This window comes from Ursus maritimus, unplaced genomic scaffold (genome assembly GCF_017311325.1).
Source record: "Ursus maritimus isolate PB19 unplaced genomic scaffold, ASM1731132v1 scaffold_30, whole genome shotgun sequence".
Classification (NCBI taxonomy): domain Eukaryota; kingdom Metazoa; phylum Chordata; class Mammalia; order Carnivora; family Ursidae; genus Ursus; species Ursus maritimus.
This window is the reverse complement of record NW_024425564.1, coordinates 33,554,900-33,626,988: the sequence shown is the minus strand read 5'-3', so window position 1 is coordinate 33,626,988 and position 72,089 is coordinate 33,554,900. Positions and strand designations below refer to the sequence as shown.

General features: G+C 43.3%; 2 protein-coding genes across 2 annotated transcripts in view; one reads left to right on the top strand and one right to left on the bottom strand.

The window, feature by feature from the left end:
- The window catches only part of DCDC2 (doublecortin domain containing 2), a 143,167-nt gene extending 130,852 nt beyond the window's left edge, over positions 1-12,315 (top strand). The window contains exons 9-10 of the mRNA XM_008707722.2: positions 3,719-4,021; positions 7,359-12,315. Coding sequence (XP_008705944.2) covers positions 3,719-4,021; positions 7,359-7,463 — 408 coding nt within the window. The 3' untranslated portion in view covers positions 7,464-12,315. The remainder of the gene's footprint in view (positions 1-3,718; positions 4,022-7,358) is intronic.
- Positions 12,316-34,755: 22,440 nt separating this feature from the next.
- NRSN1 (neurensin 1) lies at positions 34,756-51,898 on the bottom strand. Its single transcript, XM_008707721.2, has 4 exons — positions 51,821-51,898; positions 44,557-44,640; positions 43,998-44,198; positions 34,756-35,154 (listed from the first exon to the last, which is right to left on the bottom strand). The coding sequence occupies exons 3-4, from the start codon at positions 44,187-44,189 to the stop codon at positions 34,756-34,758; spliced, it is 591 nt and encodes a 196-aa protein (XP_008705943.1). The 5' UTR covers positions 44,190-44,198; positions 44,557-44,640; positions 51,821-51,898.
- Positions 51,899-72,089: the final 20,191 nt, after the last annotated feature.

The window sequence follows — 72,089 nt, the reverse complement described above, 5'->3', positions numbered from 1 at the left end:
CATTATAACCTTTTAACTCCTGTTACCGTCTTATTTAAATTGATCCGGTTGGTAGCGCAGCACCTTAATTTTGCATTTCGTGAAGTTGAGGTAACCAGACGTGGTTTCCTGTGACGACGGTGAGGTGGCCATGGTGGGAGAGTGCAACAGAAAGAATGGGATGGAAGGGTCGTGCTCATCGTGGTGGGGAGAACAGAGCCTCAATTTCAGGGCGGGGCGTCTCCTTCCTTGGAGAGAGGTTAGGTCTGTCCCAGCTGCTTGCACGGGAAGAAGAAAAAAAAATGCATATGTGTTTGGGAATTGGGAGTGAAGACTAAGGGTAAGATGAGAAACACAAAACTAAAAACTAAAACCAACTCACATGATTTTGCCACATTTCGGTATACACCCAGATTTCAGGAAAGGAAAGCAGACTTCTCTGGACACAGAAGTAGTCAGTCAGCTTAGCAGACGTTAGCAAGTTCCTGTACTAGAGCCTCAGAGAGACAAGGAACACATCTACATCCCTAACTGATCGCAGTAAATTTGGGGTTTTCTCTGTTGTTATCATTCAATGTTTTTATTATAAAATTCTGCATAACTTCTCTGTAAAGCCAAAACCAGATGTGGCTCTGAATAGCGCAAGTTTAGATACACTAATGGTTTCTAGCAGGGTGATACGCAATTATCCAGTTCTCAGAATTTAGAAAGAACTCTGCTCCTGTTGGCCATCAGTGCCGTTGTATCTCCGGGGTTTTGGTCCGTAAGGCTCTGGGGACTCTGCCTGGCCATCTTTACAACGTGCCCTCCCTAGGTGACACCGGAGTCTTCCATAGAGATGCAGAGATGTTTTGTTCCCAGGTCGGTGATGCTTCAAAGGCGGAAAGCAGTGTCGCGTCCTGCAGCGTCCTGCCTTCGGCCGTGGAAGGTACACGAGCGTGCTGGCCGCCGTGACTGTGAAGCAGCGGCTTCCCATGTCATTTTCTTAAGGAAGAACGTCGGGACTCGGGGGCAAACTATCGCCCTGGGTTCAAATCCTCGCCCTGCGTGGTCATCGCTGTGTGATGCTGAAGTATCACGTGGCTTTTCCTTTTCCTGATGTGTGTGCGGGGCTAAGAGGGAGGTCGCTTTCCTGACCCATGCGCTGGGCACCTCTCTTCTCGGGCCATGTTACAGTGTGCCTGTGACTGCACGGCTCTGAGCACCTTGAGTCCTGTCTATTTGTCTCTGAATGCCCAGCATCCAGAGTCCTGGTCAGGACGGATGGGTACTCCAGGCCCATCCATGAGTCACAGTGACCGAGCCTTGCAGATGTCTCTTAGGGTGGCACAGTGAGTACCCCCCACATCCTTCAGAGTCCCTGGAAAGGAGCGTGCAGTCTCTGGGCTTGAGACCCCTCGGCCTTTTCTTGGCCTCTTGTGACATGGGACTGGGAAGCCACCCACCGTGATCTGAATTGGCTCCTTGTTCTAGCTTCTTGCTGCCTGGAGTCCCCTCTCTGTCCTAGTGTCCTATTGAGGAAACCCCCCTCAAAGCCCTTGCCACTCAGGGGTGCATACACACCAACTCTGGCCCCCAACATTTCCTCTCTGCTGCTTTCGTGGTGGCAGTGCCCACCCTCTCACTCAGCACACTCTTCCTCGGCTCAGCGCTTTGCCATGAGTGTTCTCTGTAGAGACAGTGGGACAGGGGTGTGGGCATGGGAGCGTATATACTGTTTTGCCTCTTGGAAATTAGAGGTTTTGCTCACCTTCATTCATTTTGGTCGTATACATCAAAGCTGGAAATCCTTACCAATCATCATAGGTTCCACTTCATAAGTCTTCGTCTTCTGTCCTGGCACCATCTGGCAGATTCGCCCCCCTGCATGCCCATTTCCGTCCAGCATTTGGCCTTCCCAAGGGCCTCACCCTGGGAGCAAGCTTAGGGATGGCGGGGGCCCCACGCTGTTCTGTTCGACATTAAGCATCCAAATGGAAATGTGAAAGACAGCCTCACTGTGCTATGGTTTTTTTTTTTTTTTAAAGATTTTTTAAATTTATTTATGAGATAGAGACAGCCAGCAAGAGAGGGAACACAAGCAGGGGGAGTGGGAGAGGAATAAGCAGGTGCATAGCAGAGGAGCCTGATGTGGGGCTCGATCCCATAACGCCGGGATCACTCCCTGAGCCGAAGGCAGACGCTTAACCGCTGTGCCACCCAGGAGCCCCATACTGTGCTATGGTTTAAGCCGTGTGATGACAAACGCCACGGGTATTGGAATATCTTAGGAACAGCTATTTCTTTTTCTTTCATTTTTTTGAAGTGCATCCTTGATATCATGCGGTAAAACTGAGACTCTATTTTGGGCAGAATATAAACACGGTTCAGCTCTTTTCCTCTTCAAAGTAATGTGTGTAGTTTTGCCCTGAACTTTTAGTCCGCTCTGGTTTTTTTTTTTCTTTACTTCCAAAATGGAGAGTATTGCGTTAACTTTTACAAGAAGACCATTAAGACGTCATAACAAGCATTTGAGCAGTTTGAGGAGAATGGACTTCTAGAGCTGAAAGGGGGGGTGGTCAGGATGATCTGCATCTCAGACCCTCCTGTTACAGGTTCTGGGGGACTGCCTGACCTGTCCAGTGTCAACCAGAAAGAGGCAGGTCTAGGTCCTAACTTAGAACAAATCCTGTGTTCTGTCTATACTATACTTGAAAAGAAAAGCTGTTATTTTATTGCAGGCAGTGAAAAATACGAGGGCTCTAGGACAGAGCATGTCATGCAAATGGGAAGCGACTCTAATGTTTTCTTAGGATGTGATGTGCCAGGTACGGTGGTAGGTGCTGCATATAACTTCTCTCGTTCATTCCCTCTGGATGTTTTATTTTATTCTCAGATACAAGTGGGGCTCCGGCACTCACAGCAGTGACCTGACAGCCAGGAAGTGCTTGGCCAGGGCTTGAACCTGGGTCTTTCTCCAAAGCCTTGGCTCTGGAAGTCAGCCTCCTGCTGTCTTTTAAAGCAGATTTACATGTATCCAAATAACTTGGAAAATGCCTCATTTGAGCTCATCAGTTCTTGAGCACTTATCATTTTTTGTAGAAAGGACATGGAGTTTCTTGGCCTTGGATCTGCTTGGCTGTGTTTGTGTTTTGAGAGGCACGGTGAGCCCCCAGGCGCTGTGTGGGCAGTGGGCCGCGTTGGTGCTGGCAGGCCTGGCTTCACGTCCTGGTGCTACTACCATTGCCCACTTTCTGTATTTAGTGATCGAAGTACACACCAGGCAGTCGCGGTGGGGTGATGACTTCTCCGCAGAGACTTTTTTTTTAAACTTCCTCCCCTGGGCTGGATATTCCGCTAGGTACTGGCCAAAGGCCCTGCAGTCTGGCTTCCTTTCTGCCACGGGGCTTACGAGCACTGCTCCTGGAGTCACACGCCTTGTTCTATCTCTTCTGCTTTCATACAGAGGGATTTGGGCTAGATGTTTGGTCCCTTTGCACCCTAGTTTTCTCACCTGTAGAAGGGGACTAATACCAACCTCACAGGATTGTTTTGAGGAGCAAATGAGGAAATCCTTGTGAAGAGAGGCACTCCGTAGGAACTCGGTAAGGGTTAGCACGTTACCTGCTGCAGAGCACGACGCACGTGTCAGGAGGTCTTACTTGACTGTCTTATGATAATCATCGCATCGGTGTGATGCGCTGCGGAAAATCTCCGTTACCCTGCTTACTTTTACGCATTATTCATTCTGACCCGCCAGAGGCCCGCAGAAATCATAGATGAGGAAGAAGACGGAGAAAAAGCGAACAAGGATGCAGAGCAGAAAGAAGATTTTTCGGGAATGAATGGTGAAGTTGAAGAAGGAGGAGAGGAGGAGGCTACAGGTGCCTCTGAGCAAGTCGAGGGGGTCCCGGATCACAGCGAGGAGCAGGTGGCTCCCGCCCGCGGTAACGGAGGCACCGATGAAGAAAATGGCGAGGAGCTGGATCAGGTTAATACTGAGCCTCAGGAGGCAGTGGACGAGGAGGTGAAGTCGCAAGGAGCTGTCAGTGGACACGATGAGGTATTTCTATTGCTTTTGCTCACTTGTGTTCATGCGTGAATGTGTGTGTGGTGCACACGCCCATGCACTTAGGGAACTATTCAGGCACCTAAGACTCACATTGAAACCACTTACTGTTGAGCAGGGAAGGACTCAATACGATTTACTTGACTATATTATTTCAGTCATTTAACAAGTACTGTCATCCACTGATCAGAGAATCCACACATCTGTCCTGTCATCTATCCATCCAGCCACCCATCACTCATCCATCTGTCTACCCAACCACTCACTCATCCACCCATCCACCCAGTAATCACCCACCCATCCATCTACCCACCCATCTACCCACTCACCCACCCAGCCTTCCACCTACCTACCCAGCCACATATCCACCTGCCCATCCACTCTTCCACCCATCCACCCCTCCACGCACTCATCCACACATGCACCCACTCATCCACACATGCACCCACTCATCTACTCATTTCACCCATCCACCCATGTATGTATGTATCCGTCCATTCATCCATCCATCCATCCCTCCCTCCCTTATCTCATTCTACGGAGTTTGCCGAGGCTCCTGAGAATGTATATAACAAATATAAACAAATACAAGTAAGTTAAGTTCAGGGGAGGTACAGACAAGAAATGGACATCAAGGCCACGAGACCAAGACAGGAAAGAAAGAACATCCCCTCTGTCATGGGTAACTTCTTTGCACTCTGGAGATGTTAAAGTTTCACTTGTTCAGTCCACGTTAAGTGGATTAACTGAATTAAGCATTCAGTGCACCAGACACTTAATAATATGTGGTTCTATTTATTATACAGAGAGGGTAAGGAATTACATGGTAAAGCTCCTTCCTAGCCCGTTTTCCCACCAGGGGCCCTGCAGCGGGATAGTCTCACGTGCAGGCATTCTTCCAGAGGATGGATGATTAAACTGGAGACTGATGAGTAGGCTCAAGTTCACTGTCATAGTGTAAGAGGCAGGGTGATCTCCACAGCCTTCTTCCCATCCAGGAGAATGAAGCCTTCCTGTCTGTCCCTCTGGTCAGGGCCCACCTCCCTCAGACCGTAACCTCTCAAGCGGCCCTTTCTGTCTTTATTCCTCACACCTGGTGTCATGAGTGTGGTTTTCTTGATGGTTTATTATTGACTCATCTGTTTTGTTTTGCTTAGGGGGGGATCAAATTTAGTAATGGTCAAATGCAAAACCTTCTTGTGGCCAGGTTTTAATAACCAGCCCAGAGTTGTGTGTAATCTGTTTCTGGTTTATACAGAAACATTCTCAACATCTAAATGAAAACACTCAATGTGTCTCCTGGTTCCTCTTTCCTCAAGGTGAGGGAATCCCAGTCGTAGTCGGTAAGAAATTCCCCATCTGCCGTTCTACATAGTTCCCTAAATTGAGTGAAAATTTGTATCCTGAAGTTGTTTGTAGCTAAAGTTAGAAAAGGAAATCAGTCAATTACATGATTCCCTTTCCCTCAATAAGGGAACAAAATGAACTACTCAAGGAACACACACACACACACACACACACACACACACACACTCTTAAGGGAAGCAAAATGGTTCATCTGGGGATATCATCTGGAAAGCACAGTAACGTAGAGGACAGTGTCCTTATTGCCGTTGATACGGTAACTACAATAGTCGGCTTCATGGCTTCATGAAGCTCTTTGTTATCGTTGCCTTTGGTGAAAGTCTACAGCATGAAATCAAAGTACAAATCCTATGTGGGACCTAGGTCATAAGATCCTAGTAGGTCCTCTTCNGATGCTCTAGGTTTTAATTCAGTGTTATAACCTGAAACGGTTGTACAGAAATGAATGGATTACCTATCTTTCTATTCTGTAAATTTAACTTTTAAAAATAGGCCTCTTACAAGAATCGGGCCCCAGTCCAGATCAAGGTCACATAATGCGAAGTACAGGGCTTCCCGGGCTGTACGGATGGTGAATCTAAACTTGTGGAGCTGCAGATGACCACGGGCTGCTATGTGACGAGTTAGGGACGTTAACTCTGCCGGTGCCCAAGCAGAGCAGTCAGCCACAGAGAGATGGACTCTGACCCGACTCATCTCTCTTCTAATGGAAATGCGTGTTGTTTTCATTCTCCCCCAAGGACGCGTTCGGGTACATTTGAAGCATATCAAATATATGGAAAACAAGATTCATGGGAATTATAAATTATACATTAAAAATTAAATTTTTCAAAAGGATTGTTTACTTCTAGAATGACTAAGGGTTCAGTTTGTCACATAACAGTTTGTTCCATGTAACCGTTCTTAGGCACAGTGCGCTGTGATGACAGGAAGACAGCAGGGAACACAGGAGAAACACACCGTAAGCAACGGACATTTGTTGAGCTCGTGCTCTATTTGAGACACTTGATGAGATAACAGTGTGAAATAAGGGACAGTCCCAGTATTTTTCTTTTTCTTTTTTAGAGCATAAATTATGGCTGTAGGGGCAGGGGCCTTGGAGCTAGTTCTCCTGTCCGCACATGGGTGGCCCTTATAGGGGCCTCCAGCATTCCACGGAGCAGAGTTCAAAAACCAGTGAATTCTAATCTCATCTCCTTGGATTTCAGTCTAGTGGGAGAAGGGCACATTGTATATGAGACAGGATCCTTGACACCATAGGAGAAGTCCAAGTATAGGGACGCCTGTGCCGTTGGAGAAATACTGCCTCTGTACTTGGTTTCCTTCCTGCCCTTATCTCTCTGATACTTGATGGTATGGGGTATGGGGCTGGGTTAATGTGACAGGAGGGTAGAATTGCTGTACTTTTTTCTCTCAAAATGCTAAAATGAAAAGTGTAAATATGCTGTTGAAAAGAAAAACTTAAAGTGAAATCAAGAAAAATTGGGGGGCACCTGGGTGGCTCAGTTGGTGAAGTGTCTGCCTTCGGCTCAGGTCATGATCCCAGGGTCCTGGGATCGAGTCCGGCATCGTTCTTCCTGCTCAGCGAGGAGCCTGCTTCTCACTCTGCCTGCCACTTCCACTGTTTGTGCTCTCTCTCCATTTTCTCTCTCTCTCTGACAATTAAATAAATAATTTTTTTTAAAAAAGAAGAAGAAAAAAAAAATTGAGAAAAAATGAAGCCTGAATCACAAGCAATGAGTCTGTGCTCTTACGGTCCCAGGTAGGGCTTTTTTGCAAGTGAGGTGTTGAGGACGGCACGTCCAGTGGGAATGATCAACTAAAACACAAAGGGGACCCAAGGAGCTACTTTTAGTTGAATATTTCTATGATTACCTGAAATACGGAGTCATTTTTTGCCTTGTGAATTTTATGATCTTTGGGACAAAAGAGCTAAATATCTTTGTTTTGCTCTCTTTTCTTCCAGGCTGACTCAGACCCTCAAAGACCACCAAGACCAGAAGTAAAAATCACGAGTCCGCAAGAAAATGAGAACAACGAACAGAACAAGGACTATGCTGTTGTAGCGTAGATAAATTTTAAAAAGAGAGTGCATTCATTATCAGGAAAATGAAGGGTTATAATACTTGAATAATAAGGATATAGTTACTGCTGAACATAATGTGACAATATGGTTGAATACTACCTATGGAATTCTAAGATTAGAAGCTTAATAGAAAGACTAGATAATTTTGAATAGCTACTAAAGGAGAGTGGCTTCTTTTCATGGGATGCGTTGGTAAAAGTCATTTAGAAAAATTAAGTAAGAGGAGTAGAGGGGCAGTTGCCCAGACAATTGGCCACTTGCCTTGGTAAGCGATGAAAAAGGATAGGACCACACCTATTGTACACTTGTCTACAAATTTAGAAGTGAGGTTATTAGATGGGAGCTTATTCTAAAGCACTTACCTAGGAAGGCATAGAATTTTAAAGAGATGATAATAGGAAAGCATGTACTATTTTTTTTAAAGCAATAAACTCTTGGATAAACAAATTGTAATTTAGTTTCAGAGATGGCGGTAGATTGAAGTGTTTCCGTGACTTGTTGACACTCCTTCCTTTCTTCCTCCTTATCTCAAATCCATCTTCCATGTATTAAAAAGAGCACATTTTGGAAGGAGGAAGTCTCCATTCAGTGTGTTAGTGATTAATCTTGGCACCCCTCCCTCAAGTGCTTCCGGTTTTAATCCGTATGGCTTTAAGGACACACTCAGGAAGGAATTTTACAGTGGAACACCCAGCTGCGGTCACTGAGCCTGGCTGGCTGGTTTGCAAGTTCTGATACCCTGTGGATTTTCATGGATCTAGTCTGCCTTCACCAATGATACCCATCTCTTCTCCATCAAGTTACTATGTTAGAAAACTCAGGATTGGCTAGTCTAAAGATAGAATTCTTGCCAATTTTTTTTTTTTTTTTTTACAAAATAACAAAAAAAACAAGACTGCATAATAGCAAAAAAGGAGGCTCTATGAAATTTTGTTACTGCTCCATTTGACTCGCTTTTTGCCTTATTTCTATTCGGGTTAGCCTTGTCATATTTTTGCCCTTGGGGATATCAGCAAATGTTTATTTTAATGGCCAGTTATATTTAGACTTTCAAGCAGATTCCTTCCTATTTAACTAGCAGCTCTCTGATAGAAATTGTTGAAAAATGTTTAAATTGTCATGATGAAACCAGTTTCTTATTATAATTTTGTGGGCTAATTAAATGAACTCACAATGGCCTTGTTAGGTGTATATGGGGAAAAACAGAATTGTATTAGTTTTCTGAATTTTTAAGAGATGACACAGATCTTCCTTAAATATAGAAATAATGTATTTTTCTCATATTAAAGAATATTTTTGTTAATTACGTAGATGTTATAAATTTGAAAGGACACTTCTAATGCTTTCATGGAATTCATTATTAATCATAAGGTTAAAAGATTTTCTTCCCCTCCAGGTTTCATAACCAACCCTTTGGAATAAAGGTAGTTAGATCGAATACTTCATAATACTACAGAAAATGAATGTATTTTTTTTCCTAGCAGCTATTTTAATATTTTCTACAAACAGGAAGCATATAATGTAACAGAGTATTGGAAGGAGATGGTGATATAAGGGTATATTGATCTGGGAGGATAAATCATAAATGGGGGTTCTACATTTCTGGTATAAAATCTAGATTGTGTTTATTACGGGTAGGCTTATTTTTTCAGCGGGGATAATATGAAGCACTGTAGGCTACAAGCAACAGTCTTGTGTTGCTAGGGAGATCGACCAGCTGGTTTTTTGATGTTAAATTCCGGTGCCATTACTGGGCCTGGGGTTAATGCTATTAAATAGTTTATAGAAATCAGGAATTAAATGCAAGAAATTATAACTAATTATCAAGGTGATTCTTTCACTTTTCTTCCTTTAATGAGTTTCTCTTTTTTCCTTCTTTATAAGAAATATCTTGTATTTTTTTTTCTTCTGTTTGTCATTTTACTACAAAGCTTAGGTTTTCAGGGCCTTTTTCAGAGTCATCCCAGTGAAGCCCAATGTTGTTTTATATGAACAACAAAACATACAAATACTTCAAGAAGACGACAGGCCACAGGAACTGTAACAAAAAATGGAAAAATCAAGATATAATTCTTCTCTTGGATGTGCACATTTTAGCACCTGTTGACAAGATGTAATTGTGACCCATCTTGAGGAGATGAACAGCAACCCATCACCTTAAAACACTTGGTAAACATATGCTACTACTACTAAAAAAAAAAAAAAAGAATGAAATATGCCGTCCAACCACGGAAGACATCGTTCACAGAGAACGGGAAGCGTGAACACCATTTTAAAGATGACATCGACACGAAGAAAGAAAGCTGATTCACCTCGCACGTGTGGACGTGTTCTCCGTGGAGTCGTGGTCTCCGTGGCGGGCTAGCTGCACGAATTCAGCTGGATTCACGGGCAGATCTGGAGAGCATTTACGTGAGCGAGCAGAAGAGATCTCGGTCAGGCTGCAGGTATTGTTTGCAGGAGAGAGGACATGGTGACAAACTCACCGAGCTCTAATGTGCTCACCAGTGGGAAGCTTGGCCATGTCAGTTGTGTGTGAGGCTGCGGGTACAGACCTCCTCGTTGTAGTTTTATGGAGCTCATTTCTCAAGCTTAATTGGGTTTTAAGACATTCCTAAACAACTGGTTTCTGAGTTGAATTGGAATGTTAGAGACGTGGAGAGCAAAATACAGATTTTAGCTAACATCATTTTCATGCTAAGGACACTGTCTCGCTCAGTAGCTTCTGTTCAATACCTACTGAACGTCCATGGATTTCTAGTTACAGAACGTGATATTATGACCATATGGTAACTCTTTACTCGTCGTTTTTCTCTGTAGCCAGAGAATGACTTTCCACTTATTAAGACGTTGCTTTTCCCCGTATGTGTTTTGGGGACTATTCGAATGCCAGACTCAACAGGGAAAGCATGATACTCTCCACGCCTCCTGTTTTATTCTGAGAGTGTTGGTTTCTGCTGTGGTCCGTAAAGACAGAACCATCCCATTTATATGTGGCTTGGAGTCCGTTAGATACCTCTGCGGGCTCATAGTTGTCAAGCCATACTAACGTGAACTTACTCATGCTAACTTTTCCAGCGTATAGCTCATAAACCAACCTCCTGGAAAATTTCGCTAAACGACCTATCTTACACACAAGGGATAAAATTCACTCACCTAGGAAACGTCTGTGTATTCAGAATTGTGGCCATAGGACGTCAGGAAGATTTCTTTATGTTATTAGCTGACCATTCTAAAGAATTAGCTCCGTCCTTTCAATTTTTGCTCAGTAAGCAGCGATGTGAAATTTTTCAAAAGCAGATTAAATGACTAAAGAGAAAGCATCCCATCTGAACTGTTGCCAATCTGAACAGAAAGAGAATATATAGATATTCACGTATACATATCAAACCCTTTTACAGATGCACTCACACACTTTAAAATATTGAACGGGCCTCCTCAGGCACAGCGTTATTAATAGAACGAGGCTCTTTTGAGAGAAGCAATGTGTAAAAAAACACGTGGAGAGGAAACGCTAAGAAATGATCTGTATCATCGTGCTTTAAAACTTGTTTCCTGAAGGCTTTAAGAGATTTAAAATTTTCAAAGTAAGAAAGCTACCAGAATTTTAATGAAGAATTTGTTCTATGAAGCGGTGATTGCAGATAGATAGATAGATAGATGACAGATCATCTTGCTTTCCTGACCTAACGACAGAGTACAGTCTCTTAGTTCTTTGTTACCAGCCTTAACTACCATATGCTTTAGATGCTGAATATTTCACACCAACAGAGGCTCTGTCAAAAGGCTATCGCTGTTAGTGAATGTGCGAGCATGATTTATAGGAATGCGTGGAGGACTGTCTTTGGTACCCAGCAGCCAGGTTCTCTACAAATAGGATGCAAGACTGACTTACTATTCTACCACTCTATCTATAATGTTCTAGTTCAGCACAGAAGCTTTGAGTGTCCTTGAGTGACTGTCCTATCCCGGAGTGGCGAAACTTTGTTTTCTTTTTCTTTTTTTTAAGGTCAGTCTGTTTTTCTAAGGTGACAAGCACATGCAGTTCTTTGTTATTAAATATCGGTCTTGTAAATACTCTAAGATTCTTGCTTTCCAGAAATCATCCCAGTATGGAAATGGGTCTGATTTTTGTTCTTACTACATACAATTTGCATGTTTCCTACCGTGACCTCTTAAGTGACTCGGAGAGAGCGTGAGAGTGTATCCCCACATGTTGATAAAGAAGGGAATCTTGCTTGGGAAGAGGCGTGACATCCTGGAAGATACGGGGAATTAGGAAAGAATTTTAAAATGTCCGTATAACTGTAAAGCGTGTATAAAATCAGGTAAGTAATGGAGCTCCGTTGACTTAAGCCCACGAGAGACTTAGCTTCCATCTACGAACGCGACCAAACGAATTCTCTGTAGTTTCTCTGTAGTTGATCAGCTTAAATCACAGTCTAATTGAGTGACTGAGTTTTCGCCACAAATGTCTGGCAAGTAGGAAGAGAGAATGACCATAGTCCATTTCAGAAGAAGTTTGGAGCAAACTCACCCTGGTTTTCCCTTTGCTGCTGCTTTTCATGCCTTAAATCCTTACTATGTACAATGATAATGGGTGATTATTATTGGCGTTGTAAGTAAAGGTTAAGTTGCGCTTATCATTTTTATGTGATTTATGTTTAGCACTTCTCTTTGTAAGGAAAATTATTTGTGCTTTGATCAAATTATGAGCATTAGTTGTTTTTTTTTTAATTTCTGTATCAGTGCTCACTCTGGAAGTTTATGTGAAGTATATATGGAAGTTTACTGTATCTTTTGAGTAAATAGATCTTTGTTTTATTTAACTGAAATGTGTCCGGCTGTTTTATTGTTTGTTTATGATGTCGTGTGGCTGATATTTCATTTATCAATTCTCTGCATGACGTTTCTCACAGTAGAAACTTTTTGATTTAAACCATGTGGAAATTCAACACACCGAACAATACTTCTGTTTCTATTTGGCATGGATATTAAACATCATTATGTAAAGAAAAATTTTTTTACATCTTCATATACATGTTGTTTAGTTAGTGAAATTTTCAAGTGTATTAAAAATTGTCTTTTGTGAAATGGTATTAGGGAAACACAGGTCCAAGTTTTTGTTACGTGATAAGTAAAGATATCTTAAAAACAGAACAAATTGCCCAAATTACACGTATTTTGTGTAGAAGTAGCTATGGGAATAAACTTACAATTGTTTTTTAAACTTAAAATTTTTCAAAGAGGTTAGCTAAAAGTCTGCTCCAGTTTGTGGGCGAATCACTGCCTTCATTCTGAATTGAAGTCATTTTGTGTTTTCCCTTCACATTTGAAAAACAAAGGTCATTAAGCACAAGTATTTTGCCCTCTTGATATAATAACAAAATGTGTGGGTTGGGGCACTGCACTGAGGAGAATACCTTTTTTTTTTTTTTTAAAGATTTTATTTATTTATGTGACAGAGAGACAGCCAGCGAGAGAGGGAACACAGCAGGGGGAGTGGGAGAGGAAGAAGCAGGCTCCCAGCGGAGGAGCCTGATGTGGGACTCGATCCCAGAACGCCGGGATCACGCCCTGAGCCGAAGGCAGACGCTTAATGACTGCGCTACCCAGGCGCCCCAGGAGAATACCTTTTTGAGCAGTTGACCCAAATATCTTTGTTATTCCATGAGAGTGAAAAGGGAAACCTCACCAACAAAGAAGGCATCTGGATTGCCAAAGTCAAATCTCCTTACACACTTCCCACGACCAGCAATGACCGTCATTTCTACAAGGTATTGTAAAGTGACTAGCCATGCACTGCTTACAAAATTCTTATTTATGAAAATAAACATACAGCATTTTTGCAGGTTTCCAAGTGTTTTTCTCCCCCCTAATGGGACCTTAATCTGTTAAATGTTTGTACAGATGTCTCAAATGCCCTCACAAACTCAATCTTCCATTAAAGAGACAAATGGTGCAGAGATGTCCTGCATGTCCCTTTCCATTTGTTACGGGTTTTATAGTAACAAAAATGATTTAAAAATGCAAAAAAAAAAAAAATGGGGCGTCTGGGTGGTGCAGTTGTTAAGCGTCTGCCTTCGGCTCAGGGTGTGATCTCAGCGTTCTGGGATAGAGCCCCGCATCAGGCTCCTCCGCTGGCAGCCTGCTTCTTCCTCTCCCACTCCCCCTGCTTGTGTTCCCTCTCTTATTGGCTGTCTGTCTGTCAAATAAATAAATAAAATATAAAAAAAACAAAAAAACAAAAAAAAAATACTCATGAAGTTTAAAACTCGAGTCAATGCCCCTTGGTTTCCACTGTATTTTTCCTTTGTGGATACAGAGAAGCATGAGGATTACCGTGGTTCTCCCCCTACTCTGGCTGTTAATTTATTGATCTCCCTTCTCTATGAATTTTTGTGTTTTCCCTGAGCAAACTCACATGCAGTCATGATCTTAACAGCCACCTCTACTTAAAATCTTGGTCTCCAGGCCAGGTGTCTCCTGCATGGGTGCTCCAGACCCGGGCATACAACTCTCAGTTGGATACCCCATAGTTGCCTCAAACCCAAATGTTCCATTTTCTTGAAAATATATTTATTTAAAAAAATTTTTTTTTTCTATTGCTTCTGTGAGTAGCCAGCCGGTCTGGGAACCAGAACCAGTGTATTTCTTCTTCTTCTTCTTCTTTTTTTTTTTAAGTTTTAACTTTAATTCCAGAATAGTTAACATTCAGTGTTGTGTTAGTTTCAGCTGTACAACATATTGATTCGACATTTGTATACATTACGACGTGCCCACCGCAGTAAGTGTAGTTACCCTCTGTTGTCGTACAAAGTTGTAACAGTATTATTGACCGTATTCCCTATGCTGTACTTTACATCCCATTAGCACCGTTTATTGAACATGCTGTCTTTTCCCCCATCGATTCGTAGTGGGAACTATACCAAGTTTCCATGTGTTTTAGGGACATTCTTGGGTCAAGATTGGAGGAGAATCTTATTATGGGCTACATTCTGATCCTCCCCACCCCAAATGTGTATGTGGAAATCTCCGACCCCACAGGGTCCTCATGGAGGCATTTACGGTTAGAGGGGGTCATAAGGGTGGGGCCTAAACCTACAGGGCTGGTGTCCTTACAGGAAGAGAAGAGACAGCGAGTTTCTGCTCCCTGCTGGCGCACACACAGCAAAGTCTGCGTGAGGACACCGAAGGCATCCTCTACAAGCCAGCCCTCTGTCTCTCCAGAAACCAAACCCACCAGCCCCTTGGTTATGGACTTCCACCTCCAGAGCAGTGAGAAAATTAACGCCTGTTGTTGAAGCCACCCCGTCTGAGATGTCTTGTAATGGCAGCTGAGCGGACGAACACAGACCGCTTCTTGCTGGGTCCTGAATTATGTAATAGGGTTTATTTATTTGGTCAGTGACTATACAGGAGAAAATACTAGTTTAGAACGTTTATTTTCAACAAATTCTCTTTATACTCAAGATAACATTAATTTTGTATCCTGTATTATCCACATTTGTTTTTCCAGGCTGCTGCTAATGAGCGCCCTTCCTTTGAAGAGTATGAGAGGCTGCGTCAGCGGAGACGTGGGTCCAAGGAGGCCCTGCCCAGGGTCGAGCTCCCCGCAGAGTCTGGACGCTGTGCTGAGTCTGGACGCTGCTTCTCCACCTGTGTGGTGACTAGGCATTTCTTTTATATCCAAGATGGTTGACAAGAGTGAGATGCAATGGAAAACATGTCTCATCGAAGGTATTGCCAGGCACGGTTCCTCTCTGATTAAAAAAAAAAAAAAAATCAAAAAAGGAAGCATGCAAAAATGGTCATGACAATGCGCTAATTAAAAATGCAGGTGATACGACTCCATGCTTGATGCCTTCCCTTCCCTGAAACTTTTAGGTATGATCTCTCTCTCATTTATTTTTTTATTTTTTTTATAATAATATATATATTTTTTATAATATTGTGTTAGTCACCATACAGTACATCCCTGGTTTTTGATGTAAAGTTCGATGCTTCATTAGTTGTGTATAACACCCAGGGCACCATGCAATACGTGCCCTCCTTACTACCCATCTTTCATTTATTTTTTTAAAGATGTGATCTCTTGGGACAGGAATGACCCAAGCCTTGGAGGTACCCAGCCCTCCTCGTGATCGTGTATTCAGTTCTTGTGTTCATAGATGAAGGAAGTATGTTCGTGACAAATGGCCTATAGAGGAGGGTCTGTCCATAGATTGGCCCCTCTGTTTTGTTGGGCTCCTTATGCCGAAACTTCACTTTTAAATACTATAGCTTTATAATAAGAAGGGGTGTTTGGTTGCATGAACCCCCTACGCCATTCTAAACTATCTTGGCTCTTAGCTGTTCTGTAGACATTTATAGGCTAAACTTGTCAGGATCTGTGAAAAGCTCTGTTGAGATTTTGATTAAAACTGCATCTTTATAATATTGAGATAGCTATAAATTTGAAACTTTCATTTATCCAGGGCTTTTTTAAAAATCCAAAAATTTGCATATTGTAAAGGTCTTGAACGTCTTCTAATATATTTATTCCCAGAGAGCTTATAATTCAGTGGCTATTGTGAATTGAATAATTTTTTAAGATTAGGTTTTCCAGTAACGTATTCATGATATCGGGGGATGTCACTGTTCTCCGTAAATTGATTTTGTATCTAGCACCTTGCTGAACTCCTTTATTAAAAGCGGTTTATAAGTTTCTGTGGGATTTTAAATGTAGACTCTAATACTGTCTGCAAAACTAACACTTGGGTTTTTTTTTTCCTGTTCCTTTCAATCCTTGAAATCTTCCCCCCCCCCAATTCTTATTGAACTAGCTAGTGTCCCCAGCATATCTTGAATGGAAGTGGCAATAGTGGATATTGTTGTCTTCCCCTGATATTAAGGGAATGCTTCTGGTATTTAACATTAAATGTAATGTTTGTTTATATTTTTGGTAGGTACCTTTTATCAAGTTAAATTTCTCTTTTGCTTGTAGTTTCCTAGGAGGTGGTTTTATTTGCAAACTCCGAAAGGGTGAGTTTTTTATAAAACTCATGCATGATTTTTATAAAACTTGGCATCTATTAAGACTTTCATTATTTTTTCCCATCAGTTTTTCTTTAATGTTGTGAATTACATTACTTTTTTCCCCCTAATGTTTAACTGTTACTACCTTCTGAGGACAAACAGTAACTGGTAATACGTACATGCATCTTTATATGTTGATGGACCTGATTTGCTAGTACTTAGGATTTGTATAGCCGTGTTTGTAAATGGAATTGAGCTCTTTCAATTGAGTCTCATATGACCTTTTTCTGGTTTTACTCTCAAAGTTATAATTCCTTCCTAAAATAAGGAGGAAAGCTTTCCCGCTTTTTTGGTTCACTAAACATTTTTCAGGGGTGGGTCATCTCTTTCTTGAGGGCTTGAAAACTGCCCGCGCCTGGTGTTGTGTGTGTGTGTGTGTGTGTTTGAAGTCGGTTTTTTTTTAAATTAAATTCTTTAATGGTTACATGTCTAATAGATTTTCTGTTTATTGAATCAAATTGGTAGTTTATATTTAGCTAGAAAATTGTTTCCTTCATGTTTTCAAGGTTGTTTGCCAAAGCTATTTATAGTATTCTTTTAAAACTCTTGTCTAAATGTTGTCATGTTCTCTTTTTTTTCATTTCTAGGATTGTTTATATCTCCTTTTTCTTTTGTGTTCCGTATCACTGGATATTTGTTTTTATTAATTTTAAAAAAATTCCTAATTTTCTGATCCTCTATACTCTTTTTCCATTTCATTATTGCTCTCAATTCTTACCACTCGTATTTCCTTCCCTCCTTCCCTGTTTTCTGTGTGTTTTCCGTAACTCCATAGGTCAAATGCCTTGCTAATCTTATTTTGGCTTGATTCATTTCTCATGTGCACTTTTGAGGCTCTCCATTTACCAATCTGTGCCATGTTACCTATAACCGTGTGTTCCAATAGAAGTAATTTTTTAGTGTCATTTGACTCTAAATAGTTTTTATAAGGTTCTCTATTTTCTTCACTGACTCATGGGTCAGTGGGTGTGGGCAGGGGATGCTGTTGGCGCCCCATCCACATCCCATTTTACTTGGCCAGTGCACCCACCCACTGAATGCTGGGAGTGTTGACTTCCTGTGAAGAAGTCAAGCAGAAGCTGCCTTGCCCAGGAAGCTTCAATCTCACAGTGACGGCTTGCAACCGATGACCGACTGACACGGGAGGAAATAATGTGAGCCCCCCGTCTCAAGAGGACACCAACTCAGTGATGCAGTTTGTGCTCCAGACCTCCCTGTGGGATCAGGTTACTCTTCAGTGGGGCCACCTTCTTGCTTTACTTTCCCCTCTGCCCTCTCCTGTTTCTCTCCCTCTTCATCTCCTCCCTCCCTCCAACGATCATACAAGAATCCTCATCTCAGGTTATGCACCTAGATGATACAACCTAAGACGGGGGGAACAGAATAGCATGAGCTTGGGAAATAGATTTTTTGGGTAGAATTTTGGAGGTGGAGAACTCACAAGCCAGACAGCAATGGGCATCCCATTCCTGGCAGTAGGTGGAGTTTTGATAGTCTCTGGTGTACCGTGTCATCTGTGGTAAAGTTGGAGAACTTGTAGGTGGAAGGCAGTGCACTCACTGGTGTGATGTCTCTGGGATTTGAGAGGTACGTGGGGAAAGTGGTTACACTAAGGAGGATGGCTGGAATTAGGTTGCTCTTGCTAAGTGCTCCTTAAACACTGAAGAAAGAAAATGACAGGTTCAGGTCTGTTAGTCAGCAATTTAAAGCAGAATGTGAAATTCCAAGAGCCTCACTGGCAGCATTTAAAAGAATTCTTTCCTTGTATGTTCAGAGGCAGATAGAGCTGAAGACCAAACCCAGGATGTAATGAGAGAAGAAGAACTCAAAGAAGGCTGAATTCTTAGCCCAGGCAAGTCCCCTGTGGCAATGCCAGGTTCTTAAATGGGGAAGGACTGGGAACCCAAGACTGGGTGGGGGACCGTGTGGGCAGATGCAGTTGAGAACCTTAAACCTACTCTGGTTTCTCCTGAACCCTCTGGATCTGAAGACATCGCTCCCTCTCATTGGGAATTAGAGCCCCCCTTTGCTTGAGTACTATGCAGAGGTCTGGTTCGAAGGCAGACCATTTACTAGATTGTGCTTACCATCTTGCAAGAACCGGGGTAGCATGGCTGCAGTGGAGGCTGGGGACGTTGGATCAAGGAGGGAAGAATATACGGCTGGATGGAGAGCTTGCCAACTTGGAGGCATGCTCTGGTGACACAAGATTGAATTCCCCAGCACAGGCCCTGGGACATAGTTCTAATATGCTACTGGGATAGCCCTTAGAAGATTGGAAAAAGCACTGGTTCCAATTAAATGAAGTATAGGTGTCAGGCAGTCAGGTCAGGCTATGAAGGAAGAGACAAAAAAAATACCTTGATGTGAGCATGCTAGAATAAGTCTCCTGTGTAAGACAGGAAGGTGTCAGGAGAGCTTGGAAGCTATGCCACTTATGAAGGCAATGAATGTGCCAGTGAGCACCAGCATGTTTTAGAAGCTTGGCAGTAGCTGTATTTTGTAGGCTGGAATGGATGGTAGGAGATGCTATTGCAGAACTGGGCTTTGTAGCAACAGTAAAGATGCAGGGATCCCAGAACAGCACTTAACCAAAGCAAAGTTGGAGTAATGACTGTTGTGGACAGCAATATTGGATTGGCGTCCACAGGACCCTGCCTTGCAGGATCCACAATGATGGTCGATAGAATATGGTGTTCCTAAAGGCAAGATAGATGGGCCACTAACGAGGATGTTGCTTAATATATATGACCAAATGGAGTAAAGAATGAGCAGAAGGCTGAGGACAGTGGCCCCAATAAATGGTCATGATCCTTTGCCTGGTTTTCAGCCTGAGCTATATTTTTTTAGTCCCAAAACCAATTAACTACAAAAGCCAGGTCCCCATGGAGAAGGACCCTGAAACACTGTGACATGGGCAGTTAAGTAATTTCCTCAATCCTTCCCCAAAAGGAACTATAGATGTGTACTTGGATAACCATACATGGAGGAAAGGGATATGTCCAGTTTTTTTGAGCACTGTTGGATACCGGTTCCAAGTTGACACTGATTCTTGGAGACCCAAAGTGATATCCTGGCCTCCTCTATCACTGTAGAGACATATGGGAGTCAGATCATACATGGAGTCCAGGCCAAGGTCCATATCACAGTGGGTCTGCTAGGCACACAGACCCACCCAGGGTCATTTCCTCAGTCCCAAATAAATAATTAGAGTGACCGTTCTCAACCCTCATCTTGATTCTTATGACCTGTAGAATAGGAGTTATTACAGTAGGAAAGGCCAAGAAACTTTCCCTCCAGGCCAAGAAAATAAATATCACATGTTGAGGAAATGACAGAGATCAGTGATATTCTTAAAAATTTAAAGGATACAAGGGTGGTAGCCCCATCATATCCCCATTTAATTTACTAGGCCTGGCCACTGCAAATGGTAACAATAATATGCTACCACCTTGTAACAAATAGCCCCAATTCCAAAAGCTTGTGTCAAATGCAGTATCTTTATTAGAAAAGATTAGCATAGCCTCTGGTGCATGGTATGTACCTGTACTGATCAGGCGTATGTGTTCTTTTCAATACCCAATAAGAAGGAGACTCAGTTTGCATTTCCACGGGCTGGTCAAGAGTAAACATTTGTGGTCTCACTAAAAGGCTATATTATTTCTTTGGATATCCATACTACTGTTCAAGCTCTTTTTGGTGAGTATTTGGTTGGCCATATCTTATTTCATTCTTTTACTTTCAACCTCTCTGTGCCATTATTAAAGTATCTCTTGTCAATGGCATTTAACTGGATTTTAAAAATGGAATCTATGAATCTTTGTGCTTAAAAAAGGGGGTTTACTTAATTTACATATATTTGTACCTCATTCTATGATCTCATTTTGATATATCTATTTTTCATATGCACTTTGTTTCCTTATTCTAGAAAATTCTCAAAGAATTTCTGGAAAATTCTCAGGTTTACCATTTTAAATAATACCTTAGTTCCATTCTATTTTTTTCTGTCCTATAACTTTCCTTAGATATGTATTGGGCATTTAATTCATTTTCCAAGTCACGATCTTCCTTTATATTTTTACCCATTTATGTTTTATGCTGACTTATGGGTAATTACTTCAGATATTTCTTCAGTTCCCCAAATCTTTATTTTTCTTTTTTAAAAGATTTTATTTATTTATTTGAGGGAGAGAGCGCGAGCAGGGGGAGGGGCAGATGTAGAGGAGAAGCAGACACCCAGCTGAGCAGGGAGCCTGATGCGGGGCTCGATCCCAGGACCCTGGGATCATGACCTGAGCTGAAGGCAGATGCTTAACCAACTGTTCCATCCAGGCGTCCCTCTCCACATCTTTCTTTAGCAGTTTTAACCTACTGTTTTTTTTGTTTTGTTTTGTTTTGTTTTACTTTTTTTTTCTTTAAGATTAATGACTAAGGTTATAACAGTTATTAATATATATGCAGCCAACATAGCATATAAATATATAAAGCAAATATTAACAGACTGAAGGGAGAAATAGACAGCAATAAAATAACAGTAGGGGACTTTCATAACCCAGTTTCAACAACAGATAGATCATCCAGCCAGAAAATCAACAAGAAAACAGCAGACACGAACCATACTTTGAACCAAAGGGAGCTAACAGACATACATAGAACATTCCATCCAAGAGCAGCAGAAATCACATTCTTCTCAAGTGTGCATGGAACCTTCTCAGGATAGATCATATGTTAGGCCACAAAACAAGTCTTAATAAATTTAAGGAGACTGAAATCACATCAAGAATCTTTCGCAATGGTATGAAACTAGAAATTAGGAGGAAAAGTTGGAAAGTGGAAATGAAGGTAGAAATTAAGCAACACTGCTAAACAACCAATGTATCAGGTAGGATCTTGAGACAAACAAAATGGAAACACAATATACCAAAACTTATGGGATGCAGCAAAAATAGTTCTGAGGGAATTTTACAGTGATGAATGCCTACATTGAGAGAAAAGAAAGATCTCAAACAAACCTAGCCTACACATCAAGGAACTAGAAAAGGAACAAAAAAATAAGCCAAAAGTTAACAAGAGGAATGGAAATAATAAAGATTAGGGCAGAAATAAATGAAATATACTAGAAAGACAATAGGAAGATCAATGAAACTAAGAGCTGCTCTTGAAAATATAAACAAAATTGACCAACCTTTAGCCAAACTAACCAAGAGAACAAGAGAAACTCAAATAAGGTGGTGAAAGTGAGATGTTACAATTACAATGTCACTCACAAAAGTTAACCTGGAATGGATTAAAGACTTAAATGTAAGACCTAAATCCATAAAACCCTTAGAAGAACGCGTAGAGGAGAAAGCTCCTTGATGCTGATGTGGCACTAATTTTTTGGATTTGACACCGAAAGCACAGGCAATAAAAGCAAAAAACAAGTGGACCACAACAAATTAAAAAGCTTCTGCACAGCAAAAGAAAGCATCAACAAAATGAAAAGTCAGGCTACATAATTAGAGAAAATATCTGACATGGCGTCAATATCCAAAATCCATAAGGAACTCATAAAACTAAATAGCACAAAAACCCTAATAACCTTTTATTATATATAAATGTGCAAAGGAACTGAATAGACGTTTTCTCAAAGAACATATACAAATGGCTAACAGGTATATGAAAAGATGCTCAAAATCACTAAGAATCAGGGAAATGGCAAAACTACCATAAGATATCCCCTCAAATCTGTTAGGATGGCTGTTACCAAAAAAACAAGAGGTAACGTGTGTTAATGAGGTTGTAGAGGAGACGGGTCCCTTGCACAGTGTTGATGGGAATGTTTTATGGAAAACAGTATGGACCTTCCTCAAAAAATTCAAAATAATACTACCCTATGCTCTAGCAATTGTACATCCAAAGAAAATGAAGAGAGTAACTCAGACATTTGCATTCCCACATTCATTGCAGCATTTTTCACATCAGCCAAGACGTGGGAAAAAAAAACTTAAGTGTCCATCAACAGACAAATGGATAAAGAAAATGTTGTATCTAAATATAATGGAATATCGTTCAGTCACGAGAAAGAAGGAAATCCTGCCATTTGTGCCAACGTGGATGGACGTAGAGGACATGAGGCTAAGTGAAATAAACCAGACAAAGAGTGGCAAATACTGGATGATCTCACCTCTATGTGGAGTCTCAAAAAGTCAAATGCACAGAAGCAGAGAGTAAGATGCTGGCTACCAGGGGCTAGGGCTAGGGCAAATGAGATGTTGGTCACGGGGCATATACTTTTCACTAGTTATAAGATGAGTAAGTTCTGGAGATTAAATATACAGCATGGTGACTAGAGTTGACAATTTTACATTGCCCAGAGAGTAGATTTTTGAGGGTTCTTACCACACCCACACACAAAAAAGATAACTATGGCAGGTGATGGAGGTGTTAATTAGCTTGATTGTGGCAGTCATTTCACAGTGTATATGTGTATCAAATCATGTTGTACCCCATAAATATATACTTATAAAATTTCACTGGTCGATTATACCTCAATATATCTGGGGAAAAATGACCGGTTCTTTTGTAGAAGCTCTACTTTGTTTTTTAAATTGGTCTTTCTGTCTCTGGAGTTTCTGTCTTTTTATTATGTCTCCGAGCTCTCTTTCCAAATTTAATAATTTTAAACATACTTTAATTTAAATAATTATAGACCCATACGACTTTAAAAGCTACTCCTTGGGGTCCATTTCCCCGTTTGCTGCGCCTGCTGACTTGACCTCCTGAGCTCTTTTCCTTGCATGGCTTACATATTGTTACCATGAACTCATCTTATCTTTGTTCTTTATTTTGCATGAGACAAGTATACTCCGGGTTCTAGAAATGTCTCTGAAGAGGCTTCACGTTTCCTTTTGCCACTGCCCTAGAAGTTTCATGGTCTTCGGTTTCGTTGTCTGATTGAGGAATCCCACAGTACTGGCGTAGTATAAATTTGGGACCCCGTGAATATTGCTAGGCTGGATTTGAATTGTACACGTATATGTATTTTTTCCTATCAAGAAGGTAGTGTGGAGAGCAAAAGGTCCATGCTATTTCTAGGAGCCTGTGAGTGGAGTTTTCTAATTGCTCATTCATAAACTGGCTGTTGTTTGGGGGTTCCCGTCTTGGTCTGTTCAGGCTGCTATAACAAACTACTCAGGGCTCGCTGCCTCCTCTACTCTCTCCCACTTTCATCTTGGGTCACTCCCACTGTCTCTGGTGCTTAAGTACACAGGCTTCAGTTTGAGTTTTGGCATTCAGCACTACGGTGTGGCTTAGGCAACTTTTTCAACCTCCCTGAGTCTCAGCTTTCTCATTATGCAAAGGAGAAAATAACAGTAATTTGTTGACTTGTGAGGAATAATGGAGAGCAGACATGGACAGCACTCGGCAGAGGGCAAGCACTCCGCAGCTGTTAGATGTTAGGATCACTAGCTTTGACTTGGTTTTTGGCATCTTCTTCTGAAACTCCTGCCAACTTTCCCTGGCTTCTTACTGCTTCTTTATTATCTATGTTTGAACCAGAATCGATTTTTTAAAAAAATTGGTGCTTTTCCATTATTGACAAAAATACTCCCCAAAGTACCACTTTTGGTCTTGCTATACCTGCATTACCTTGGACCTACTGAGTTCATGACTTCTCTCTCTCGCTAAAGCTGCTGATTATTTCCAGAGCGTCCATATAAAGAGAGGGAGATGGTATTGATGGTGTCTGAGTGTTGTCTATATGAGAGTGGGGATGGGTCAGCCATATTGTGTGTGTGTTTTTAAAAGATTTTATTTATTTATTTATTTATTTATTTATTTATTTATTTATTTGAGGGGAGAGGGGCAGAGGGAGAGGAAAAGAGAGAATCCTAAGCAGACTCTGTACTGAGTGCAGAGCCCAACATGGGGCTCGATCTCATGACCCTGAGATCATGATCTGAGCCGAAACCAAGAGTCGGATGCTTAACCAACTGAGCCACCCAGGCGCCCCATGTCAGCCATATTGTTTTATGTGTCATCATCTTGACGTTAGTTTTATTAAGCTTTGCCACATTGAATACACAGACTGTTTACATGTAGATTCAGGAGTTTTGTCTTCATATCTACCTTAGAGCCTTAATTACTGTTGATCCTAACCCCTGCAGCCAAAACAGAGTAGCCACAGGTGATTTGAATGTTATACTGGAAAGTTTCCATTACACAATCTGTGAAGTGGTCAGTGTTAGGCTTCCTTTGAAATACTAGTGGGTAGCCAGACCCCTGTTTGGACATCACACTAGTATGAGTATGAAGTTTTAAGCATGATCATCTTTATCATTAATGAAAGGTTTATGGAGCTCCCAGCATGTGTAGCACGGTGCCTCCCAGCTCTGCCTCCCAGCGTCTCTGCTCCTGTCCGTGGACGCGACCCCAGTACAAGGAGGGAGGAAATCACCAGACAGTAACCCGTTTTCCAACTGTGGAGTCATATCCCTCTGTGCATTTCTGGAAGACAGTCTCCACTTAGAAAATAAAACAAAATCGTGGTGACGATTTGGGCTATCCAGACCAGAGTGCAACTTGTGCTTCATTTCTAGGAGTGAAATTTTTAAGCATACTGAGATTATTTCAAGGTCCATGTTCATCATATCCATTTCCTGAAGGAAATTTCCTAGGAAGAGTGTCTGGTTACTTGATGCGGAAATTACTTTCCTTTCTGGATGGAGACCATCATCCTCAAACTAATTTCCTGTTTGGTGCTCAATATTTGAAAGCAGGAAATTGTCATAATAAATGGGAAGCTTGAGATGATGGTGGAAATGTGTTCAGAAATCTGGTTGCTAGGGAAATCACTGTTGCCTACTTTAATTTATTAAAAACCTAGACCTTATTTGGCATTTCCCCCCTCATTCCTATTCTCATCAATAGCCCATTATCAAAAGAACTTTATTAAATATCGATCTCTGCTTGGCACTATGGGTGATTGGGCCCCTGCCCATTAGCACCTTGTAACAACAAAAACAATGAAGAACCACAAGAACAAAATGACAGTATTAATTTGATACTTAATTATTGATAGACATTCTTTTAAGAACCTTAGTTGGCTTTTAAAAAAATGTAGTCCTCACGATAGCCATATGAGGAAGGGACTGTTATTACTTCCATTATATTGATGAAGTGCTTGAGACACAAAGTCAATAATTTACTCAAAGTCACACAACTAGTGAATAGAAGAGTCTGGATTCACCCCTTCCCAGCTCACATCATTAACCACTATGTTCTATTGCTTCTAATGTAACAAGAAAAAAATCTAGGAAGAACAGAGAGAATGCACATATAGACCAAAAATACAAATGTGGATTTATTATCGCATGCTAGAGTTTAGCACATTTTGCAGGATGGGGGTGAGAAGAGAATTTGAGGAATTGGATATTGAGGCAAATTCCTGGTTTGCAAAACAGTGAGATTCTGAAAAGGAGACTATGTATTTGTAAATTGATGGAAAGAATGGGAAAGGCAGGTGGAGAAGCAGAAAGATGACATTTTATTTTACTTTTTAAAAAAGGTTTTATTTATTTGAGAGGGAGAGAGAGAGAGCACGAGCAGGGGGAGTGGCAGAGGGAGAGGGAGAAGCAGACTTCCCACTGAGCAGGGAGCCAAATGTGGGGCTCGATTCCAGGACTCCGGGATCATGACCTGAGTTGAAGGCAGACGCTTAGCCAACTGAGCCACCCAGGCGCCCCGGAAGATTACGTTTTAGAAATGGAAACGGTCTGATAGGCCAAATGGAGAGCAGAGTAGGTTAGCTTAAGGTTGGTGGGCTCAGGTGGTTGGCCTGGAGGAAGCAAGGTCAACACCTCACAGAGACTCAGCTCCTCAGAACTTGATGACTCCATCCACTCTGCCAGCTCCCCTCTACAGTGAGGAGAAGTGGGATATGGGGCCAGCCTGATGTGGCCTCATCATGTCAGCCTTTTGTGTGTTACAGACGCAGGTGAGTTTTAATCAACCACCACACCTGTTGAAGCTTTTTATCCTCATGTTGGAGCAACATGATCTAGTGACACAAATGCCACCTAGGAAGTCAATAAAGCTGGATTCTATTCTTGGTGTTTTCTGGGATAAGTAGCTGGCTGGGAGTAGTAGTCATTCTGAGTAGCTCACTAACAAGACATTTTAATGAGTTAATAAATCTTTCTTACTGAACTACATGGAAAGACATGAAACATTACACTTTAGCTACTCACCAGCCTTAATTAAACTTGATGTTGAAAAGGTCAGTGCCCTGTCTGGCGGGCTCCAAATCACTTCAGACCTGACAGTAGGGGTGGCTGTAGGGGTGAAACAAACGTGTGCACAGGCACATGGGGTCTTAGGCCGACCACTGGTGCCTTCACTGGGTGCATTGTAAACGAGCCATGTCCCAGCGGGCGACATTAGCATTTATATTGAGTGCTGGCTCTGTGTCAGTCATTGCTCCAAGAGTTTAGATGCATTAATGCATTTAATCCCCAATGACAACTCTAGTAGGTACATGCTCTTATAATTCCTGATAGATAAGGAAACTAAGGCATGGAGAATTGTGATGACTTGTCCAAGGTCCTGCAGTCTACAAAGTGATTACAAAGTGATAGAGCTAAGATGTGAATGCATGGATTCTGACTCCAGAGTCCACGTGCTTGAACACTAGTCTTTGCTACCTCCTTCCATCAGGGGTTGGGTTCTGTTCACATAGTTAAAAATGCACCAGCCTCCCGTGGGTTTTGAGGCACCACTGCCTTCCAGGAATTCCAGCAAATGCATTTTAGGATAGGTCAAAACACACAAGGCAGGTGATTCTCACCGATATCATACGGATTGGTAGGGGTCACTGGGAGATTGGGTTGGTAAGAACAATTATTGCAGTTTTTTGAACTAAAATACCTTGATTTAGCAAACATTTCTTGAGCTGTTGTGAACTTGAAACTATGTTAGGTGCCAGGGAGAAGTATGAGTCAGATGTGGTATTGACCTTCAAGGCGCTCAAAGATGAGCAGGTCTGCCCTTCCTAAGATTTCTGGGAAAACACGGAAATAGTCTGGATGGATCTTTTGTAAACTCGGTGCTTGAGTTCCGAGGGGGGACTCGCTTTCATTGCTCACACTGGTTTAGACTGAGTTCCCATGTGGTGGTAAGATACATATGCAGTAGTTCCTGCCCACGTTTTTAGGCTCCGTACACGTGCAGAGCTCTGTGATAAAGGACATGTTTAATGTGGGACACTTTGAAGAGAGATGAGATGCACCTACTTTCTCCTCATTTCCAGCAGAATCTATCCAAGCGGGGAAGTCTCTGAGCCAGGCCCCCTGGTATAAATGCCAGCTTGATCACTTTCTGGCCATATGTGTTTGGGAGACTTATTTCATCTCTCTGTAACGTGGAGGAAACAAAAGTGGTCACCTTGGAATTCTTTCCAGGATAAATTAAATGCAAAAAGGCAGAAGGGTGTTTATCACATTGCGGGCAAGAGAGAAAGTGCTCAGTACATGAAAGCTATGTTGATTCCTTTCCCGAGTTCCATCTCATCAGGCAGCACTCTAGAAAAAACTCTCTGGCAGAACAAAAATTACGTTCCACTCTTTCTTTTTCCCCTCAGAGCATATAGTAAATTGGGCCAGTAACCATGGGAGTAACAAGCTCAGCGTTTCTGGCTGACGTTGTCTCCTTCTCAGGAGGAAAGAGAAGAAACAAGGGAGCAGCTCCTCTGGACCAGACTGAGGGGGGTGATGAGCGGGAGACGGGTCCTTGAGAGAAAACCAAGGGGCGCAGAGCGGCTGCTCTCTTCATCAGTGCATTCAGGTCCGATCCGCACTCCGCTCTCCTGCACATGGCTGCGCGGAGCTGTCCTCTGCGGTCCTCAAGCTTCCCTTTCTCCTCTGGCCCCGTTTTGGCCTTCTGCAGAAAACCTTGCCCTCTGCCACTACTCAGCCTCATCCTCCAGTCGGTGCATCTGGGTGGCCTTGTCCCAGATGCTTCCCTGCCCCCCTCCGCTCCCCCCTCCCCGGTCCACTTCATACAGTTCCCCAGAAACATAATCTAGGACAGATCCCTTTGTTTAAATGGGATCCCTGGATGCTCCTTTTTTGTAGCCTCTAACACAAGAGCGATTTGCTTCAAGTCTGTGTCAAGGTCTCGGGGACAGGGACGCGGTCTGTCCTGGTCTTCCCTGTGTGAACGAAAATAGTCCTGCCTCCGGTCTGGCCTTCTTCCCGCAGCCTCTCTGAGAGGCGACCTCTTTTTAATAATTTAATAATTTAATAATTATTCCTGTTTGAAGCTCTAATCTTAGGGGCTCCTTCCGTAACTGCAAATAACACACTTATTTACGATTTCTTGATTTATTAACTGAGATCATATTTTTTTTTTAAAGATTTTATTTATTTATTCGACAGAGATAGAGACAGCCAGCGAGAGAGGGAACACAAGCAGGGGGAGTGGGAGAGGAAGAAGCAGGCTCATAGCGGAGGAGCCTGATGTGGGGCTCGATCCCAGAACGCCGGGATCACGCCCTGAGCCGAAGGCAGACGCTTAACCGCTGTGCCACCCAGGCGCCCCTAACTGAGATCGTAACTGACTGATTGTCTATCATGGAAAGAGGAGGGTTTCCTTTATGTTTTCTGTAGCTCATTTTATTCCCTCTCTTCTTTCTAATGTTTGTGTTTCATTTTTAGTTCTTTCATTGGGCTATCTTTATAATGACAAATTATAAACTGAAGCCATAAACTCTTTTTATTGATTGATTGAGTGAAAGAGAGAGAGAGAGTGTGAGCATGGTGGGGGGGGGGTTGGGGCAGGGGAGAGAACCCTAAGCAGGCTTCACACCATGAGCTCCATGTGGGGCTCGATCTCACAACCCTGAGATCATGACCTGAAATCAAGAGTCGTAGGCTTAACCTACTGAGCCACCCAAGCACCCCTTTTTAAATTAATTAAATTAATTAGGTTTTTTTTTTAGAGAGAGTGTGTTTTTTAAATTTTTCTTTTTTAAGTTCTTAATTTTACATCCATTTCTTCTTTCCCTGACCTTCAGATAGTTACTCTTAATTTCTCACTCGATCAGATGATGATGTCAGTTTTCCCACCCAGACCTCCCCTTACCCTTTCCCTTCTGCTTTCCACATCTTGCTAGCTCTCCCTTTATTGCTACAGCATCAGATGGATCACATGTGCGGTCCATGTCATAATGATGTCTTAGGCATTCTGTTTGTCTACAGTTTGATTCTTAAGGTTGAAAATAAGTAATCGGTGTGCACTATTTTGGCTTCGTTGTGGCAGAACCCGTCGAGGGGGGAGGGTGCAGTCCTCTGTCTGTGGGCTCACGTCCCAGCTCCTGTCCCACCAGCAATAGACCGTGCCCAGTGGAAAGCCCAGTTTCACGTGGCTTCTCTTGTCTTAGACTCTTTTCAGTTCTTCCCCATGATTCCAGAATCGTGCTTAATAATTTGGTCCATGATTTCGTTGTGCACCATATTTTTAAATTTCCTTTCTATCTCTCTCTTTTTAAAACTTTATTTATTTATTTATTTATTTATTTATTTATTTATTTGACAGAGAGAGAGAGAGAGCCAGTGAGAGAGGGAATACAAGCAGGGGCAGTGGGAGAGGAAGGAGCAGGCTCCCAGTGGAGGAGCCTGATGCAGGGCTCGATCCCAGAACCCCAGGATCACGCCCTGAGCCGAAGGCAGATGCTTAACGACTGACCCACCCAGGCGCTCCTATTTATTTATTTTTAAGAAAGCTCTAGGCCCAACATGGGGCTTGAACTCATGACCCTGAGATCAGGAGTCACATGCTCCACTGACTGAGCCAGCGAGGCACCCCTATATTTAAACGTCATTTGGGGTTTCTGTTGCTTGTCTTTTTTTCTCCTTGAGAAGAGTCAATGTATCTTTCTGTAGACTAAAAAGTAACCTTCCCATCTATTGCCTGAAATCACTGCCCTTTTCTCTTCCCACTCTGATTTTTATTATTTTGTAGATGTCTGTTTGTTCTCTCTGGAAGCTTCTTGGATGCTTTTTTTCTTTTTTATCCTAAAATTTCACAAAAATGTGCCTCTTTCCTTTAACCATTCACAATGTTGAATATTCAACAGACACATCCAATCTGAAGATTTCTGTATTCTGTAGCCAGGAGAAATTTTCTTCTGTCATTTTATTGCCAATTTTTCTCCTTTTTTCTCCTGTTATCTTTTTATCTTTGATGGACTCTGTGTGTCTTTTATTTTTTATCTCTTTTTAAAAATTTTTACGAGAGGGGATTTTACTTTTTGGGAAGGACTTTCAAATTATTTACGTAGTAATTTGTTATTTAAAAACTATTTGATGTTCCTTTTTTATAGTATTCTGTTTTTGTCTTATGGGTGCAATTTCTTCTTGAAGACTAGTTAGATTTTTTTAGAGTTCTCCTGTGGTTTCTGAAATACTTATGTTTCCCATGGAATCTGTTATTCTCTGTGTATCATCTTTCAAGGTGCTGACTTTCCTCAGGTGCCTGATGATTCTGACTGTACTTTCGTATTTCAGGATGAACGACCCCGTGGTTGGTTCAGGAGTGTTGGAGACAGTGACTCTGCTCCCGACCAGCCCATTCTGGGTCTTCCATCCATCTCTCTCAGGAATAAGAAATGTGCTTGCTAGTTCTATGTCAGTGAGCAGGGCTCCTCCGCGGAAGGATTTTGCTTTTAGATGTCATAATGGCAAGCCAGCCGTTAGACTGGGCTGCCTCAATCCAAATGTTAGATTGAGGACAGCTTTGGTTTGAGGCACCCATGTCCATACTCTGGTCTTAGTTCTGTCCAGGACATCCCCTGTACACACACACACACACACACACACACACACACACACACACTCACATGTTAGGAATGCAGAAATTTTAGTGCCCCTATAGATTATCTGTTTGTTTTCTGTAGTGCCTGGCTCTAAGTAAAGCTGCAATAGTTGTTTTAAATGACCACGTAATAGTAGCACATAGCTTTTACATATGCATTTTTGAGGGTTCACCCTCATTAAGATGTAGTCCCTGTACCCAAACAGCTAATAGTCCAGCCGCTAATGGAAGAAACAGATGTGTAAACCAATCACTATAATAGAGACAGGTAAGTGTGATAGAACATGTTTGTACAAATTGCTGGCTGTATTGAGGAAGAGACTGTGAGTCTGAACCAGGGGTCGGGGAAGGGAGAGAGGAAAAGCGGCAGAGAGCACGTTGGATGAAACGGGAGCTTGCAGACTCTGCAGCCAGGTGGCTGAGATTTGAATCTGGTTTCTTCTCGGGCAAGTGGTTCTCTCTTTGCCTATTTCCTCTCCCGTCAGTTGGGCATATGACAGTAGCTCTGACCTCACAGGGTTTTTTGGTGAGAATCAGATGAATTACTTACATAAAATGCTTCTACTCAGTACATATTAGGTCTTATGATTATTGCTATTACTTCCTCATGGGGCCTCGAATGATGGTTCAATCTCCAGCGCAGGTGGTTATGGCTGGGAAGATAAGCCCCGTGAGTGAAGGCACGCTGGGAGAGGAGAGTGGTGGCGCGTGGCCGGGATGCAGGGCTCTGGAGTGAGTGTCAGAGTTAAGACTGGGAAGGAGCTAGATCGGATCCCGGGAGGCCTCAGATGCTCATGGAGAGGCTGCTACACAGTCCCCTGCCATCAGTTCTCAGGTTTGAGGTTTCGTGCACACAGTATGTTCTGGGATCTATAACCTATGCACACTTGAAAACTGGTAGGGACCCCATTTCATAGGTTGCACGGATGAAATAGCAACAGTAAGAACACACAGGCATGTCTCCCTGCAGAAGACACTGCGGAGGGGACAGGAAATAGTTGAATGAAAATCTTCCTAGCCTGGGGCTGCAGTGGGGTGGTGAGTGAGCCTTTGTAAGTGAGAATAGGCTTGCAGTAACTTCGAATGATGGGATTTGGTCCAATGCATGGAAGGTATAGAAGGGAAGATTTTGGAAAGATCTGAGGGTAAGCTTACTAACCACATAGAGCCACGGTAAGACGCAGGAGCTTGCCCTGGGAAGCAGGAGGGGTCCCTCACTGCAGCTCCCCGAGTGCTTGTGGGACCTGTGCCGACGTGGGCAGGCCTATATCATCTAGGGTTGGTGCCGATTGCACGCTATTCCTGTGTGATCTCCGTGCCTGAACGCATTCTGTTTCTCCAGTTGCAGTGTGGGCACAGCCTACCTGGCCTCCCTCCCTGGCGGTGGGCATGCACTTCCACGCACCTATGGGAATTTCAGTAGCAGGGAGGAGGGACCAGCTCCCGGAGAGCAGACAGAATGAGACCGAGGCTGTAAGGCCGTTCTGCCTGCCATCCCACTGCTGTCTACTCAGCAGGTAGTCCTTGCTCTTTCCAAAGATCAAACTGCATTTTCTTTTCCTCTGCTTTCCCACAGTCCCTCCCAAGGGCGCTGGGAGGGTCCTCACACACCTGCGCTCAGCTTCTCCTCTCCCTGTTTTGGTTTTCTTTAGGTCCTTGGGGGAACAGAGCTGCTTTTTTATGGCTATCCTGCCTGTACCTGAAGGTTCCCAAGCCCTGCCACCATTATTTTTCATTCTGGAGGCTTTTACAAGTCAAGTCGCATCCTCCAAGATTCCTTGGTACACAGCGCAGAAGCAAGCATGGAAAGCTTCAAATGATGCTGCCTCGAACAGATGCTTGGGCTTAGGTAAGGCTTCAAAGCATACAATTAAAATGCGATTTCCATGGCAAGGTGAGAACCTGAGGACACTGGAATGATTTCTCCCCTATCTGGCCCATGATCCTTGTTGAGGATGACGATCTGCCCCGTGTTCCCTGCTGGACCGGGCAAAACAAACAGTGTGCACCGAGAGCACTAATCGCTTGCTTTGTTCTTCGTTTCACCAGGGAAACAGGAGAGCTTGCCCATCCAGCCTCAGGATGGAGACTCGCTCCTTGGAGAGAAAACAGACTCCTTGGAGAGAAAGAGCTGCAGCACAGGAATGACGGTGCAACTCAAGTTCTGCTCGGTCACATATTTTATTTATCCAGTGAAGGAAGAAAGAGAAGGGAGACACAATTTCTGAGAGAATACCAAGGTCACGTGTTCCTTAGTCCAGTTTAAATCCACAGATTAAGTAAAAGTGCATAGGGGTGAGATGAGCATCTTGCTGGAGAATAAAACATCTTATTATAGGAAGAAAACCCTTTTTAAGGTTAATATCTACTCACAGGTTTCTTATTTGAGGATGGCTTACTTTCATCTTTATAAAAACACGAGAGCGCTGTATAAACTGCTGGGGTTGGATATTGAAAGGTGAGTAGCTGCTGATTCGGAGATTTTCTGGGAGTCCAGATCTCAAACAGTCCCACCGAGCTGAGAGCCCCGGGGACATCACAATCATGGCCCCAGGGATACACGATGACACGTGGCAAAAAAGGAATCTCAGACACCACAGTCCAGGATCTCTGTCCTATACATGGGGAAACTGAGGCCGGGGGAGGTTAAACGAATCCTCCAAGATCACACAGCTAGGTAGTAGTAGCATTTCGTTCCCCGGCTTTCGGACACTGCACAGATACTCCTAATGTTAATTTCTTCCCCAAGATTGGCAATTTTAGCTTTTCAAGTGAAAACCCTGGAGAAAACAAACAAGACCAAAAAAAGATTGGCAGAACGCTCCAATAAATTTGTTTCCAATCTCACTAACCTCATGTGAAGACAGAGTTAAAAGACGAATGTTTGGGTCAAAATCAAGGAGCTCGATTTTTCTATGAACACGCACGACACTATCTTACATGTAGTGAGACAGGAATCGAAGCAGCACCACACAAGAAAGATCAGGAAACTGATAGTAGAAAATAAAACACACCGCGTTAGCCACTGGTCATCCAACTGGTCTAAACCGTTGGGTGCTCTCAGTAACGCGGGAAATGACAAGAGAGTCACGATACTTGAGAGGGAGCTCCAGAGGGCACACAGAGGACCCCCGGAGCAGCTCGGTGCAAATGCACGGGTCTCCATGGGCATCACCTCCTTCCGAGCCCCCCAAACCGAGCCAATGTGAGCTCAGGCACCGCGCTGCCCGCAGCTGAGCCCCACCCTGGGCCAGCCAACGCCCAAGCCCCATCATCTCCAAACCCGGCCCCGCTCCCTGTGAACACTGTGTGCAATCAGAGAGGGGAGCCTGGAGTGGGAGGCGTCTCAGGTTGCCGAAACAGGCTGGACATTTTGAACCCTGGACAGAGTGACTGGAATCTTGGTTTCGCCGGGGCCCGGGGCTTTTGTAATGGGCTGGGTGTGGGCCTTGATGTCTGCAATGCGCTCTTTAAACTTTTGCTGAAGGAATTTCTCCTCTTTGGAGTAGCTTCTCACGAACACCGAGGTCAGCAGGCACCCTGCCATGGATGTGCCCCCGAGACAGAAGAGAACGGCCCCTGCCAGCTTGCACGCCTCTAGGGCTCCGTTAAACTGCACGGCGTGCGTGTCGACCACCACAAAGTCGGCTTCGCCAAAGGCTTCAATTTTGGGGGGCACCAGAAAGCCCACTGCCAGAACAGTCAGTCCGAGAATCACGAAGACCGTGCCGGAGATGAGTCCGACCTGGAGAAAGACACGGGGAGGCAAGACAGAGTAAGCTCAGCGCTGCGGCTCTCCTGAGCCATCCAGAGTGGGACTTGGTTTCTGGGAGCAGTTAATATTCCCGTGCACCCCAAATTTGCAACAAGAAGCCTACATCATTTCCTAATGATAAAAGAAGGTGAAAGGAGGCCCTTCTGATTTTAATGCCAACCAGACACGGCAGCACTGCCCTGATTTTTCCGTGGAGCTTTCTGGTTGTCCAAGCTTTGCAGCTGACAGAGCTGCTTTTGGTTTTGGTTGTCTCCTGCAGTCTTTGAGGAAGAGCAAAGCAGCCCCGATACCTGGGAACTAGCCTCACTCTCTCCACTGGGTCCTGGTGCTCTCAGAAGCTGGCCTGGCCCTCACACTGAGGCCACGTTGTTCGCCTATGGATATAATCTGTGACGCAGAATGTCCACATCCGTCAAGCTCATTCTGCGCCTGTCACGGAGGGACACGAAACAAGTCCGCGCCATCGTTTCTGTCTAAGCACAGACAAAAGCAGCGTCATTGTGCAAAGCACACACTATCCACAGCCTCCCCTTCACCCCCAGTAATATGAACATCGGCTACTTCTTCACCCATTACAGCTTTAGTCTTACCCTAGTCTGCCCCTCCCCGTGGGTAAGATTTATTATTTATTTATTGCCCAATCATAGAATTGGCCCTGACAATCCAGAGTGAACTCCAGCTCCTGCAGACCCTCTGCCCACCCAAAGCCCTGTAACACATCCTTCCTCACACTCTTACTGAAATGCCCCAGGAGACCCTCTGGTGTCACCTCTCTCCCTCTGATGAGGAATCAACTCAACTTGTCTAATGTACAGGTATGTTCCCGGTGATTTGGATGGAGGACATTGGCAATCCACGTAACCACCCACCTCTTCCCCTAAGTTACCGGGAAGGAACCATAATTGCTAGTATACAGGTCAGGAAATGTCGCCTCAAAGAGAGTGGGTCACTGGCCCAAGGATGGGTGACAGCTAGCAAGTTGCAGAGAAACTGTGTTAGCTCCAGTTCGAGTTCAATGTAACACACTGAAGTGGGAGAGGATTGTCTACCATCTGGTGGTTTGGAAGCTTGGAAGGGACAGATTTCAAGCTTGGGTTCCGGCACTGCCAACTAGTACTTCAAGCATACAAGGAAAGTTACTTAAACACTTTCATCGTTAATTGCCCCATCTATAAAATGCTACATGATAATCGCAATTGTGGTGAGAACCAAGTGAGGCCAGGCTCGAAGGCACTGAGCCCCGTGCCTGGAGAAGCAATGCATTGGTAATAAGCAGCTATTATTACATCTGTTTGGAAAGGCACCTCTTGTGAAATGATGCTGCATTGGCAACAGCGTTATAACGATCTGAGCACTTGAAGAACAGCTAATATAGTTATTTATTTTTTAAATACATTTTTCATTTCCTCCTGTTCCTAATTGCTTTTGGTTAGCATCACAAAGTTGGAAAAAACCAAACGCACAACACTTCTTAACCTTGAGCTTTGAGTTTAAAGCATATTTATTTAACTTATATATTAAATTTTAGGGTAATACACTAATAAAGAAGGTTTGGATAATAGAAGGAAAACATATTGACAAATCCATCAGAGAGCTAGTATTATTGAGTATCTCTTAGGCATAGTGTTTGATATGTTTTTCACTTGGTCCTCAGCAGCCTCTTATGCAAAGGAGGTATTTTTATTCCCATTTCACCTGTAAGAGACCGAGGTGAGTGGGGTGGAAGAAGCAAAATTTAAGGTCTTGCAGCTAGCAGGTGGCGTGACTGGGCTCTAACCCAGGTCTGTGTGACTTCCAAGCCTCATGCTCCCTTCAATTCTCCCATGATACCTCACCAATGACTGTGTAATATATTATCTGCTATTATTATTTTTTTAAACTACCACAGAGTTTTAGTCACCATATAGGGACAAATTTCCATTATGTAATATTATAAAGAAACTGAAGAAACAGAGTCAATATAATGTCTTCCGAAAAGAACAGAAACTTTCCTACATAAGATTTAAGTACTATAGGAAAAGTTGGGTTGTAAAATACAACATTTTGGATGGCTTTCTACATTTTTCTAAAAACAGTGGCAAATTCACTTCCAAAGCCTAACCCTTATTTGTAACTTAAAAAATGAGTCACATTGGAAAATTCTGAATGCAAAAGCTAAATTAAATATCCACGGTGACATGCTTCATATGTCACTCAATCCTCGTCTTCCTCAAGAATCGGCATTCACTTTCAAAAACCGAGGACGGTAAGAATGTATCCATCGTAGTGTCTGAGGTTCTGAGAGCCACTGAGGCCAGGGCTCCGTGTCTTCTGTTCCTGCCTTCCACTCTGTAAGTATTCCTAACTGACTGACTGAACCCGCCAGACTGCTGACTACGGAGCCAGGTGACTGGTTCTCAGAGCAGGCTGTTCCCAACTGAGCAGTGCTTTAGAGATTAAAATCCACTCTTGGAATCTCACTCGGAAGCTAAAAGGCAAACCGTGCCTTGCAGATGGCAGAACTCCTGCTCGCTTCAAGCACTGGGAAGTGGCTGGCCTCCCTGAGCCTGCTCCCTTTTCCCCATTGAATCAGAGTGTCCCAGAGAGGCCTGCCGTCTGTGGAGGGAGCGTGATGGTGGCGAACGGCCAACTCCAGGATCCAGAAGGTGCCCTCCATGCCAGTCAGAAGAGGATCTCCAAGACATGGGCCCAGAAAGGGCCCCAAACATTGTGACAACGTGTCTGGGAGAGTGTGGGGTGGTGGGAGTGGAGGGAGTGGAGGGGCAGCCATGGGATCTAAATATGCTGTGTCTTAACCGAGAGTCGGACAGAGGTGAGAAGGGATGTTGGGATGCATCGGCTTAATGCTGGTACCATCTTGGAGAATCGGAAGGAATAAAGATTTTGGGAGTGATGCCACACAGAATCATCGAAGCTGTCTCTGGACACAGCTCTGAGTTGGAGTGGCCCTCGGTCTAAGAGAAAGGGGGCTCTATTTAATAGAGTTTAAAAAATGCAGCACGGGTCCTTAAGGGTCCGAGTGTGCAACCAGCCCTGTGTGGGTCCATGCAGAGAGCTGGAACGCCATGAGGTGAGGGCTCCCTGGGAACTGGCAGAAAGCCTGGGACAGCTGGTGGTCAGGCCAGCCCAGTGCTGAGAGAGAAGGGCCTCTCTCCGCTGTGACAGACCTTACAGACAACAGCAAGGACAGTGACTTCTGATGGCCCTCCCGGCTATGGGGAGGATGTGTGAGAATCCAGCATCTGCTGCTGGAAAGGGGACTTGGATAGGGAGGAGAACCCGGATTCCAGAAACCCTGCTGTGACTCGGAACGACATCGCCGTCGTCATCTCTGTGTGAGCTGATGAGGTCTGAACATACCTCCGTTTGCTCCAAAACAGCAGGGCTGGCAGCAGGAGCTGCGCAGCTGTCCTGGCGGAGGACGTGGTAATGACCGCTGGAAGCGAGAACCAGCGTGGCAGGAAGGACGGTGGGGGAGCTGGGGGAGCTGAAGGTGAAAGGAGCCATCTGGCTTCGAGGTAGCACTCAGGGGAAGCACAAGAAAGCGGAAGTCGGGCCCGTCTTCTTCCTCAGCCCCAAGGGCCACTCTGACCTCTCCTGAGCAGGGCCAGGGCTCTGAGTGGTGTCCCCTGCCAGCAGTGACGCAGAGAGAACTCCTCTGGCCTGACCTGCCTGTAGGACACTGAGCTTTGTGGAGCAACCACCGGTGTCCAGCTGGGACCGAGGCCCACGCCCTCCAGGCAGGATACCTGGTGTCCCGCGCTCGGCGCTCAGCATCCTACCTGATGGAGGCTCGGTTCCTCCCGCGTGGGAACACATTCAATTGTTTCAAAAGCGATTCCAGAGCCCCATGTCTCTCTTAGGCTACTGCTTGAACTCATCCGACCCTTGATATTCAAGCTGAATCCCACAATTTCACTGAAGTTGGTTTCTCTGAGGTCACTAAAGCCCTCCTAATTGTCCAATCCAATGTGACCTCATTCGAATATTCTGCAGTCAGTGATGTTAAGCAATTTTGTCTCCTTAAAAACCTTCACCTATTGTTGTCTCTGACACGACTCTCCTGTTTTCACATCTGCGTCTTTAACAACGCACTCTCAGCCTGTTTCACCAGATGTTCTTAAATTAATGGTGTTCCCCAGGGTTCCGCCTTGACTCACATCTCTTGTTCAAGATGATCTCTCTAGGGTTGAATGTGTGGCTGCAGTTTCAACTCCCACCTGTATGCCAATGACTTCCAATCTCCATCTCCAGCCAGGATTTCCTTCCTGGGCTCTAGCCCGTACTTCTGACAGCCAATGGGAAGATCTACATGAAATGTCCCAAAGGCTCCTCAAGCCCCAAATATTCAAAATGGTACTCCTTCCTTCTTTCTTTCCTCTCTTCCTCTTCCCTTCCCTTCGTTCCTTCCGTCCTACTTTCTCTGTGTTCCTGCCATCCACCCTTTCACCGAGCTCCTCTCATTTCTAGTATAAAACCAACTCTGTAACCTCTAGCAACACTTTGAAGAGAAGTCTAAGACAGAAGTATAAACTCCGACATAGCTCAGGGGGAAAACTAGAGATCAGGACAGTTAGGAGGAGGGTCTTGGGGAAAAGAGAGGGGCCAGAGTCTCTCCCGTTCAGTGAGGCTATGGAGGAAGCAGTCTTATGTTGTACCTGCATATTGCTGTGGGGACGCTGAGAGGTTTCTAGTATGGGTTGAGGAGAAGGTTAGAAGGAGGGTGACCCTGAGGTGAGGAAAGCATGAATGGAGTAAGGAGATCGCTCCCCTTAGTTTATACCTGCCTTACTGAGATGATTTGCTACACAATCAGGTGGCAACAGCTTTCATCAAGGTCAAGTGCAAGACTAAGAAGAAAAGTCCTACCACAGCCAGTTTGGTTCCTGGTCAGGGCAGTGGGTACCAGGGGGTCGGTGGGAGCCCATCACAGAGACCTTTGCAGGTGGCAGGAGTTGTAGACACTGGGATAAAGGAGTGTGGCTGAGGCAGCCCCGGGGTACAGCCTGTGAGGCACAGAGATTGTGTGTAATCCTACGTGTGCGTGCGTGCGTGTGTGTGTGTGTGTGTTTACACCTAACTAAGAGACAACCTCCCCAAGAAAGCCTGTGTTAATTATCTTGCCCCTTCACTGTACTCAAGCTGGAAGGTTCTGGAGAAATTTCCGATTTCAAAGCTTTTCAAAGTCTTCTGCGATCCAGCTCTTAAATACATTCCCCCACTCATCTCTTGTCCCCTCTCCTCCAACTTCCCCCCTTACCCCAGCCGTACAGAGCTGTTGGCCATCTCCTGAATGTGCCATCATCTCTCATGACTCAGCTTTCGCAACACATTTCTTCCTACCGGGATGCCCAGCTCCTGCTTGTTCACAGGTGCTCTCTCTGGGGAGCCACTCCTTGCCCAGGCTGCATCAGACCCTCCCTGCCCTCAGACCCCATGCTCCCAGTAAGTACTGGGACTATTTTAGGGTAGTGTTTATCATGCTGGATTGTAACTGTCTGTGGACATGTCTGCCCTTCTTCTTTGTCTGCGAACCCCTTCAGGTCAAGGTTGTATCCGATTCACAGGTGAAGACAGCATCTTATTCACAAATGAATCCCAGAGCCTACCGCATAACTGTGCACACAGTGGACACGTAAACATTTGTAGAAGGAAAGGATGAATAGCATTGTGAGACACAGGCTACATGGATCCATGTGACCAGGCAAAGATTCTAACTCAAGCTCATTAGATTCCAGTCTCCATTCTCATTAAGCCCCTCCAAGCTTTCGGCTGCTAAGGAGCCAGCTCAGTGGCAGTGTCCTAGCCTCTAGCAAGAGACCAGCAATCCCTTAGCACCACTTTGCTGGGAATGGGGAAAGGGGAAGCCCATAACTTGAACCACCTACACATGCAGTTTGAAATGAAAGAAAAAAAATCACGAAAAAGAATCATAATTAGAAACGTGCACAATCATTGCCTTTCTCTGTACTGATACAAAACATTTCATAAAACCCACTGGAATGGATTCACTTGTCCTTCCTAGAAGAAAACCGAACAGTTAGTTTGTTCCCTTAGTAGAGGGGAGGTCTGTAAGACAGTGAATTCTTAGGTGATTCAGGCTGACTCTAAGCTTCTGAATGCCAGTGTCATGTTTTGTGATTACGATCTGAGTCTAGGATTTGGATTTTCCTGGAATATAATCTCCCTGAGTCCATGGACTTTTGCCTGTTTTTCGTCTCTGAAGTAGGTCTGGCACAATAGGGAACAAATACTCTGAATCTTGTTTATGTAAAATAGAAGAGAGGATTCTGAAATCTGAATTCTGGGGTTGGTAATTTACTGTGAGTTCTTTATTTTAAATCCATACCTATGTACTACTTGATGGATTTAGAGCTTCTCAAGTCTCGAACTGGTAGTGCCTTGGAACCATGTGAATGCTTTCAATGTTCTGTATGACAGTGGCATTTCAGGCTCTTGGCACGACGGATCTGTCAGCCAAATATTTGTTTTTTGACACATAGGGAAGCAACCACCCACTTAACTGGGTAAATACAAGATGTGCCAAGCTTGGCTATGTATTTCATCGGTCCAGGCCAGTAAGGATTCATCAGAGATGACATTTCTACAGGGCAAGGATGCTGCCTCAATCACTTCTAATGCAGAGTCCATGACACTTGTAAGATACTGAATTAACGCAGGTCTTGGGTAATCCATGTTAACAACTGTGTTGCCCGGTACTTTATTTATTAACTAGATTTCAAATTTTCTTTCTACTTCAGGATCCAATGTTTCATAGTACCTCTGATAGTAGGAGTTAACACACTGAATGCTTGAATGCATACGAAACATCTTACTTAATTCACACAACTTAACCTGGTAGGTACAATAAGCATCACCACTGGGGCCCACTAAGGTCAATTAACTTGCCCAAAGGTACAGTGCTACTAAATGGAAGAGCTGAGGTTTGAACCCGTGTAATCTGAGGATGGAGTCCGTGCTCATAAGCTTTATGCGACATTGCCTCTTGTTAAACTATATTGCCAATAAGTTGTAAGTTTATGTCAACATCAATGTAAAACATTCTGTGATCTTTTGGGAGGAGGTTGGGGATGATTGGGATCCCCGAGCTGGGGGGGACCTGAGGCCCCACCTAAGGCTGTACCTTCTCAGCCTCTCTTCCTAAATCTTCACCCTTTTCTTGATCTCTAAATGTTCGGACATGCTGATGCCCTCTTCTCTTCTATGTCCATACTCTCTTCCTCGGTCATTTTATCTAGCTTGTTGCCTCTTATATATTCTGTATGTCAGGGACTCCCAATCCATGAGCTGTGTTTAAATTACCACTAGAGACCCCCACTCACATGTCTGATAGGTATCTCCAGCATATCATGGCCAAACTCAAACTCTTGGTTCCCCACCATTCCCGCTGCTTTCCCAGTATTTCCCATCCCAGAAAATTAGAACATCATTCAGAAAATGGCTCAGGATGCAAACCTTAGAGGCATGCTTGACTCTTCTTTCTCTCATGTCTACTTCATCAGCTTGGTCTTTAAACTTTACGCTAAATCAGACTACTTCTCACCATCTCTACCAACGCCACCCTAATCCAAGCCATCATCACCTCTTGCCTGCATGCTTTCGGAGCCTCCCGAATGATCTGGCTGCCTCTACTCTTGTCCTCCTATAATCTATTTTCCATACTGTAGCCAGCACAATCCTGTTGAAATATTAGTCAGATCATGTCACTCCTCTGCTTAAAATGCTCAAGTGGCTTCCCATGTCTCTCAAGGTAAAAGCCAGTGTCCTCATCATCATCTACAAGGTGCTACACAAATCATCTTGTGTCCTGTTATTTCACTGGGTCCATCCCCTGTCCTTTTTCTCCTCTCATTCCACTCCAGCCAGGTGGGAACTCTTGCTGTTTTTCAAGCACGTGAAACTGGTTCCCATTTCAGAGCTTTGGGCTTGCTATTTTCCCAGCCCAGAAGGGCATGCATGTTATGATCTGCTCCCTCAGCTCAGCCTGGTGCTTGCTCAAATGTCATCTCCTCTGAAGGGCTGTCTACAAACAGCATAGTAAATACCAGGCCTCCATCACTCCCTACCGTCTTGCCCTGCTTCGTTTCTCTGCACAGCACTTGTCACCACCTGACCTTCTATTATGTGGTTTATTGGCTTATGGTCTGTTTCCCATGATAGGTTGCGAGTTCCAAGAGGGCAAGGGCTTTTCCTTTTCATTGCTTTAATTTCTAGCACATTGCAACTTCTCAGCACAGAGTAGGTGCTCACTAACTATATGCTGAATGACTGAGTACATTGTCCAATGTGGTGCTTTCATGTGAAGAAGCTGAAGGTCATAGAGCCTCATGATCACGTCTGGTAGAGGTCAAGACTGCACACTGACCATTGTGTTACATCTCAGCATCAACTCTCTCTCAATGCCCAATGAATTTCTTTTCAGTAATTGTCGCAATTTGTCAAATGATACTTACCAAGCCAATAAGGGAGGCGGGAAGCATATAATGTTTTGCCTATGGGTGGCTTTGCAGCTGGTGAATTTAGCGGCGCATCAATAACAGTAGCAAAAATAATAATGATGACATTTATACCTATTTATGTTTAATCTGCAAATTAGCCACTGTGCTGCACTCAAGGGCTTTCTTCAGCCCCAGATCTATATTCTCCTTTCCTAAGGGAAGAAGACTGCACTTAGTATCATCAAGACAGATGCACACAGAGAAGACCACACCTCTCAGTTCCTCATAGCTACAGGGTTTACCATGTCCAGTAACGTTTCCATTTCTTGACTTACACACGTGTTCTTTCCTTACCTTCCAGAATACTGAGCTCCACCTATTAGGTGATCTCTGGATCTGGAAATCATCCTCATACTCCCAGATAGAGGTGGTACAGTCCTCATAAAACTGATGCAGATAGGACCGGACTCCGTAGCGCTGGTACGTGCCCTCAGTAGCAGCAGCCTGTGCCTGCTTGGACCCACAGATGTTGCTGCAAGAACTCATCCTTCCCAGCTGGAATGAGAACATCCACAGACATCAGCCCCGTGAGCTCTGGCTTCAGGATTAAAAGGTATATTAAAGGTGAGAACTGGGCTGAGTAATGTTAGTCTATCTGAACAATGCTCTTTTCTTAAGGGAAAAGACATTTTTAAAGACCTGCCTTTCTTATAAGCTGCTCTGCTTTTTGACTCAATGCAAAATTACCCGCAAACACTCGATGGCTAGAAACTGGTTCTCCGTAAATGAAATGAGACATAACGGCACAGCTCACTTAAATTATGCAAAAATGAAAGCAACAGAGAAGCCAAGATTTTCATTGTCTTGACAAGAAATCTTTAATCTCTTAGAAACCAGCAGTCTTCACACTTACATGTTAAAGAATTAGGCGGGTACTCTCACTTGGTACAGATGGAATTTGTCTTGGATTGTCCTCTCGGATGCTTAACTCCGTTCCCTGGTGGAAAATACATGATGTTACTCTTTCGCAGTCTGCAATTTTGCTTTCAGATCTCATGGATCTTGCTCTCACATTTTAGCTAATTGTCATGTTGTAGAGAAACTGTGTTTGAAGGCTGCTGGGCAACTTACGCTTCATGCTTTATTAATCAGAAATGGCTCGGCCAATCCTTTACACCTCACTGACTCTACCACTAGATACTGCAGTCATTATTTGTGAATCCATCTGTCCAGGCGGGATGGTAGAGCATAATGGAGAGGGTAGACCTAGCCTTCCATCATGTTGCACGAAGTGTCTATTATACACAAGAGGCCAGGGAACTGTTAAATGAAACTATGCTCTGGGTGGGTTGTTTGGGACTCGGTCTTCTTAAGATGGAAATTGCTACTTGATTTGATCTAATCAATACCTTTAGAGAGAAGCATTGGTTATTAATTCATGTTAAAAAAAAAAAAGGAATTGCTGAGGGACACCAATTTTGGTGAGTAACGAAATTTTGAGTAATTCTCGTTTGGTGTTTGGTTTTCTTATCTCCATATAGGCAGATACATATGTAGCTGGAAATGTGAAATACTTTTTTAGATTTTCCAGTTATCCTCCAGATGGTTTTCCCTGTGTGGACATAGTCAGTCTCAGAATGACAAAGCAAGGAACGATGTAGAAGAGGATTTTCCCATTGAACCAAGTTCTCTCAGGACTTGTCTTGTAATCCAGGCTAATAGAAGACCTAAAATCTTTCCAATTCCTTATCTGGAAATCATGTTGTGATGTTTATCTACAAGGGAAAAATTAATCTAAGCTGCCAGCAAGTGCCCCTGTGTGGACACTGAGTTTAGTTGGAAAGAATTATGGGTTAGGGATGACTGGGTGGCTCAGTCTGTTAAGCGTCTGCCTTCGCCTCAGGTCATGATCTCATGGTCCTGGGATCGAGTCCCACATTGGGCTCCTTGCTCAGCAGGGAGCCTGCTTCTTTCTTTGCCTGCTGCTCCCCCTGCTTGTGTTCTTTCTTGCTCTCTCTCTCATTCTGACAAACAAATAAATAAAATCTTAAAAAAAAAAAAAGAATTATGGGGCTAAAATCAAAGTTGAAGCCACAGATAGTTAGCATTGTCCTGTCCCATGGCCACAAAGTGAATCCATAAAATTATCTTGTAATGTGTGTTCTTAGCCAAAAATGCATTCTGGTTAGAAAATGTCATCAAATTCAGAAAAAAAAAATATGGCCCTGATCTTAGAAAAGTGATGCAGATTGGTGCTACTGATGGTGACCAATACTCTCATCTTTTTAACCGTTGGTCAGTATTACATTCAGGGCCTTTCACCCTGTTTCAGATCTGGCAGCCAGGAGAGATGATCCAGGAAGAGAGAGCAGGGGAGGAAATATAAAAATTTCTTTTTTAACTTTTAAGCATTTCAGAAGGATATTATTTCATAAAATATAAAGATTTTAGAATGTATTTTGCCTGATTGGAGCAGCAAAGTGTGATGGATCAAGTTCTTTTGTTAACATAGTTTTCATATTTTAAGTGTTAGGATGATATCTTCAGTACCTTTAATTTAATACCTTACAATGAAGATGATTAATAAGGGTCTATTAGTAATGATATATAAGTAGAATAATTTTATTTTTTAAAGATTTTTAAATTTATTCATTAGAGAGAGAAATCACGAACAGGGGAAGGGGCAGAGGGAGAAGGAGAAGCAGACTCCCCGCTGAGCAGGGAGCCCAACTTGGGACTTGATCCCAGGACCCTGGGATTATGACCTGAGCAAAGGCTGATGCTTAACTGACTGAGCCACCCAGGGGCTCCCATAAGTAGAATCATTTTAAAGGCACTTTTAAAAAAAGATATCCTAATAAAATTTTGATCAAGGTGCACTGGGTGTTACATGCTACTGATGAATCACTGAACACTACATCTGAAACTAATGATGTACTCTATGTTGGCTAACTGAATTTAAATTAAGAGAAAGAAAGTAATTATCGATATAAAATTTTGATCAAGGGGAGAAGGGATTAGTATTTTACTAATTCTGCTTTGTCTTTGAAGAAACTGAGGCACCGAAAAGTCATCTGCTAAAAGGTGACACCATGAGTCAGAGAGCAGATGAAGGCAGGAGTATGGACTGAATCATGTACTTGCATAATCAGACCAAGTCATCCAGATATGTATTTTCAGATTTTCTATAAAACATCAGAGACTTTGACATGGAGAAAGGACAAAAATAGATAGGACCAGAGCACAAAGAAATTCCTCATAGCAACAGTCCGAGTTATGCTCCTTCAATGCTGAAGTCCCTCTTGCTCAGGGGTGGAGCTCTGACGCAGAGCTGGACGTGTGACATGGTGTAGCCCCTCTCCGCACAGCTGGTTTCCGGCACATGGGGTCGAGTGTTTCTCTTTATAGGGTGGGACTCAGGAATTCAACTTCGTTATTAAACAAAATACGGGTCAAATCATGAAAGAGCTAGAAAGTGTCCTAAACAAATGTTTTTGAGCCTGAGTGATGGAAGTCAGAATAGATTTTTAGTGATGCTAGATCTGTGCCAGGAAAGGAATCCCAAAAAGCCTTACTTTCTTCTCCAGGATATAAAGCGCAAGACACGGCCTGCCCTGTGCTAACCACACAGGGCAGAGAATGGGTTCTAATCCTAGTTCTTGATCGCCAATGTATTGGTCATGACATCACAGGTAAACTCATTCACCTCCCTAACTATGGTTTTATCATCCTTAAAATAAGATGCGTGGGCCAGACAGCCTTGAATTCCTTCTAGATATAGTTTTCCAGGAGTCTTTGGCCATGAATTTATAGAATGAGTCAATTATTTTTGTTGGATAAACAACTGGGTTTACTGATTTCCCACCTTCTCCCATGCACTCATGGACGGATTGTCTGATTGTCCTCAATGCTTTATCATTATAGTACAGTGGAGCTTTGGTTTACAAGAACATATAAACGACTAGTTAGATCAATTACTTGGTATTAGGTAGACTAAACGGTTGTGTATTGTTTGTTTCACAACTTACTTCAGGACTGTGTACGTTCCTAAAGAGTGTAAGTGTATCTCAGATAATTCCAGGTTTGGTTCCAGACCCCCACGATAAAGCAAATAGATAAAACAAGGCAAATGAACTTTTTGGTTTCCCAGTGCCTATAAGTGTTATTTTTACACTATACCGTAGTCTACTAAGGGTGTAATAACATTATGTCTATTAATTGAAAAATTCTTTATTGCTAGAAAATCTGAACTGGCAGCAAGCCATAATCTTTTTGCTGGTGGAGGGTCTCTGCCTCAGTGTTGACGGCTGCTGACTGATCAGGTGGTGGTGGCTTAATGGTGGGGGTGGCTGTGGCAATTTCTTAAAACAAGACAACAATGAAGTTTGCCGCATCAACTGACTCTGCCTTTCACTTGAACTCCTAAGGGCCACTGTAGAGGTATTGATTGTCCTAATTTCAATACTGCTGTGTCTCAGGGAACAGGGGGGCCCAAGGAGAGGGAGAGAGACTGGGGAACGGCTGTTTGGTAGAGCAGTTAGAACACACAGAGCATTTATTGATTAAGTTTGCTGTCTCTATATGGGCATAGTTCCTGGTGCCCCCAAAACCATCACTATTATAACATCAAAGATCACTGATCACAGATCGCTGTAGCAAATACAGCAATAATGAAAAAGTTTGAAATTGCAGGAATTACCAAAATGTGACACAGAGACATGAAGTGAACAAATGCTATTGGGAAAAGGGTGCTTGATAGACTTGTTTGATGCAGGGCCGCCACAAACCTTCAATTTGTGAAAAATACATTATCTGCAATGCCCAGTAAAGTGAAGTGCAATAAAATGAGGTATGCTTGTAGTTTCTGGGGACCTTAGGGGTTTCATACATCTTTCCAGGTGGATAAAGGATTGGATTCATTCTTAGAGGAGAACGATCACTAGAAAGGAGTTTTAAATTATAACAGGTTACAGTGAGAATTTTGCACCTACAAAAACGCAACAGAGTTATAATTCCTCATAGTGAAGCCAGTAACTTTTCGTCCCAATATAGAAAATGTTACAGTTATTTAGAATCTACTTCTTGGATTGACACCTCCAGTATCATAAAGAGGATACATGATGTCACTTCATAAAGTCCCTTTTAAAAGCTGGACAATTATTATGAAATAAACTAGGGCTGAGAAGAAACGGAAGGTATGTACAAAGGCTCTCCAGCTTGGCTCAGCATTTACTTAGTGAGCAAGGTTTCCTGAGCAATCTCGTGTTTGTATTGGAACAACTACAGCTATGGTAGCAGCTGCACAAACGGTAATGTTCTATCTGTGACTCTTGTTAAGTGATGGGTTCTAGAGATGGCTTTTCTTTAGGGAAAGCCTTAACATCCCAGGAAATGCATGAATGGGGGGGTGGGGCAGTGAGTGAAAATATTTTCCAGTGTTGTACTTAAATGAGTCCACGTGAGTATTCCTTTTATAAACAGCCTAGTTCCTGTTTGATGCCGCGTCCTCACTGCCAGCATGGCCATCATGATGGAGCGCCAGGAACAGTAGCATCTGGCTGTTTGGTCATCTATGAAGAGGGAGTTATTTTCACTCTCCCCGAAGGACATTCTAGGTGCTGATTAGTGAGGATCTGTGCATGGTTTTCTTCTTTTTATAATCTATCTATGGTCTCTATCTCAACTGCATGCACGGTTATACATTTAGATGGATATTCAACTCTTGGCCGTACAGCACACCTGTCATGTCCCAGAGATCCCAGGAGGAGAAAGTCATGCCTTAACTCCCTTTCCAAACTCTCCCGAGAGGCTTCCTACAATTAGCCTGTTCTGTGTCAGCCCTCTATCCCTCTCTGTTCTCTTGTCCAAGTTTGTTTCTTTTTATAGTGCTTGTTACCATCTGATGCCCCCTTATGTGGTTTATTTGTTCATGGTTCAACAGACCAAGTGTGTGATGGACTGTAAGCTTCCTGAGGGCGGGGGCTCTTCCTGTCCTGGTGACAAGCACCTCGAAACTTCTTGGCACAAAGCTGTACATGGGTTGGTGTGGATGATGGTCCGAGTTGTCCTTCCTTTTCCATTCCTCCCTTCCTTCCTTGTTTTGGCTGCACTAGCTTTGTCCCCGATTATGTGAGATAGTACAGGTGAGCAGGGCACAGTGTGCTCTCAGTGGGTAGTTAGAGTAGGAGAAACACTGCTGAAGCAAGAAGGGCAACAAAACTGGCACCAAAAACAGATGCTCGCTGGGGCACCTGGGTGGCTCAGTCGACTGAATGTCTGACTCTTGATTTCGGCTCAGGTCATGATCTCAGCGTCTTGCGATCAGGCCTCATTTCAGGCTCCACGCTCAGCACGGAGTCTGCTTGAGATTCTCTCTCTGCTCCTCCCCCCACACGTGCATGCACTCTCTCAAATAAAAATAAGTAAATAAGTAAACCAAAAAAACCCAGGTATTTGTAGCTGAAGGAAGTGAAAATGCTGAGAATCCCTTGGATAACTCCTCTTTTTAAAAAATTTTTTTCTTTAAATTCAATTTAGTTAACATATAATGTATTATTAGTTTCAGGGGTAGAATTTAGTGATTCATCAGTTGCCTATAACACCCAGTGCTCATTACATCTCGTGCCCTCCTTAATGCCCATCACCCAGTTACCCCATCCCCCCACTCTCCCCTCCAGCAACCCTCAGTCTGTTTCCTACAGTTAAGAATCTCTTCTGGTTTGTCTTCCTCTCTGATTTCATCTTATTTTATTTTTCCTTCCCTCTCTCCATGAACAATTCCTCTTTCAGCAAGTAAACCCATATAGGTACTGTTATGATCTCTACATGTACCAACATGCTATAGTATCAATTTGTTGGCAATTTGAATCTCAGTCAAATAAATGCAATTACTTTTTATTTTACTTAAAAAACGTTCATAGCCATGAAAACAGAAATAAGTCTTTATGCCTCATGAAACTCCAAGAACATCACAGACTCTGTATTATTTGTCTTCATGGTCTCCTTGAGAGAAGAGAGGCAGAAAATTGAGGCACAAAAAAGATTAGTGTTTTCCCATGGCTCCGTGTGTGAGTCAGTTGTGAGGCCAGGCACAGGCCCTGTTCTATTTATTCTCTTTGAAATATCATTCGATTTTTTCATACTGCCTTTCTCTCCCATAAAATCCCTCTGAGATAATGAGAGTGAAGTCCCCATTAGAGCCACTTTTCCACAGAGCCGGTGCTGCAGGGTATAGGCACAGAACCGCTTTACACCATTTATCCAACACCAAACCAAAAGGTCAATTTGCTTAAAGGACTCAGTCTCAGTGTGGATGCAGGAAGGCATGAAAGCCTGCTAACAGCTCTTTCATTTTTAAATCAGGCATTCTAGAATTGTATAAGCATGACCTTAAAATGTGAAAATGTGTTTCTACCAAAAGATCATGGCAGAGGTATTTTATTTTCTTGGAATAGTGGTAGAGATTGTGACTCTATATTATAAGCTTTTTAATACCTTCTAAGTCAGTAGGCATGCAGCCACTTTTATAATTTTTTTACAGATTTATTTGTTTGTTTTAGGAAGAGAGATTGAGAGAGAGAGAGAGAGGACGAGCAGAAGGGGCAGAGGGAGAAGGAGAGAATCTCAAGCAGACTCCACACCTCCATGCCAAGCATGGAGATGAACTCAGGGCTCAATCTCATGACCCTGAGATCATGACCTGAGCTAAAACCAAGAGTCGGCCCCTTAACCAACTGCACCACCCAGGTGCCCCCACTTCTATAGTTTTTTTTTTTTTTTAAAGATTTTATTACTTCAGATAGAGATAGATAGAGAGAGAGACAGAGCACAAGCAGGGCAGAGAGGCAGAAGAAGAGGGAGAAGCAGACTACCCACTGAGCAGGGAGCCTGATGTGAGACTCGATCCCAGCACCCTGAGATCATGACCTGAGCCGAAGGCAGATGCTTCACCAACTGAGCCACCCAGGTGCCCCCACTTTGATAATTTTTAAAAGAGGAAAAATGATATGCAATTACCACATTACTTCTTCAAGATATGTTTGTAAGTAAGGTATACAAAGTCCATAATCAAAATGAGAAGAGAAAAAGGACCAATATATTCTCCTTAAACCTCTTCTTTATCGACATGTAAACCACAGGTGCTTATGAATTTGCTTGTGACAAGGTTGGAGGCTTACCTTTGAAGTCTTCCTCTTTCTCTTCTCCTTGTTTAGTCTTTGGCCTTTCTTTTTAACGGCACATCATCCTTCAAACCTATTTAAGAAAAAAAAAATCTCTGCAGATTATGATACAGATAAAAATCCAAATTTCATAAGCCATTTTATGACCTGTAAAGAGTCATTTTAATGTTGACAAAAACATTGACAAAGGACTTCTTGTTGAAGAGCAGGGAGTTATTTGTTTTTAACACAAGTATACATATTTCATAGCTTTTTAATGCACTCTCAGCAGACTTTATAGGGTAAATGAGACAACATAAATGGGCTTTGTAAACTATAACACACTATGCGAATGCGATTCTTATTTTGATATAATTATATTCTGCATAGTCAGTAATACAACTAGACTAATACATTTGTATTTTAAAAATTCTAAATAAAAAGTTTATTTGCTCCCTAGATACTCCAGAATTGATCTATTTGGTGCCTGTTCCATTATATTGTAAAATAAATCAATCTTATAGCCATTGTATTTTCTGATCCATTAACATGCATTTTAGACTTATTAAGGTTCTTTACATGATTTACTCATTGGGTTGATTTTTTACTCCTATATCCATTTCTTCCTATCATGATCACTTCACTTTCCTTCTGCCTACGAAAAGCAGGTGCCCATGCAAGATTTAATTAAAACGTTACTGCCAGCTATAGAGCTGCTGGCTTCCTACATTACTCTAGTCATGTGAAATAAAATAATAGCTGGGCATTATTTTTCAAGAGGTCACTAAAAATTCTTGTTGATGAGCAGTTCCCTATGCATTTGGAAGAGAATCTGAAAGACTTGAGGTGAGCAAGTCTAGTTGAGGCCTAACAGACTGTTTTCAGTATTTTCCAGTTTCAGTCTGTATGAGCCATAGTCAAACCTTCTTCAAGACTCATTTCCTTCCCCTAACATTTTATTTTGCAGGTGGTATGTGAGCAGATTTAGGGGAAAAAAGCAAATTATATTAGGATCCTGGATCTGGATAAGCAAAAAAACCCAAAAACCCCCCAAAAAACAAGTCTACTCCCCTCCCCCATCCGTGCCTCTCTCTGAATTAAACGTCCCTTCTTTTTGTCTGTCTCCTTGCCCCTTTTCTCTGAAGGAAATGACTCCATACACGCCCTTCACCAAAGGCTGGCCTGGTCTGGAGCCTGGGGATCTCTCCAACGTGCTGAAAACATTTCTGCTACAGAGCCAGGAACCAATTAAGTAAACACCAGCTGTTGAACTCCAGCTCTGTTTTCTTTGAGGTCATCAGCTTTGCTCTGACCCCCACCCAACGCCTCTTTCTAACAACGCAAAGAAGTAGGTCCTGAGATTATAACAAAGCACTCGCATATCTTTGAATATGGCAAAGGAATGGGGAGGGCAAGTGGGGGTTAAATTCAATTGGAAAACAAATCAAACCAGCTTTGTAAACTCCAAATACATATATTTGACTCTTAACCTAATACATAACTTTTCTTGTCTCCCGGGAAAGAAACTCTTAAGTTTTCCCTGTATACCTCCCCAATTCTTACGTAACACAAACCACAAACCACCAAAGCATGGAGTTAGCTACCCCTAATTTGGATGTGTTCGCGGATTTTAATATGCATGATCTTTGGAGAGATTTGTGCACATATTATAAACGTGAATGAGTAAGGGGAGCGTGCGTGTGTGTGTGACAGGCACAGAAAAACAGAACACGAATATGTGTGCGTGAGGAGAGAGGAAGGAGAGAGGAAGGGAGGAGAGGGAGAAGTGGGGAAAGACAAATGGAGCACAGAAAACCTCCCCTGGGCTCCGCATGGCTTTACCTGCCCCCTCCGATCCCCTGACCCGTGGAGCAAGTGCAGCCAGCTAGCCGCAGATCTCTCGCCGGGGTCCCATCGTCGCCGTCGCCGTCGCCGCCGCCGCCGCTCCCGCCGTGCGGAGCTTAGCCCGCGCGTGATTGACAGCTGGGCGGCCCGCGCGCCCGAGGCCCGCGCAGCTGCGGCGGCCGCCGGAAGGGCCACGTGCGTCCGCGGGGCGCGCTCGGGCGGCGCGTGGGCGGGGCCCTGCCGGGCGCGTGCGCCGACCCGGTCCCTGCCTGGCTGCGCTGGTCGGAGTGGGGGTGGGGGGAGAGGGAAGAGGCGGCTGGCGGTCCTTGTGGCGGGTCGCTGTGTCCTGGGAGAGCGCCGCAGCGGCTGGGCGCCAGCTCTGCGCTTCTGTAGTCCTGGTCTCTTGTCCTGCCCAGCATGGGGTCTGGCACAGCAGGTACACCACACGGTGTTTCTAAGTGGAGAAGGAAGGCCGACCTGAGGTGTGCTTCTTGCACCACAACCCCGTTTGAGATACATTTGGGGTATGCAGAGGCCTCTCTGAACCCTGAGTTTTGTCCTTGATGAGACACGCGAGGTGAGGAGCTCCGCTAGGCTGGCAGAGCGCGGCCCTGCTGAAAGAACTTTCTCGCTTTTGCACCACCAAGGCACTTTGAGCCCCTCACCTCGCCCCTGACCCCAACGGCAGGGACTCCCCATGGGCGAGATGGAAGAACGATGAAGAGCGTGAATTCTGTGATGATATTCAAGAAAAAACACACACAGATGCGTGAAAGCAAGAACACACTAGAAATTACCTGTGAAAAATCTCAGAAAATGTGTGTAGGTGTGGGCAGGTTAGCAGGTAAATACAGTGACCCCTGCTTCGGGAGACTCTGCAGACCACTGGTAAGTGGCATTTAATGGAAATGATTGCTAAAATAGTTAATATTTGCCCAGCCATTCTACACACAGAATTAACAAAACCTCAGTTTACCTAGTGCTTACGACGTGCTAGGCAGGCATTGTTTTAGGCACATTATGTATATATTAATTATAAGCATATTAAATCCTCACATCAGCTCTATGTGTGTGTTATTATCCCAATTTTACAGATAAGGAGGCCGAGGTATAGGGAGAAGTGGCTTGCATCCATGATGACACAGGCTCACAGTGACTTTTCACAGGTCACACAATTACTACATGGGAAAGGAGGACTGGAATCTATAGATTTATCTCCTGGACAGGATTTAGGGTATTAGTGATATTTTGCCTGAAAAACAGGAAGAAGCAACTCTATTTTTATTAAACAGGGGACAGACCAAAGAAGGAACCATAGGGATGGCTGTGTGTTCTCTGTTCTTCTGGTTCTCAGCTCTTGCCCCGAGTTTCAACACTACTTTTCAACACTGTTGAAACCTGTTGTCCTTCCCAGTCTTCAGAAAGTACATCTTTAAGGAGTTTTGACATGTTGCTTGTTAGCTTGCTTTTCTCATATTCAGTGAGTGGATCTGGTGAACATTTATTTATTCTTGTGACATGGCTGCTGTGTTTTTCATCCTTGAAAGACAGAAAGAAGCAGCACACATGGAAAAAATCCAGAAGCTCTCAGTCACATTCTATCAGAGGTTAGACTTTGGATGGGCATGGCTGACTTTTAATTGCCTATTGTGTTGGTTTCTGCTAAGTGTCCTGGTCTCTTTGCACAGTGCATGAAGAATCTATCACCTGTTAGGCATGCAGAGAGGTAGTCTAAGTAGGGCTTGGAATTGGACAGACCTGGGGTTTAATCCTGGCTCTGCCAACTCTTGCTATTAAACCTCGTCTGGTTGCTTCGCCACTGCATACCTCATTCTCGTCTGTAAAACAGTTATAGTAATATCTACTTCATATGGTAGTTAGGAGAATTAAATGAAATTCTGTTTATAAAGCATTTATCACAAGGCCTGGTACATAGTAAGTACTCAATAAATTATCATGACGACGATGATGGTGGTGGTGTGGTGATGATTTAGCTGAATATTTTGAGAGCTTATGAATATTTTCAGCTGGGAGTCTGAAGTCTTCTCAGTTTCTCAAGCATTCTCCATGTGCTTCATTTCCTCTTTCACCAGGTCTATTTTCAACATATGCTGTCTCTGGACTCTTGGTGGATGTTTCCATAAGGTGGCACGGGGGGTGGGGGAGGTATATGCCTATCCAGGAGCCTGGGGGCAACACAGGTCTTCCAGGTTCCTCTAGCAAATCTGCCTTTGGTTCCTTCTCAGTCTGAAGTAACTTGAGATAAAGTAAGTGATTTACACATCTCAAGATGCCCTTAAATGTAAGTTATCACTATTATCTTGCCTTTCTCAAGTCCATAGGTTTTATTTATTAGTCTTGCAACCATTAGGGAACAAAGATGATCATTTTGAAGCAACTCAGTTTTCACTTAGAATATACTACTCAATTTCCCTGAGTTGTATTACATAAAAACATTTACCAGGGAATGTCTTATTAATTCATTATTCAACACACATTTATGCAATGGCTGCCAGTCAGGGCACAGAGGCTGAGATGCAGACAGAAGCATTATGGAAAGTCACAGAGAAAAGAGGGCAGGAGAGGTCGTCAGTGCTCAAGTTGTTTTCTAGAAGGGATGCTATGATTATGCCTTAACCTGCCTTTGTAGGTATTTCATGATTCCTTTCTAAGTTCATTTCACATCACACTGAATGTCTTTGGTGTTCTGTAAACATAGCTTGCACATTCTTCCTTCCCTTTATTTCCTTTGGTGGTTCTTTGCGCTTCTTCCTCCATATCTGTGTCTGCAAGTGCTGCTCATTCTTCGAGTCCAAATGTGACCACCATCTTTTCAACGAAGGATGTGCTTGAGTAGAGGTCACTGTTCTTTATTTTGAACACCTACAGAATCTAGTCTTATCTGTCTTATGGTACCACCACTTTTTTTTTTTTTTTTGGCCTTCTTTTGGCGTTATTTGTGTGTTTATTTGCTCTCCAGGCTTATAAACATCGTGAAAGAAGGATCTCCCCCACAAGCCACTTTGAATTCTGCACAATGACCAGTACATCACCTTGTATAAAGTAAGTACTCGTTTTTGGTAAATGAATAAATCAGTGAATGAATGAGGTGGATCTGGAGATGAGCCTTGCCAGGTGGATGAGATTTGAGTAAAAGAGGGAGAGAGGAAAGTATTATGACAGGCTTAGGGAATGAAAAGCACAAGATTCAGCCTACAGTCTCACGTCTCAGATTTGTCCCCAGAATCCAGGATCTCTAAGGGGAGGGGTGGAGACAATGATGGAGAAGGGGCTCCATAGAATTTGTTCATTCCCTGCTGAGAGGCAGGACACTTGGGTGGTGGCCTCCCTTGCTCCCGGGGTGACTGCAGCCTGTCCTAGGCTGGGGCCGCAGTGTTCCCTACCAGGCAGTCGCTTGCGATTAGTATGCTCCTTGTGTTCCCGGACAGAACAGATGTCTGTCTGCTTTCTTTCTGTTTAATGATGATGGCAGGTTCCCAATGATCAAGATCCAATTTCACATTTTCTGAAATGCCGTGGCTGAGAAATCCTGTTTAGCCCAGTCCTGAGGCCCAGCCTCCTTTGCAGGAATCTTGGCTTTGCAGATTCATGTGGACTGAGGGTGCAGTGGGCAGGACTGGTCTCAGCCTTGCTCAGGTGGAGCAGGTGATTGGAGGGCATTCCAGGCATAGTCTCTACCCAAGTATGTTTGCTTTTCCACATTCCCTTTTCCCCAACAATAAGTAACACTACGGCTTTTGTGGATCTTGTAAACCAGTTGGTACAAGAGACTATTTGGGTATTTGAAATAGTTTCTTTGATAAGTTTATCTTGGGAGGGGGAAAAATATATTAGCTGCTATTTTAGCAATTAGTGAAAAAGTCAATTAGATCCTTTCTGGTTAACAGGTTGGTTTTAGGGGTGGAGAAGGAATACCATAGGGCTGGAAGAGAAATACAGGCTTAGAATCTGCAAAGCTGCCCCAAGACCTCAGCAGTGTCTTTCCATAGTGTTTTTTTCCTCCTGTGTTCCCTCCCAGAGCTTTATTGAGATATGATTGACATGCAATATTGTATAAGTTTAAGGTATAAACACACTGACCTGTACATTTACATCTTGCAAAATGATTACCCCCAGAGCATTAGCTAATACTTCCATCATTTCACGTAATTACCATTCCTTTTCCTGGTGAGAACATTTAAGTTCTACTCTCAGCAACTTTCAGTATATGTACACAGTGTAATACAGTATTATTAACCATAAGCATCATGCTGTACATTGGATCCCAGAACTTAGTGGTCTTATCACTGGGAGTTTTTGACTTTTGACCAACATCTCCCCATTTTCCCCCTTCCCCAGCCCCTTGTGCTAGGTTATATTGAGATTCACAGATACATAGATTCTGTCCCCCAGAGGTTTCTAATCTAATCTGGCCCAGGAAATAAATCATGTACATAGATAGTTATGATACAAGTATCCTAGGAGAGAAACAGATTAGCTGCTGTGGGAGTTGAAAGAATTGAGAAATTACTTCTGATTTGGGGATAAATGAAGTACATCTTAGATTTGAGGCTTTGAAAGTCTGAAAAAAGTGTGTCTAATGACCTGGATCTTGAAATATGAGTGAAATTTTTAAACTTGTGACTACAGGGAGGAAATCCAGAGATGGGACTGGAAAAAATGCCCAGTGTGGACCCCTGTAGCTCTAGACACCAACACGTTTTTACTTCTGGGTTATTACTTTCTTCGTTCTGTTTTTTCTCTACCTCCCGCAATTAGATTTGAAGTTTCTAAAGTATTTCTAATTCTTGTTCCTGGCACATGTTGGAACATGAATCAATGTCTAGTGATCATGATGGTAGCTGCCTTCTGAAGTTTTATGTTCTTCGTGAAAATGGAGACAGGAGTGTCAAGATTTAATCTTGAGTCAAGGCTAATGTTTGGAGGGAAAATGTTTTGGAACCAGTTGGTATGATGTGAGAATGGGCTGGACCATGTATGTGTGTGTGTGTGTGTGTGTGTGTAATACACACATATTAAACACAAGGATTAAAGGTTTTAAATACGGGGATTGATTTCAGGTATGCTTTCTGGTCACTACTCTGGTTTCGATGTCATCATTACTCTGGTTTCGATGTCAAGGATGAGGTTATTATTTGAGACAGAAACTAATAGGTAGGTACGTAGGTAGATAAATAGGTAGGTTAAGCATAGCAGTATGTGGATAGGGATATGTAGAAGATGCTTGGTAAGTAGGTGGTTCTCAAAAAGCTAAAACCCATTCACTTACCTTTTTGGTAGGTCATGGCTGTGCAACTCACCGTTGCTTAGTAGGATGGAAGAAAAGTGTTGATTCCCTTTGTTCTAAACCTTTGTTAGCCAGGCAGCCTTCTAATTTATTATGAAGGACAGCCTGGGCCGGGTACACATTTCTCAGGCTCACTCTTACAGCTTTAGGCAGCTTCTAAAATCATTTCAGACTTAGGTGTTCAGCTTTGAACCCTAAGAAAAGCTGGCAGGTCCTGAGCTTACTTATAAGTAATTGGTTCATGTTAAAAGTTACTGGTGATCCATAAAATGATGCCTGGTTGGCATCATGCCTGCTGGAAGGGATTTTATGTGACAGGACACACAAAATTGGCTGACATGTAGGAATACTCTGATTTCAGGGGCTCTAGGGAAGATCATTGCTCAAAAAAGTCTTTTTCCAACTTCTACCTAATTTCAGAAATATTCCAAGGTATCCTCCTTCTAGTGTGTAGCTTTTTTTTCATGTCAAATTCTCCAAGAGTGGTTGATAATTCTTTGTATCTGTTAGTTAAGAAAGAGCCTGAGAGCATTGAAGGGAATGGCCCAAAGTCGAAAGGACCAGAGAAGAAATTTTGGGTTAAAAGTAGACAACTCCCCCCACCTTTTTTGTGGCAAATGTAATACCATCAGCACCAATAATAGCATATTTACTACTTTACAGTATTAATGGTATAGGTCAAAGTGCCTGATAATGTCCCTACCTTTTGAGGAGCCAGTAACTAAAGATTTCTTCCATTCTAAGTTCTGTCTTACAGTATTAACCTGACAGTCTAATGAATGAATTCTTTGAGTTCTTGGAGGAGGAATGAAATATATGCTACAGCTTCTTTTTCTCAGCTCGTCTGGGCTCCAGCTTTGCTGGCTGCGTGCACATGCCTTAAAAAAGTCCATCTAACAAAATGGCAGACCTTGTATAAGTAGCTTCTCTAAATTCCGGGGGAATCAATGCCAAAGGCTTCCTCTGCTTTTAATTGCTTCTGTGGAGACAAATCTTATGCATAAGCTAGGTGTTATTCAGCAGGTGTCCAAATACCTGGATAGAATACTTTGTCCTCCAAAATATTCAGACAATGAACATATAAGACCTGTTTCAGAATAAATAGAAATTTAATTAGATTTTGGAAGAAGAGTTGAGAGATAAGACTGTTAAAGTTTAATGGGGACACATTTTTAAAAGGAGGTGATCAATGATGCCTGGAGAGATGTCTGCAAGATTTCATCATTAGAGACAAAACCTTACCTAAGAGCCACGATTCCTGATTCATAAGCTAGTTCTATTTCCACTGCTTCCTGGTGTGGTGTCTGATTCATTTGTGTCACACTGAAGAAGGAGGGGGTGTCATTAGTCATCTTTTCCCAAGGTCCACTGAAACTTAATGTAATAAAAACAGTAGAGGAGAGTTATGTGTCACTATTATGATGCCTGTACGACGACCAAGACCATAATGGGGAAATGGAACTTTGGGGACATATCCCCTCTATCTGGAAGCAGCAGATTTGAAGAGCAGTGTGATTTGCACAAGTTAGAAACAGTGCTGTTCACTTGGCTTGTCAGAAACAATGGATGTTGGTACATGAGGCAGTATAGGTTGGGTCCTCTGGTTTCACAGGCCCAAAACTTGGACACTGTATTTTGGAGTTAGAGAAAAAGATTACTGTGACTTTTTTTTTTTTAATGCTTTGATATTCTATCAACCTAATTTTACCCGGTCCTAAAGCATTAGTTCAGCTGCTATAATTATGATCCCATCTTTTGCCAGGTGGCTCAGTACCCTTAGGCCATGTCTTTGGGTGTATGGAAATAGTCCTACAGTTGCTTAGTCAAATATGAGTCAAAGTAACATTGCTGTATGCTGCCTAGAACTTCAGCGTTAGAGAGAATATTAGAGTCCTGTCCATCTTCCTTTATAATCGAGGTGTCCTTAAGTGGTGGCCTTTGGAAACCCATGTAAACCCAAGATTCATCCTTTAAGACCCAAGATTCTGTGCTCTTTAACATCTTCTCATTAAATCTCCTTTATTCTCTGTTCTAATTATTTCCTGCCTTGCACTTACATTTTCTTTCCTAGGTGTTCTTCTTTTGCATATATTTTTCTCACCTGTTATCCCTCTTCCTTCTGCTATTCTTTTTTTTTTTTTTTTTAAATGATTTTTTATTATATTATGTTAGTCACCATACAGTACATCCCCGGTTTCCGATGTAAGGCTCGATGATTCATTAGTTGTGTATAACACCCAGTGCACCATGCAATCGTGGCTCTCCTTACTACCCATCACCGGTCTATCCATTCCCCCACCCTCCTCCCCTCTGAAGTCCTCAGTTTGTTTCTCATAGTCCATAGTCTCTCATGTTTCATTCCCTTCTGATTACCCCTTTCTTTATCCCTTTCTTCCCCTACCGATCATCCTAGTTCTTATGTTTCCATAGATGAGAGAAATCATATGATAGTTGTCTTTCTCTGCTTGACTTATTTCACTTAGCATTATCTCCTCCAGTGCTGTCCATGTTGTAGCAAATGTTGAGAACTCGTTCTTTCTGATAGCTGAGTAATATTCCATTGTATATATGGACCACAACTTCTTAATCCAGTCATCTGTTGAAGGGCATCCGGCTCCTTCCACGATTTAGCTATTGTGGACATTGCTGCTATGAACATTGGGGTGCATATGGCCCTTCTCTTCACTACGCCTGTATCTTTGGGGTAAATACCCGTAGTGCAAATGGCTGGATCTAGGGTAGCTCAATTTTTAACTTTTAAGGGACCTCCACACTGTTTTCCAGAGTGGCTGTACCAACTTGCATTCCCACCAACAATGTAGGAGGGATCCCCTTTCTCCACATCCTCTCCAACAATTGTTGTTTCTTGCCTTGTCTATTTTTGCCATTCTAACTGGCGTAAGGTGAGTATCCTCAGTGTGGTTTTGATTTGAATTTCCTTGATGGCTAATGATTTTGAACATTTTTTCATGTGTCTGTTAGCCATTTGTATGTCTTCATTGGAAAAGTGTCTGTTCATATCTTCTGCCCATTTTTTGATTTGTTTATTTGTTTCGTGTATTGAGTTTGAGAAGTTCTTTGTAGATCTTGGATACCAGTCCTTTATCTGTAGTGTCATTTGCAAATATATTCTCCCATTCCGTAATAGTTCTTAGTTTTTCTCGACTGTTTCCTTGGCTGTGCAGAAACTTTTAATCTTGATGAAGTCCCACAAATTCATTTTATCTTTTGTTTCTCTTGCCTTTGGGGATGTGTCATGAAAAGGTTGCTTTGGCCGATGTCGTAGAGGTTGTTGCCTATGTTCTCCTCTAGAATTTTGATGGATTCCTGTCTCACATCGAGGTCTTTCATCCATTTGGAGTTTATTTTTGTGTATGGTAGATAGTGGTCAAGTTTCATTCTCTGCATGTAGCTGTCCAATTTTCCCAGCACCATTTATTGAAGAGACTGTCTTTTCATCGGATGTTTTTTTCCTGCTTTATCAAATATTAGTTGCCCAAGAGCCGAGGTCCATTTCTGGGCTCTCTATTCTGTTCCATTGGTCTGTGTGTTCTGTTTTTGTGCCAGTACCATGCTGTCTTTGTGATCACAGCTTGTAGTACAGCTCGAATCCGGCATTGTGATGCCCCAGCTTTGTTTTTCCTTTTCAATAGTTCCTTGGAGATTCGGGGCCTTTTCTGTTTCCATACAAATTTAAGGACTGTTTGTTCCAGTTCTTTGAAAAATGTCCTTGGTATTTTGATTGGGATAGCATTGAAAGTGTAGATTGCTCTGGGTAGCATGGACATTTTAACTATGTTAATTCTTCCGATCCATGAGCATGGAATATCTTTCCATCTTTTATGTCTTCTCAATGTCTTTTAAGAGTGATTTATAGTTTCTAGAATATAGGTCCTTTACGCCTCTGGTTAAGTTAATTCCAAGGTAACGTATGGTTTTTGGTGCTATTGTAAATGGGATGGATTCCCTAATTTTCTCTTTCTTCGGTCTCGTTATTCGTGTATAAATGCAACTGATTTCTGAGCCTTTATTTTGTATCCCGCCACGTTACTGAATTGCTCTATAACTTCTAATAGTTTGGGAGTGGCTTCTTTTGGGTTTTCCATATAGAGTATCATGTCATCTGCAAAGAGAGACATTTTGACTTCTTCTTTGCCAATTTGAATACCTTTGATCCCTTTTTGTCGTCTGATTGCTGCTTGGGACTTCTAGTACTATGTTGAATAATAGTGGCGAGAGTGGGCATCCTTGTCGAGTTCCTGATCTTAAGGGAAAGGCTTCCAGCTTTTCCCCATTGAGAATAATATTTGCAGTAGGCTTTTCATAGATGGCTTTTTAGAGATTGAGAAATGTACCTTCTATTCCTACACTCTGAAGGGTTTTAATCAGGAAAGGATGCTGTATTTTGTCAAATGCTTTTTCGCATCGATTGAGAGGATCATATGGTTCCTGAGTCTTTCTTGTTGATATGATGTATCACGCTGATTGATTTGCGAATATTGAACCACGCTTGCATCCCAGGTATGAATCCCACTTGATCGTGATGGATAATCCTTTTAATGTACTGTTGTATTCTATTAGCAAGTATCTTGTTGAGGATTTTGGCATCCATATTCATTAGGAAATCGGTCTGTAATTCTCCTTTTTGATGGGGTCTTTGCCTGGTTTGGGGATCAAGGTAATATTGGCCTCATAGAATGAGTTTGGTAGCTTTCCTTCTGTTTCTATTTTTGAAATAGCTTTAGGAGAATAGGTATTATTTCTTCTTTGAATGTTTGGTAGAATTCCCAGGAAAACCGTCCGGGCCTGGAGTTTTGTTATTTGAAGGTTGTTTATCACTGACTCAATTTCTTCATAATTAATTGGCCTATTTAAGGAATCAATCTCTTCCGGTTTCAATCTTGATAGTTTATAGGTTTCCAGGAAGGATTCCATCTCTTCCAGATTGCTTAGTTTATTGGCATATAGCTGTTGATAAAAATTTCTAATAATCCTTTCAATTTCAATGGTGCTTCGTCGTGACCTCTCCTTTTTCATTCATAATTTTAATAATCTGGGTCCTTTCTCTTTTCTTTTTGGATAAGTCTTGCCAGTGGTCTGTCAATTTTATTGATTCTCTCAAAGAACCAGCTTCTAGTCCTGTTGATCTGCTCTACTGTACTTCTGGTTTCTGCTTGATTGATTTCAGCTCTAATTGGTCAACTGCTTCCTCGTGCGTGGATTAGGCCTGTCCCTCTGTTGCTGTTCCAGCTTTCTTGAGGTGAGAATATAAAAACTGCATTTTAGATTTTTCTATTCTTTTGAGTGAGGCTTGGATGGCTATGTATTTCCCCTTAGGACTGCCTTTGCAGTATCCCATGGTTTTGGACTGTTGTATTTTCATTCTCATTGGTCTCCATAAATTGTTTTATTTGATTTTTGATTTCTGGTTTATCGAAGTCATTCCTGAGCAGGATGGTTCTTAGTCTCCAAGTGTTTGAGTTTCTTCCAAATTTTTCCTTGTGGTTGAGTTCCAATTTCAGAACGTTGTGGTCTGAGAATATACAGGGGATAATTTCAGTCTTTGGTATCGGTTGAGACCTGTTTTGTGTCCCAGAACATGGTCTATTCTTGAGAATGTTCCATGGGCATTAGAATAGAATGAGTATTCTTTGGTTCTGGGGTGTAGTGTCCTATATATATCTATGAGGTCCAACTCGTCGAGTATGGCATTCAAAGCCTGATTCTTTGCTTAGTTTTTGCAGGGTGTTCTGTCTATTTCTGAGAGTGGAGTGTTGAGGTCCCCTACTATTAATGTATTTTTATTTATATGTCTCTTTATTCTGGTTAAGAGTTGGCTTGTGTATCTTGCTGCTCCTCTGTTGGGGGCATATATATTTATAATTGTCATATCCACTTGTTGAATACTTCCTTAAGAATAATATAGTGCCTTCTGCATCTCTAACTATAGTCTGTAGTTTAAAATCCAATTTATCTGATATAAGAATTGCTACCCCAGCTTTCTTTGAGGTCCATTTGGTGAAAGATGGTACTCCATCCCCTTACTCTCAGTCTGAATGCATCTTTGGGTTTGAAATGAGTCTCTTGTAGACAGACAAATGATGGGTCATTTCTTTTTATCCAATCTGCAACCCTGTGGCGCTTTATGGGATGGTTCAAACCATTTACATTAAGACTGATTCTGCAAAGAATATGATTTTAATGTTGCCATGTTGCCAGTAAAGTCTTTGTTTGTATTGGCTGTGAATTTCTGTTCTGTATCACTCTTTGGGGCCTTTTACTTTATAGAACCCCTCTATATATCTCCTGTAGGGCTGGTTTCCGTGGTTACGAATTGTAGCTGACTGGCGATTCTGAAATATCTTTATTTCTCCATCAATTCTGAATGAGAGCCTTGCTGGATAAAGGATCCTTGGCTGCATGTTTTTCTCTGAAAGAGCTTTAAATATGCTCCCAACCCTTTCTCTCATTCCAGGTCTGTGTAGACAGGTCTGATGTAATTCTGATGCTTTTGCCTTGGTACGTGAGAAATTTCTTTGCCCTGGCCGCTTCAGTACTGTATCCTTGCATCTAATATTTGCAATTGCACTATTGACGTGAGCGTGGCGTAGGTTTGTCGCTGGTTGAGCTTGGGAGGGGTCCTCTCTGCCTCTTGGACACGAATGTTTGTTTCCCTTGCTAGATTAGGGAAGTTTTCTAGCTACAATTTGTTCAAATATCTCTTCTAGACCTCTGTTTTCTCCCACCCCTCGGGGATGCCGATGATTCTAACATTGGATCGTTTCATTGAGTCAGTAATCGTCTCCGTCTGCCTGGGCGTGGCGTGATTTTTAAGACCATCTTCTATTTTCATTTTTTCCTCTATTAACCCATCCTCCAATTCACTAACCCGTTCCTCTGCTTCTGTGACCCTGGCCGTCAGAGCCTCTAGTTTTGCCTGCATTTGGCTCATAGAATTCTTTAATTTCTATTCGCTCTCATTTCTGTCCTTAGATTCTATATTCTCAGTAACCTTTTCGTTAATAGTTTTTCAATTCTACTCATCATTTTGACCATCGTTACTCTGAATTCCATTTCGATAATTTGGTTACATCCATATCCATTATTTCTGTGGCAGGAGGGCCACAGTCTCACTGATCTTCTTTGCTGGGGCTTCTCCTTCTTGTCATTCTGATGAAGAGAGGTTCGGGTTTCCAGAGCCCAAATTATTGACTGGGTCCCAGGCCGTCTTGTTTTATAGGGATCCTAGGGATGTGGGCTTCTTCTTAAAGATTTTATTTATTTATTTATGTGGCAGCCAACCAGCGAGAGAGGGAACAGAAGCAGGGGAGTGGGAGAGGAAGAGCAGGCTCCCAGCGAGGAGCCCGATGAGGGACTCCTTTCCGGGCCGGGATCGCCCTAAGCCGAGCAGGCGCTCAATGACTGCGCCACCCAGGCGCCCGGGTTGTGGGCTTCTTGATTTTTCAGCCTGCCTTCTGGGGGAGGGGCCTGCCGCGCCGATACTCAGGCAGCCATGTTTGGGTAGAGTCTCGGCGTCCCCTGCGAGGGGGGATGGGGATGGGCACTCCCTGAGCCGGTTTTTCCAGGCTTTTGTTCTCTGGCGGCTTTCCCTGGCGGTTTGCTGTGCCTCTTCTGAGAGTCAGAGCAGCAGCGGCCAAATTTCAGCCTCTGTCACAGAACAGAGGGATTGCGGCCTGTTCTCTACTAATGTTCTGGCCACTTTAACTCTGTTACTGTTGGTGCTGCTCAACCCTGCAGCGTCCCGGGATGTGCGCCCCACACCCGGCGTCCCAGCCCTCACTTCCAGGGCCGGCGCGTCTCTGTCCTTTGTGTTTCTAATGCCGCCAGCCGCCAGCCGCCAGCCGCCCCGCGCGCGCTCCCGGATCTCCCGGTCTCAGTCTGGATCCAGTAAGCGCACCGGGATTCCGGTGTCCGGAGATGCCTGGTGGCGCGCGCACCCGGCTCACGGTCTCAGTCTGCTGTTTTGCGGGTGCCGTCCGCGAGCCCCGCCCGCTCCCGTCAAGTGGCTACCGCTTCCCGGCGCCCGAATGCGGCGGCTCCTCCCCTTCCGTTTATCTTCCGATATCTGTGCACAGTTTCATGGCTCCCGCTTCATTTACCTCAATACTCAGCGCTGGAGATGTTCATTTGTAGAGATCCAGATGCGTCTTCCTGCGTCTCAGGCTGGTTCCGTGGTTGTTTAGGCTGGTCTGGTACCTATCCAGCTCGACTCGGAGGACCGGCTGAAAACGGTGTCTCCTACTCCTCCGCCATCTTAACTCCTATATCTCCTTCTGCTATTCTTATACTTGAGAATAGCTTAACTTAATTCAAAAGCATTTATTAAAACCAGTATCTATAAAACATTTATGCATACTTTGTGGGAGGCTATGTAAGGGTTAAAGATGCAATCTCTAGCTCATGCTTTAAGATCAGAGCTAAAGCAGACTGCATAGAACATCTACATCACCTTTCTAAAGCAACGGGTGACCCATTGTACGGGCGGGACTGAGACAGATGCCAGTCCTAACAAAGTGGCTCAATATGCCTGCTGAATGAGAGAAAGTCAGGCTGGATTTAAAGTCAGGAACAGACCACGGAAAAATGACTGTGCTCATTAGTGGTGAATTCAGCCTTAATCTGGATAAACATTTTGCAACTTTTTGCAAGTTTCCATCAGGCCTTCTGCCCACCCTATGCTCCAGCCACACCAAGGTAATTACACAAACTTCCTTGCACACTACCTTGGGCTCGTCCCTCATTCCCCCTTCCCATTTGGTGAAATTATAGTCATTTTTTCCAGGCCCAACTGAAAGGTCACCTCATATGGGAGACATTCTCTAAACTGCTCCAACTGCCACACTGTAAGGGTGTGCAGATAATCCCTCCAGTTCTCTCCCCATGTCCCTCTATCCTGCTCCACTCTTCGGCTGAAGAGGCCACATCAAGCTTTCAAAATCTTCCTCAAAAAAACACATTGACTGTATTGAGCACAAACAGAGGATGTAAGCCGGGAAAATGCAAAAAGAAACAAATCATGACCCTGAAATCAAGAGCTCATAGTCTAGTATGCAAATAAAACATAGTCCAGTATGTACGTAAAATAATACAGAGCTTTAAGGTTTATAATAGAATCAGGGTTTACATTTGATAACTTCTTTGAGTATTCCCAACTGGAGAATCATTAGTTTGAGAGGAAAACAGAAATAGGTTACTTGTGAAAAATTACAACTACGGATTGTATTTAGAAATCCCTAAATAGGAGAAGGGTGTATAGTTTGAAAGTACCCAGTAAGCAACTGACGCCATAATGTGTCTGTGGCCAGCTTCCTCTGGAGAGAGACAGAGGCTGTGGCTTGCTATTGATGGGGAAGAGAGAGGGCTGAGGGAGGGGAGCAGGCTGCAGATTCTCATGCCTATGAATTCCTACGTCATAGTGTTGGTGGTTTAAGGATAGGTGGCTTGGGTGAAGAAGGGAAGGCATAGGGAAGGAAAATACATCCTGTCCTCTTGGGCTCAGTCAAGAGTTTGACAATAGTAAGAGCCCCAATCAGGCAATTATGCATTATGTAATGTTCCTAAGCTGTTGTACTTGTATCAATTCTACAGTCCTGGAACAGGAAATGTGCTTGAAACATTGGAAGTAATTTAAGCTAAATAATTTTGCATTGAATCTGTTCTCTGCCAAAGAGGAAACTCAGGTCAGTGGCCAAACCAACCCTTGGAAGGGAACTTAGGGGCAACTTAGGGGATCAGATTTTAACCTTCAGAGTATTGGGTTCCTACTCTGAGTAGAGCGAGGGAGACTCAGGGGGCAGCTAAGTGATCAGCCCTGGAGCTACCCCAGAGCCCTGGGCTGGAGTGCTGAATAATTCTCAACCTCAAGAATTACCTTTCCTGGAAGGTGTGAGCAGATAATTCTCATAAGAAAGTATGGGGACCAGTAAACATGGTGAAAAATATTGGCTGGGCCACCTTCATTGACCTTGTTTCCAGATAAGAGCCCACTCACAGGTACTGGGAATTAGGATTTCAGCACATCTTTTTCAGGAGCACAATTGAAGCCATCACAGGGGGTATCGGATCATGTCATTGTTTTTTGAAAATCGAACAGCTATATATTATTCCATTTTATATATTATTCCATTTTATAGATGCAGCATAATTAAAATATCCATCCAAGCAAAAAAATTTAAATGATTATACTCAGTTTTGGTAAAGATTTGGAGAAATGTGTATACTTTTATTTTTATACAGTTAGCGTGACCATTACTGGATACAATTCTCCTTGGCTGAGTAATCTTACTTCCACTCAGAGGTACCCTCTGTCAGGACGAGTGAAGGCTCATTTTGCAAACACATCAGGCCCGAGTCTCTGACATCTGTATGGGAGTTTTATAGTCTTTGGAATAGAAACGAGAGTTAAAGCTATCCAAATAGTAAGCAAGTAGGAAGTCACCCCCTGTCCATTCCCACTCCACCCTCGAAGCCCCTAGGCCTGATGATGATTCCTTTCATAGGCACTACCAGCCCCGGGCAACTCCTCTGTATGCTCCCTGCCCACCCCTTTCCGTGTGCTCTGAGTCCAGGCCAGGAGCTGCTTTGTCACTGGATGTTGCACACGGACTGACCTTTGGAGCCCTGCTCGAACCAGGTGAGCAGCAAGTGTGCAAGGTATGCAGGTGGTCCTTCTAATATTAGCTCGTGAGCTCCTCAAGGGTCAGGCCTGTGCTGTGCTCATTTTTAAAGACTCAGCATTAGGATGATCTACATTTAGTGGAACTAATCAGAAACTTGTGTGTTGGCCTTTCTGGAATATTCCTGGGAGACTCTTGGTTAGCAGACAGCTCATCTAGAGACCACTGGAAGGGGCCACCCAGGGTTCCTTTTACCTAATAGCCAGCCCTCCCTTTCCCCTCACTGCCTACCACACTCTGTGGCTTTCTGTGTTTCTGCTGTGTGTTCTGACCCCCGGGGTCTGTGGCATCCTTAAAACAAGCAAATGGCCACCTGACCCCATATCCAAGCTGGGCCATCCCTGGGAAGGGGTGGGCAGCCTCCAGCAATCAGTGAAAGCTCTCCCCAGGGGAGCTCACCAGAATTCTGGCAGCCTGGGTGGAGGGAGTATACCAAAACTGCTCTCCTCACTCTTCTGGAAGGAAACAGCATGGGCAGTTCTGTTGGGGAAATGCTCAGTTTTTGAGCAGGGGCTTGTGTGGAGTTATGGAGACGCTAGATTATTCTGGAAAGTCTTTCCTTCCTCTTTGTTTCCTGTGCCACTCAGGACATTTCTCAAGCTCGTGTGTTAGCTGGCTTTGGGAGGAAAGACAGCCCAACCCAGACTCCGCTCTCTGGGGCCGCCTGTGTAGAGTATCATGGTAACATGGCCAGTGGGAGGAATGCAGCTGAGTTCTTGGGATTGGTCCTGCTCTGTTAACAACAGAAAGAGAAACAGTTTCAGGTGGGAGATGAGAATGGTAACAGAAAAGGTATTTCTTTTCATTTACCCCATTGTTATAGATTCTGAGCAAAATTGTGAAAGCCCTCTCCAGTTTGGAGGAATAACACTTTGGTAACATGTTGGAATAGATAGAGCCTCTCGATTAATAGTAAGCAAGTCCCAACGTGATTGGGACACAAAAGCACAGAAAACTGTGTCATCACTCTTACTCTTTACAATAATCGGGGAGCAAAGAATCACCTCTTGGGGGATCGAATGCTGAAACAGCTTCTGATTAGAATGTGTTCTTACAGGTTTCCCGATCATGCCCATGTATGTGGAAGGATGTGAGAAAAGCTGTTCGGGCAGGGGAGAGATACCTGGGGTGACTCCAGCCTTTGGTCTGGGCCCTGGCATTGTCTTAATGGTTTTCCAAGAGGGCAGTAACACAGTTTGAGAACCCCACTCTTCCCAGGGTTTCTTTGAAATAGCCTCTTCCCTGTGATCAAACCATAAAACCCTCTGCTCGGCACCAAGACTCGTGCACACGCACGTTTGGATGCATGCACCTTTGCTTAAAGTGCTCTCTGCAGATATCCTGTGGTCATTTTATGATGTTTATCCTACTGGGTGATAATCAGAAACTAATGGGGGAACTTTGAGTGTTAGTTAACCAGGTATCAGAAGCTATACTTTATCTGCATTATCCCATTAATCCTTTATATCCTCCCTTGGAAGCAACTATTAGTGGCCCTCCTTTAGAGACAAGGAAACAGAAGCTAGAGAAAATACATGATTGGCCTCAGTCCATGAAGCTAGCAAAGGACCAAGCGGAGATCTGAAGTCAGGTCTCCGTACCACTCACCATATTTTGATGGAAGAGACATGTGAGGGTATGAGGGGGAAGACCTCACTGGGACCTCACAGTCCCTTTGCAGGGACCCTCCTGGGCTGCTTGGCTGCTAAGTCTGCCCCTAGAGATGCTCATCCGGACTTGGTGCCATTGCTTCTGCCCTGGACACTTACAGTGCCACAACTGTGGGGGAAAACGGTGAGGCTGCTGTATATTTTGGTTTATATTCTTAAGATCTTCTTGTCTCGTATTGGTCACCCCCTGCCTGCCTATCTGTCAGTGGTGGGCATGAGCGGGGTGAGGTTTTGTCACAAGTGAAAGCAAATTTGCTCATTTTCACTTACTCACCCACCCATCCGCTCCCTTACCTACTCATGCAGTACATCTTCGAGCCCTTTTCTTCCTGTGTGTGATGCATGGTGACAAGAGGCCAGCAACACTGTGGGGGAATTAGACTGCAGTGGACGTGTGTTACTCATGGAACCTGTCTGAAGACTCCCTCCTCATGGTCTGAGGGTGACAATGCCAACCTCAAGAAAGAGATGAGAGTATTAAATAAGACAATATATGAGAAAGTACTTCAGCAATTCTGAAGTGCTAAAGAAATAAAAACCATCGCTGTCATTTATATCTTAATGGGTCACCTTGATGGGACCTTGTCTCAGCTCCCAGGATGCCTGCCAAGAATCAGCATTTGCTCTCCTTGCTGGTTGATTACGTCAGCGCTCCTGAAATTCAAACCCAAACCATACTTGAGTTCCTGCTGTGCTCAAATGTGTAATCTTACTCAGTCTCTGAAAGTGCACTGAACGAGGAATCAGTGCCCAGGACCCAGTTTTGC

What these genes read in the sequence shown, in the direction of transcription:
- NRSN1 (XM_008707721.2), bottom strand. Translation starts at nt 44,189, where the DNA reads ATGAGTTCTTGCAGCAACATCTGTGGGTCCAAGCAGGCACAGGCTGCT. An exon ending in GGAGCTCAGTATTCTGGAAG is followed by an intron (nt 35,155 to 43,997) that starts GTAAGGAAAGAA and finishes GTCTTTCTCCAG; the next exon opens with GTCGGACTCATCTCCGGCAC.